This window comes from Dreissena polymorpha, chromosome 16, assembly GCF_020536995.1.
Source record: "Dreissena polymorpha isolate Duluth1 chromosome 16, UMN_Dpol_1.0, whole genome shotgun sequence".
Taxonomy (NCBI): domain Eukaryota; kingdom Metazoa; phylum Mollusca; class Bivalvia; order Myida; family Dreissenidae; genus Dreissena; species Dreissena polymorpha.
The window spans coordinates 45,876,523-45,948,611 of NC_068370.1; the positions used below are offsets into that span (position 1 = coordinate 45,876,523).

Sequence of the window (72,089 nt, forward strand, 5' to 3'; positions counted from 1 at the left end):
TTTGCTAGGTTTGTAAGTAAATACGACTATACCACACAACTAATAATACGTGTTTCTCGGTTTTATGGTACTGTATAAAGAAGTAAAAAGTATAAACTAAGCACACAATCAAAAAGTAATCCCATACCAACTTAGTAGTTAATGTAAAATTATGACGAATGTGGGAGGATTATCACGTCAACTCGATTAGTTGCCTTTTGGTTTCTAAAATGAGTTATCTGATTAAATTGTTAGAGAGGTTTATGTCTATGAGTTATCCGTTTGTGTGAAAATATGATGAGAAGAGATATCGACGACGCATGGGACCGATTCCCAGTGGAAAGCCGCACCTTGCAGTGACAATAATTTGGTTTTGTAATAGATTATTTAGGTTCAATAAGTTCATCATCGCCAGTTTAATTGCTAAATCATATATCGGACGAGTTTGACTCGATTATAGAATCGAAACCATATGTTCAACTGAAATTGGTTTCAGAAGACCGCACCAATGTTCATCGTCTACAACATTTCATGACGAAAGTAACCTCAAAGTATAAACAGCATAGCTATTTGTGTACATAACATTTTAAATGAACCACGTCATCATTTTGTTTATTGTATTTACAAATAATATTGGCGAACCATTTGAGGTCCATAAACACATGTGCTTAGGATCTTGATATCTTATGAATGTTTATGTTAATATTTGCCGATGACAATACTTTTTTACAACTGATATCCGTTGTCAACAACACAATTTAAATTGTTAAAAAGTAATGGAGTCACCGGACGAATATCGGAAAAACTATGGTGTGTATTTATGCAAAAGTGCTCATATTAAAAAATGTGTTTATCCTGACTCTGCTGCAAACATTGACTTAATAAAGCAGGGTCGAATAAACTAATTAAGCTCCAGCAACCGAAAGCATATTCTTACGCTCCGATTAACATGTTCTAATATTTGACCTTTTACAAAACGTATTGATACATGGGAAAATCCTGAGATATGTTTTGTCACAACAAAAAGATAGTTCAAGTAATAAATGTGTATAAAATTCAAGCAAACATATGGCAATGAAGTTATCAATTCAAGCAAACATATGGCAATGAAGTTATCAATTTTGCCTTTAAATTTATTTACTCATAACCTTTAATATACGGCGTTTCTTTTAATAAATAGAAAGGTTACACTCCACTAAATCATACTTATTTTCGATGGTCTGCAATTGATTTAATAGTCTAATGAAATATCATTCAATCGAAAAAACTAAAGCTATATTTTAATGGAATTCCTTATCCTTTTTTGCAGGCGCAACTGTTTATATTCACAGTTTCTCAGTTTATATGAAATAATTCATCGTTAAGTGTGACATTTAACTGTTCATCCGTTTTCACAGACACTCGTTTCAGTCAACGACCTTGAACTTGAACACAAATTTAGTTTTTATTTTGATGCGGCATTTATTTTGCATTTAAAAAACAAACAAATCATATGCTCGATTCATTTTTTATTTCTTCCAATATTTTCAATAGGAAAGTACTAAAAGGAACCGTTAAAAACTATTGTTTACGTGACACAATCGGTAGTCAGCAATGTTGTGTACATATTGGAAGATCGACTTGAATAATAATTGTGTTATGTTAATAAATAATTTGACTTTAAAACAATGTGTTAAAGACATAATTTAAAATGAAGCAGGATAAATCGAATTCATGGTTGGTGCCGAGATAGAAAAAGTTTATCCGGTTCGGCCCGAAAAAAAGAAAAATAGGGCTCGCTAAAGCTCACCCAATATTCTTTTTCTAAGCCTTACCCGATAAACTTTCTCCATCTCGGCACCAGCCATGTATTCTCTCTCTATATATATGAACTCAATGGTGGGTATCTTGCTTTTTCAGGTACTCAGCTACGCATTCCATTTTTATTGAATGACTCACTTAAACATGATCTGAATGAGCCAGTCTCTAAAGCATATAATTACATTATTTCATTATTCAGAAGTATCAAATTAGATACTTAATTGATACTTTTCGATTCATTTGTAACACCGATAATCACGTACTGATTATGTCTTTGAAGTCTGAAGAATTTACGATACATGCATGTGCTTGATATATTTCACTAAAAACTATATGAGACTTGTTCTGAGAAAACTGGGCAAAATGCATGTGCGTAAAGTGGCGTCCCAGATTAGCCCGTGAAGTCCGCACAGGCTTATCAGGGACGACACTTTCCGCTTTTATGGTATTTTTCGTTTAAAGGCATCCCATCTTTACCGAAAATCTAGTTTAAGCGGAAAGTGTCGTCCCTGATAAGCCTGTGCAGACTGCACATGCTAATCTGGGACGACACTTTACGCACATGCATTATGCCCAATTTTCTCAGAACGCGACAAATATTAGAACATTCTGTGGATTTGTCAACAAACATCAAATGCTGATGAACTAGTCGAACTAAGTCGCTGCCTATTTAAGTCATTTGCAAAGAACAAGGCCTAAACTAGTGGTGTAAAATCATGAGATCAAAGAAGACTTTTATTATTTGAGTATTTAATTTCTTAACGACTTCTGATGTCCACATTAATATTTATAGAAAATGGTGTTAATTTAATGCTGTTAAAACTGCACTTGAATCACTTTGTTTTTGTCATCGGTGCTTGTATTTTACGATTAACATTGAAATCGTGAATTTTCGCCCATCACGAGGACATTAATAAAACATTACCTTCAGTCAAGGCTGCGCATATATAAACAGATCAGCCTACTGTTGAGGTGCATTAGATTATCATGGGGATCGCAAACTGAATGCGATGTGATCGAGCATAGTTTTAGTTCACAATAGAACTCTTGATCACTAGTTTCTTTTAATTATTCCATGAATTATAAATAATAAATAAATAACAAAATGACCAACTAAAATTTACTATAAATCTAAACATGTGTAAAATTATATAAACGGTAAACTTAAAAACGGAATGATGAAAATTGTATATGCATATTTGTATACAATACATAATTTAATGATACACAAGTTTTGCGGATTAGAGTATTTAAATAATACAACATTCTTAAAAATATGTTGAAACATAGTATTTAACCAGTTACTTAACCCATTTATGCCTTGCGTCTAGAAAAAAAAGGCCTTGGCAAACAGCGTAGACCCAGATGATGCGGCCTCTCATCAGGGTCTGCGCTGTTTGCTTAAAGTAATTTCTGTAAGAAATATTCTAAATATAGAAATAAATATACTAGACATCTCTAATTTTGGAATTAAATTGATCCAATTTAGAAGGATGGGAAAGTCAACTAGGCATAAATGGGTTTATAAAGGCTATTTGTGTTCCAGTCCGTCTGCAAGATCGTCAGTGAGAGTGTCGTGGACCAGATAGACCACGAACTCACGCGGAACAACCAAGACTTCCGGCCGCCGGCTCTCAAAAGAACCAACACCGTGGAAACGTACGAACAGAGGGACAAAGTGGCGGAAATCGCCGACAAGATTTTCCTCGAGTTGGACCAAAACAAAGACGGGTTTATAACCTTAGAGGAATTTAGGGACGGCGCGATGAAAATCCCCCAAGTCGTCCATCTTCTTGAATGTGTATGTGTAGCGGATGGTTAGCGATGGGTTGTGCAGGGGTGAGAAAATATTTGGTAGAAGTTTCGGTGGAGTGTAATGCTTGTTATGTAAATAAGGTTCAAGGTAAAAGTAAGTGCACGGATAAGTAAATGTAATACACGAAGACCGTTCAATAAGTAAGACTTTTTAATAAAAGCCAAAGCTTATACAAAAATTCGCACAAACGAACGTATAACAGCGATCATTGTGGTGATCAGTTTTTACGATGAAATCACGTGTGTTATCGCCATGTTGATTTCGATAACGGAGATGGAAAGAAGACGATGCGTATTTATCCAAGTGGTCAACCATTTCATCCTGATATATTAGTTGTTAGCCAACGCATGTGAATGAAAGGATTAATAATTGAGTCGTGTTCTGAGAAAACTGGGCATAATGCTTGTGCGTAAAGTATCGTCCCACATTAGCCTGTGCAGTCCGCACAGGCTAATCAGGGACGACACTTTCCGCCTTAACAAGATTTTTGGTAAGAAGGGACTTTCTGTAAACGAAAAATACCTTAAAAGCGGAAAGTGTCGTCCCTGATAAGCCTGTGTGGACTGCACAGGCTAATCTGTGACGACATTTTACGCACATGCATTATGTCCAGTTTTCTCAGAACGCGACTATTATGTACTTGAATGCAATCGACGTCATCTGTGTAGTATGGGCATGATTATTGGTATCGGTTAATTGTGTTTATTGTACACTTAATTGCTTTTCAGCTAAATTCACGTGATTCTAAATGTTTAGTCTATAGTGGATGTTTTATTAACTGACAGAGTGTGCATGATTCCACGGTGATCAAATGTGTTATTTTTAGAAAGTTTAAACGTCGAAGTGTTTTCCGTTATTGATCTCCATATATTGACATGCACATAATCTTCGGTTTCAACATTAACCCAAATCGGCTTTCAATCAAAATGTTTTTGGGTCGAATACCAAAACAATTCTGTTTGTATGTCACCTGAGCTAGAAGTGCTGAAGCTGAGCTATTGTTAACACCACATGTCCAGCGTCCATCTTCGAGCGGTGTGCTTCGTCAACTTTTAGCTCGTTACCACTCTAGAGGCCACGATTCTTTTCAAATCTGGGTGAAAATGTATAAGAATCTTTTTCTTGACCATATGTTATCGGAGTTTGAATCTGGGTAACATGCTTTTAAAACTAACAGACCAAGTCAAATCTTATTAAAAAAACAACAACATTGTAACCACTCTAGAGTCCACATTAATTGCTCATTCTTTGTGAAACTTTGTAAGAATGTTTATCTTCGTCATAATAATTCAACGTTTGAATCTGGTGCAAATGAAGTAAAAACCAGATCATCTTGTAAAGTCATCAACAAGTGTTGTCCGTAGGCGTATGCGAGCGATTAAGGACAATTATGGTCCTCTTGTTTACTTTTATGATTAACGATCCCTTCTTGATTTATGGATTATTTTGCACAAATGTTTTTATTGCAATGCTGTATCATTTTATGTACTACATGAAACGTAGCAAAAATTATTTGAACATAACTTATGCATATTAAGAGATACATTGTTTGTTGGGTATGTTTTGAAAATTGTTAAGAGCGAACTAGGAGAAAATCAAACAATACTACAACAAAGAATTAGAGATACACATATAAATATCGCGGAAAATTAAACATTATTATGTATCATATCGATTAAGGACAATTATGAAAGTTCGCCTTCCAATAGAATCCATGTAAAAATTCTGCTATATACAAAACAATTTTTATATGATATCCCAAAACGAATAAAGTCATCGTTAAAATACTAAATCGTTTCAAGGATATAACCACTGTGAAAGTAGTGATGCTTTGACAGTTGATTAAACTTGTCTGGTGTTTGTTTCGTAAGATAAAAGCAAACACACGTAAATTTTCATTACATTAAAAATGTTTATGGGTAAAAGAAATATACCCATACCGCACGCTTTCATAAAGATGTTTTCCAGTTATTGTATTACAATGTTTGCAACAAGATTACTACATACTGATTTTGTATGTGTAGAATAATGATGCACTCTTGGACAGGTTTTAAAATTGATACCGTTTCTTCTCTTGAAAAATGTATCGCATGCATTAATTTCTTAACCCATTTATGCCCAGTGGACTCTCCCATCCTTCTAAATTGGATCATTTTATTTCCGAAATTAGGGGTGTCAAGTATATTTATTTCTACATTTAGAATATTTCATAAAGAAATTCAATTAAGCAAACAGCGTAGACCCAGATGCGACGCCGCATTATGCGGCGTCTCATCTGGGTCTAAGCTGTTTGCAATTTCCTTTTTTCAGGACGCTAGGAATAAATGAGTTAAAATTATAATTAACAACGTATTTCGAATTGTGTTTTACATGTCTTGATTGTTACATTGCTCATATAGAATGCTTTAGCCGGAAAGTACTTACTGATATTGATTACTATTAAGTTAATTGTTAGTCGTGCAGTGTGCAAATCCTGGGTATGGTATTCAAATGAACAAACTATGTTTGTTTTAACATTTAAAAATCAATACACGTAATGATTAAGTAATTGGACAACAATTATACTCTCTTCCGTGAAGGTAATTCTCGGGTACAAGCAAACATGAACGTAACAAACGACTGGCATATCGACACATGACAACGAATATCTAAGGTTGAAATGGTTCATATCAATAAACCACAATTGCCAATTGTTTGATTAAACCAGACAGCATAACTGGCATGAACTTAAATACCAGATGTTTTATCTTCAAGTTCAGCAAACACGTTCTTATTTGTCAAGCTCAACTTCAACCATCCTAAGAGTCGCGGAGTACATTTAAAAAGACGGACCCGCGTCCTACGACAATGGGTCTAATGCTATATGCGTCCAGCGTAGCTCCAGATTAGCGTGTGCAGTCAAACGATGAATGGTCAGGAGCTACACTGTCTGCTTACGTTATATCATATAAACACAGAAAGTTGGACGTTAATCTCAGTTGTTTGTGGTAAATATTAGTCTTCTGTGTGTTCTTAAAAATAGCGCTCACAGATTTTAAATTGTTGACATTTATTTTGATGTACCTTTTAAATGTTGGGACTAATATTTAACTTTAAATTTGCAGATCTGCAAAACTTTCAACTTCATGTTTGCTAAATAGATTATTCAACGTCTATATTTTCGTAAACTGCGGAAAATGTTTGCGCAGGCTCGTCACAAGTACATGCAAATGATTACAGCAGTAATAATACTATAAACATATTTTTGGTGAGTACTTAAGCAATGCGTAAGCGAGGTTGTTGAAATGTATACATACTACTTACATAATTAATATAAATCAATCAAAGTCTGCAGTTAATAAAACCTTTACTCGTCGAACAAAAACATTGTGAGGCTATAAAAAGAACTAACACAAAACTACTGAAAATACTAAGAAGATGAGTAATAAAAATACCATAGTATATTGTATTCATTTAAAAATAACAATTATAAAAAAATGCAAGACATGAGATTTATAAATGAAACGTAATAACAAACCAAATAAATAATTATATACTATATTGATAAAGTCTTAGAGTGTATAATATACTGTTGAAATGAATTAACTGAAAAGCAAAAATTGTGTAGACAGAGAAAAAAACCACTCATTGATGAAAACAAAAAAAATTAAGTCAAATTTTAATCATAAGAACATCTAAAGTTGTATTATAATGTAGAATAATTGTATGCCATTTGTTTAAATTGTATCTGTGTTGATGGACATTTATGTATTTTTGAACACTGTTAAGTACATAAACTGACATATGAGATGTGAAAAAAAAGCTTCAAAATAACTGACCTTTTTATTTTTCCTATTCAAATGTATATGTAATCTATAAAGTAAAAGCGATTGTCTCGGTTCATTGATGTACGATGCCAGCGAATTTCGATTTAATTATTTTAATTACTTACTGATCAAGTAGCATATGACTTTACTTACAAGATATGTATTGATGCAAAGCATCAAAAGGCGTCGGGAATTTCAGTGTAAAAGGCACTCAATGAAGTTACATGGAACGATTTTTTTCTACTGTAAATATTAATATATTGGCCGATTATTTTAAACAAAATAGAAAAAGATACTGGTATAACCATTATCTATAATTTTGTGTTATAACCCCCAAATAACCATTATCTATGATGTTGTGTTATAACCCCCAAATAACCATTATCTATGATTTTGTGTTGTAACCCCCAAATATTTTTTAGTTCATTTTATTTACATTGGTTTCCTTTTTTACTGGCATCCGTGTGCAGTGTTAATTAATGGAACAGAACTGTGTAGGTTTTAAAAAATTTGCTTCATCTTGCAAGCGTAATTTCATAATTTTCTCAACTTCAAGGGGAGATGATTCTGAACTTATTCTTACGTTGCTCATTTACGATAGGGATTGAGTACTCATTGATATGAAAACACTGTAAAAGTTTTAATGTGTTTACGCACCCCCCCCCCCCCACCTCTCACACATATATTTCATGGGCATAATAAAAACAAACAATTGTTACAATAAAACAGCACATTTATTAAACTAAAATGTCTACATCAAAACAAAAAGTTAACATAGAACACAAATACAATGATTTGATTCTACTGGGGCTCGAACCTTGGGCCTCTCACATGTGAAGCGAGCGTGTAACCACTACACTACGGAACCGCTTGAAAAATCACCTTCTAACTAAGATATTAATAAGTGACTGTAGTGTAACGGTTATCAATAAAGCAATAAACCGGGTAATCGCTGTCGTCTTGTAAAATTGAGGAAAATACGCGTTAACCAAAACTCGAACAGCAAAAGTCTGCGCTATTGTTAGAAAAAACACAAAATAAATATATTTTAATTATGTTTTGTTTTTATACAAAACCAGAAAGTTTCACCGGTTCGCGTATTTGCCCAGTCCCTGTGATTTTTTTATTGCCCATTCCCTGTGATCAGTTATTAATTAAAAGAATTAGCTTTGCATTATTGGCAATAAATGTTGTAGTAAATGTAATAGGCACAAATGCATTACTTATTTACACTAATTTACACACAAAAATCACCACTATGCAAGATATTCTGACAACAAAAATATATACATTGATCCGTAAAATAGCTTCTCCTCCCATAAGCGAAAAAACCGTATTAAATACGAGTCGCCGCACTTCAGTGCGACGCCCATAAGTAGGCATTAACAGCACGTAAATAATTAACACATTTGATGCATATACCACTGACCATTACTTGTTTAAGCAATTTCACAACTAATTCTATTAATAGTTTGTTTCGGCTGCATTACCCAACTTTTGTAATATGTTTTCTGGTGGCATTTACTTTTGTTAACACATATCTATGGCATAAATGAATATTTTATTTAAAGTGATATTATGGGCATTTTGCACTGTTGAATTGAGCTGAAAAGAATTAACAGGTCAGAAGAGTAAGTTAAAATGTGGTTACTGATTAATTATCTGCAACTCACCTTGCTACCAGTTGTTTATAAAAATATATTTTATATTCGATATTCTTACGTGACCCACCCAGTCCTGTAAGCCGACATGATCCGTAAAACAAAATTGTGTCGTATGAACGAATCTGCACTAAAACTAAATTTAGGTTCAAATCGTACATGCATGATCAGTTGTCAAACGAAAGTACGGTTGATAATCGAATGCATTATTTTTCTCTTTCCGGGATATTGTTTTAGTATGTTGATGCTGCATTAACAAATATAAATGTATATGAAGTGAAAACACCAAAAATAAACAACGGTTGCGATAGACACCTATAAACTGTTAGATGCCCATATCACTTTAAGCAAAAACTGACCGAAAGAATCTTCCGACACCTTGTAAGTAATTATATAAATACATAGACGTCACACAATAATTGTCATTGTATACTTGACGCATGATCGTTGCGATTTAAATACAACAGTAAATAATTCAGGCGTATATATAAACGTTACTTTCCAAGATGTAAGTAATGTTACAACAAAGGCGTCCATCTTACAAGGCCGATACTGGAAAATCCAATTTAGGTGCCAAATACATTTGTGGGAACGTATGCTGGGTAAATAATTGATATATCCAATTAGTTCATTGACTGATATCGAAAGCGGGTAATTTAATTGTATTACTGACATGTGTCCGTCAACTAGAGGAAAATTACAAATAGTGATGACCCAGCAATCTGGATGCCAGTTCAATCCGTGGAAAAAATCTGAAACGCTACCACAACGGTGTCGGATATTGTATTTTTTACATGATTGAATAAATTAAATACACACCTTTACATAATATTTGTATTTGTATGATTACGTTTTCGTTGTTATCTTGTTGTTAAACGTATGCATTTTTTTCTAGCTATATTCTTGTTTCAAATTGAAGGTGCACATAAATTGTTTCGATGTAAATTATAAAAACAAATATTAAAATTTTATTTTGCCGTTAAAATTGCAGACAATTACAAACTATGCGTTAATTACGTAGATAAAAACTTTCATCAAAATACTTAAATACGAAATAGTAAACCGGGTTTAACAAGTATTTGATACAGAGCCTGCAGCATTTACAAACCTACCATGGTATGATATTCTTAAATTCGATCTGAATAAATCACCATGATAGAGACTTCAGGCTTCTCTGAACTGTTTAAAGGGATCTTTTCACGCTTTGGTAAATTGACAAAATTGAAAAAAGTTGTTTCAGATTCGTAAGTTTTCGTTTTAGTTATGATATTTGTGAGGAAACAGTAATACTGAACATTAACCATGCTCTAATATAGCCATTATATGCATCTTTTGACGATTTTAAAACCTAAAAATTATAAAGCATTGCAACGCGAAACGATTGAATAATTTGGAGAGTTCTGTTTTTGTCGTTAAATTTTGTGAAACTTTGAAGATTGCTTATATAAGGTATAAAATACGTCAAGAATGTGTACTCGGCGGAATAGCTCAGTAGGCTAAAGCGTTTTTACTTCAGGACTCTGGCAGGACTCCAGGGGTCACTGGTTCGAAACCTGCTCCGGGCAATGTTCTTTTCCTTTTTTAAATTTTTTTCTTGATTTTTTACTGGAGCTTTTACGATCCAATGTTTACATTTATTAATATAAAGCATTTAATGAATAAGTTAAAAAAATGCCAAAATCTGTGAAAAGGCCCCTTTAATTATTGTAAATAATAAGTTTATAACTAAGAATAACCGATATGTTGGTCGCGCAATGGATACTCTGTTGCAAATATCTGCATCTGAAAATTACACATTTAACAACCTTGTTAATCATATTCCAATTTCGCGCAAACCCATATTAAAAATTGTAACATTTCAAAGCGCGCTAGCGTTGCTATACATTTTATGTTTATTGCGTTGTCAGAATTGTTCTGCAAATTCAGAATCCAAAATGCCCGACTATTTTAATTGCATTGGAGCTGACAAAAAAGTATAAAATGTCAGGATTGTGTTGAATAATCCATGATCAATTATATCATAATTGCACGTTATTCATAGACAACCTAAAATAAATACGCAGCCATCCGGCTGACACATGGGGTGCCTTCTTTCATTTATCCCTGAACAAACACCGTTTGAGCCGATTAATAAATGTCACCGTTCACTCAGAGTTCCACATTGAAACGTTCTTACTCATAATGCTTTGACATTGTTTAACCTATGTTTGTAATATGCAGGTAACTATTTCATGCTCACAGTACCCAACGCAAATTTAAAGTAATAATCTATCTCACTCGTTAAGGTATAATACCCGTGTTGTTCTGGTGGGTTGACAGATAACTTTTTGTAGTGTAGCTGTATGATGCCTAATTTTCAATTACATATTAACTTTAAATCATTATTCGTGGGAAATACATATATTGTTATTTTAATGGTCCAATTTTTTTCATATATATTAGCATGTATATTATTGGATATGCATACAATGTCTAGCATATTGCAGAAGAGCTTACATAACCTATAACGGTGGCGCACAGTTCATAGGCAATTACCGCGTCCATGTATATATGATTCGGAAAATCAGGGCAGTTGAAATCTTAAGGAGCTCATCAGCACAGCCATCTTACCGTAGTTGACAATGTGAATGGATGCTGAATGTTGGTAAATTTGGCCGCAAGCAGAGAACAATGGGCATACTTAATGTGGGTAAAGTGTCGTCCCAGATAAGCCTGTGCAGTACACACAGGCTAATCAGGGACGACACTTTCCGCCTAAATTAAATTTTTGCTAAGAAGAGACTTCATTTAAACGAAAAATGTCATAAAAGCGGAAAGTGTCGTCCCTGATTAGCCTGTGCGAACAGCATAGGCTAATATGAGATGACAATTTACGCACAAGCATTATGCCCAGTTTTCTCAGAACGCGACTCAATTATTCCAGACCATAATTTGGTCAATCAAAGGTTTAACTGCCAGATTCTCCAGGTAATTGTTACTTGAACATGGCTACTTTGTCTTCCATTTATAATTTACAGGAGACATCATTGTACACGGCTAAAAGTGGGATAAACATACAACTTTTTATCGTATGATTGTATCATTAAGTATTAAGAAATTTGCTCATATTATGTTTTATTCTGGACAACAACTGCACCTCCGCATCGCATGATTATGCCCACTATTGTCCGTCCGTCGGCATACCCTCTGACATGCGTCCCGAAAGTTGTGTTTTAAGTAAATTTACGATCTGTTTATGGTACCATCGTTCAAATATTGTTTACATAAAAAAACTTAACAAGCAATCTACACTAATATCGACACGCTCACTTGTATTTGTTGTACCAAATTGTGTACATGCATCGTATGGACGAATCTACACAGAAAGATACTGAATTTTCAAACTTGTCTTGTATACACGAAAATGTTTGTACTGTACAGCAGAAAATATTTTGCAATTTAATAACAAAACAATTGTTTACATGATGGAACAACTTTTTCGATTTCTTTTCATTCACCAACTTTGTATTTCTTATTATTTTTTTTTATCTTGTATATACTCGCTTTAGGTCAACCGTAAGATGGTGAAGTTCTATAGCTTGACTTGTCAGCTTTGCTTTTTGATCCGTGTTATTCCGAATTTTCTACAAGGCGACTACATACCATAATTTTAGCCAGTCCACTCCAACGCAAAAACCCATCTGTCTTATAAATATATGCACGTTGTCCCTGACTGACTTAATGCTGTGGTATTAAAAAAACTATCTGCGCACATATCGGTCCTTACTGCGTAGGAAGCGTTATTAACTTTCAGCAACCAAATTATTAATTTACTTTCGCTATCTTATTTAAAAAGTTTGTAACCTCTTGTCTATCACGTGTTATCTTTTTCCTAATTTGCAAAACAGTGTAATGAATATTAATGTAATTATGGCAGAACAAAGCGTTCTTAGTGTGTGTTTTTATTTTATTTTCTAAGCCCTATTTTTCTTTGACATCTGGTTATATATTTTCGATAAGTTTGGTTTCCGATCTGCCAAAGTTAGAGTTTAGTTAATTATCATACATGTACCAGTATGTCGGTCAACATTCTCTTCTACAATCTAATTACATGATCCTTTCATGATTCGTTTCTCTTTCTTGATGTAGTCACATATGTTTTATTTTTTACATAAAACACAAATACAAACCAAACCAGATTTTTACACTACTTATTGTCATATTATAGTGTTGTACGCAGACTTTTTGTGCTGCGCTGCGCCACGCTGCCGTGATGAAGCGCCACATGGCTCTTTTAAAAAGTAAAATCCTCCACGCGCCAATAATGCATCTTTTCGAAGTTTTACTTCATTAACGTTTTTAAGTTATTGAGTATTTCAATCGATAATATTTAATGCACAAGATTGCTTGATCTATAGCTGGCTTTTGTTCATTGGCTACAATTCGAAAAGACGGTCCGGTCGAATGAGTGTAAAAATGCGGTAAAAATTACCAAATGTAGTAGGATGTTGGCAGACGAAATAGATAAGATAATGAACATTGAATTTTCTAATTCTAACCATTTTTCACTTAAAAACTTTTTATCGAAGATTTACTTCTGAGAATTGTTCTAGCACCATTTTCAGTGAATTTTTTAAAGACATTTTTTTGTGAAAATAAACGTTCTTAGAAAATAAAACAAATATCGTTCGTACAATAATTGTATTACTTGCAAAAGTTTTTAACGTTTATTATACAGAGAGGGTAATCACGTGATAGTAACGCGCGATCATAACAGTATAATGATAACAAGAAAAACAAAGATATAACTTTGACCTTAGCTTCCGAATGAAAAGGTCGTTAAGTGTCGTAAATAGCAACGATGTAATGATAACGTTAGTTAAAACAAGAGCAGAAATAAACGCAAAGCCAATCAGAAATGACATTTACATCCGGACATTTACTTGCTCGCAAAATATCAAGCTCCCTTTCTACATATTTCTGATTTTCCGATTGATCTAGGATGGTTTGCAATATTTCACCACTTCTTGCTTCTAATGAAACACTGTGTACTTATTCTGCACAAACTTTACTTTTTGATAGCAATTTAGATGTTCATTTAGTCAATTGTTCCTTTAAAATTAACTTCAGCAGAAACTTCCCGCTATCTTGTCAATGGACTTTCAACGCCGTTGGCGCTCTCGCTCCTTCTTTGAGACCCGTCGGAAAGACTTTGCTATGGTTGAGAATCAAGACTAGGCAAACAACTTGTTAAATCTTCACTGAAACCAGAATGGTCTTGATTTGTTATTTGGTGAGTAACATCGTATGGTGGTCCTCTATCAAGTGTTTTCAAACCACTTATCGTGGGGTCAAAAGGCCCCGCCGTAGAGTTTTCTTTTTTACGTAAAGTAACATAAATTCTCAAAATCAACGAATAGTTCGCAAAATATTTTGTAAAATGGAATAAACCCATACGAAATTCAGTGTTCCTTATAGCAATAGCAGACATTTCAACACTATATTTGGTATGATAACATAGATTTAAAGAGATACAAAATGTATTGTTTTGTGACACAATATGTTGAAGATTAGCTGACCAAAAAGTTGAGAAAAAAGTGCTACCAGGAAAAAATTGTGTGTTGGATCGAGAACTCATTCATGTTCACAAGACATTGGCATATTTTTGAAGTCTCACTATTGGTCATATTTGTTATTACGACAAATAGACAAATATTTGGTTCTGCAACCGATTCGAGAAAGCTTTACGGTTTCGGCGTAGCCTTTGTTTTTATGTGATACGTGAATGAACGTAAAATTCTTGTTTAATTATGTTACTGTTACGTTTCTAAATTTAATATATATATAAATATTATTATATTGTAACTAAACTAGTTGCTGTCCTACTTGTCCGGTTAAACATGCACGGTAACTTATAAACAACACCTTGTTATGGTTTCCGATCCAATATTTTTGTAAAATTATTATGCTTGTTATTATATATTGCCATAACTATAATTACATTTTCCTACACAACAACGCCAATGACGTTTGTAATTATTTTCACCGAACAAAGCTAACGGTATAACAATGAACCAATGAAATGATTAATGATGCGTTGAAATTTTGTAATTATATTAATGAAGGTTAAATCAGAATTCGCTCCTTATAATACCGGTAATAATGACTCAACCTCGCTTTGGGAAAATCGAGATTTATATGAGTCGCGTTCTGAGAAAACTGGGCTTAATGCATGTGCGTAAAGTGTCATCCCAGATTAGCCTGTGCGGTCCGCACAGGCTAATCAGGGACGACACTTTCCTCTTTAATGACATTTTTTGTTTAAATAAAGTCTCTTCTTAACAAAAATCCAATTTAGGCGGAAATTGTCGTTCCTGATTAGCCTGTGCGGACTGCACAGTCTAATCTGGGACGACACTTTACGCACATGAATTATGCCCAGTTTTCTCAGAACACGACTCATATGTGTGCGTGAAGTTCATGTGTATTTACTAGATTAGCCCGTGAAGTCCGCACATGCATTAAGTCCCGTTTTCCCTGAACGAGGTTCAAAAATAATATCTGCCTTAGCAGAAAATGGTAAATACTGGTTTCAATCCCTTTCGACATATGATTATCATATTGTATACGTTTATGCATATTTCTATGAATCATTCGACTAATGTTATGAAGGGCTTGAAGCTATGCGTCTAGCTCTTGCGAACGACTTTCCTTCCCCTTACAGATGTCGCTTCAGCCGAGTTGTTTATAAAATCCGTCTAGGTTGAACTATGTTATGGTCCGGACAAGATTTTGTATCTGCACTTCCGCTCGTACGCAAAACCGCTCATTTGGCTTTCCTAAAATAAAACCGCTTCACAAGCTGGTGTACAAACGAATAGTATACCACGTACTGTCTTGACCCTAACAAAACAAACATATCTATAACTTACTATATAACACATGTGATCTGATTGTCACCCGTTTCCGAATCCTCTAGACGTTAGACAGTTCGTTAAAGTCACGTAAAAAAACGTAACATGTCAATTTCAATATGAATAATGCGTCTCATATATATATATAATTAAATTATTACCACAAAAGGTGCGATTGATAGCGGCTCACTTAAGACGAGCTCAGTGCACTAAGATCATTACACTCCTATTTCGATTTCTTCACTGACGTACGAAATGTTTTATGCCAGACGACCGTTTGTTTATCTCCTCGAGCACTCAAAACTTGCATATTTGCAGAAGGCTTTCGATTGGAAAGAAAAAGGCATCAGCCGATGATAATTTTATGAAAATTGATGTATGCTTCATTGTTTATTATTAACTTTAAAGTCTTGGTTTTATATACTTTATGTATCATAATAGAATTGAAATTAATCGTTCGTGTTTCTAAGACTCTGTGTTTAAGGAAAAAGACAGCCACCTACATTTATTACGTTTGATAAAAAAGGTTGCACACTTAAAACATTTGCATTGCGACAAAAATGACACATACATTTACGCAATACTTTTGTTTGTGTCTGTTATAATTATGATTGATCATCGTATTTGTTATTGTATCGTGTAAATGATTACCAAAACCCACACGCGAATGTCCGTGTAATGAACAACCTACTTACCGGTACTCTTTGCATGGGTAAGTGGGTTTAAAAATGTATTACACGCATATAAGTTAAAAAGTATATCGCCTACGTGAACACGAAAAAGAGGTGGAAATAAACGTTACAAGAATTCCATTTCAATACCCTACACGTGAGAGGCCGAACTCGAATTGCAAAAAGAACTATTTAGACACGTAAATGTTGCAATTTAAATTTCAAAAGCATAATATATGCCGAAGAGCGTTGTGCCAACTATATTTTTCTTTATTTTTTTCTGCATTAGACCAATCGTAAAAATAAGTGTGTTTCCACTTGACAAAAAGGTATTGTTGTAGTTTTTTTGCTTAACATAAACATTTTATAATTTTAACGATCAACGGAAATTGAACATCATTTGTGTAAGATTAAATGCTTCAACACTGAGTACATTTACTACAGACTAGATTTAAAATTGATACGTTTGCAAACCATATCACTTGACTTATATAGCATTTCAGAATGAATATGCAAGTATACTTTGCACGAATGAACTTAAAATCTAACTATAATACTTCTTGAGTTATTGACACCAAGGAACTGTTTGCTATATTGAATTTGAACTTGTTTTAGAATATCTGAACATTATATTCCCGATCCATAATCAGAATAGGTTTGAAAATCTAATCAAACAATAAAAATACCCTGTAAATGGAAAAAAAATAAAAAATTAACTGATAGGATTTAATATCATAGATAGATTTTCTGAGACGGGCGTTTTTTACATTTTCTCCATGATGACGTTTGTGTGAATAAAATATGGTACACTTTTTATATTCACAAGTGAACTATATCGGATTAGTATCATGAAGCCAATATCTGATATATTCGCATATATAAAAAACCTGTGACGTTTAGATCTAAGGAAGGAAGACAACTCGCTTCGGTACAGGTTAAATGTAAATGTGATGCTAACGCTCTTTGCTTGTTACCGATGTTGCAGTAAAGTTTTGTGTACTTATTATCATTGAGTTTCAAAACTACAAATAAGGATATTTTAAACCCATTTTGCACATAAATTGTCTAATACTGAGTGATTTCTGAGTTTTCATATTGTCAAAATTAGTTGGGGCAACACTTAACTTAAACATTGCGAACGCAACATTATTCTATAATGTCTACGATCACCATGGCTACGAATGCATGTGGTACTATAGACAATGATTTATTTAGTTAGGAATTGATAAGGCCAATAAAGTTCAAACTTCTTCATCTAGAGCTTGAGTGTTCAGAAAAGAGCTCGTGATTAGTATAACAATCAAGTTGCAACTGGGAAAGAGCCCACAAGCTGTTTTGTTGGAGTGTCGAAAAGACTCAAAACAAATGACGAAATTGGCAATGATATTTTGTCCATCTTTTATTGTCCAATGTTTATTAAAGTGATTTGCAAAGGAATGGCAAGTAAAGGTTTGCATTAACTGAGGTTTTGAAGAAGACATTTTCTAAAATGTATGCTCCCTGTGGCAAATGCCTTATATGGACATTTTCACATAATTGTTAAATAACAGGGTTTTGCATTATTGTTTAAACATAGATGCATGTAGTTTACATTGAGGAAAACCTGTTTTTTTTCTCACAGTTACCTTTTCTTTTAGCTTTCATTTCAGTCTCCCCAGGCGCTGCATTTGCAAAGTAGAAATGGACAAGGCGACATAAGTGTTTCTTTAGTTTTTACCATGATGAAGAACGTTCTTGTTACGTCGAATCATGACCTTCAACATCCAATGTCACATAAAGAACACTTTTTGCATGCAAAGTGTCTTGAATGATTACAGAATGCGTTGATTGCCGGAACATGCTACTAACATCTTCATGGCGTAGCAGAACAAAGCCCGAATGTCACGTGTATACATCGACATGGATACAATACTGTTTTAGACAACACATCTAGATACATTTTATGTATATGCAGTCATGGAGTTTTAAAATTGCAGATTGAACTGTGAATATAAAATATGATCGTTAATACTGCAAGAGCAGGTTATCATCACTTAGTATCATGCTGGGAATATTCACGACTAGGACGCTTCCCACTGTTGTGGGATTTATGTAAGAATTGCTTAGACGCTTTTACCTGTTAAACAACTTTTCTTTTACATTAAGGATTTGACTCTAAAGGTAACTATGCTCATGGTACTTAACACTGCAGGTTGACAGCAAATAAAACATCTGTTAAATTTAAATAAGTTGCACACTTTCAGTTCTTAGTTTGTTTTACAGTTCGAAGTATTAATTAAAGAAAACCGACCAGGTATTACATGTTAACTTTATCACAGGAAAGAATTTCCTCCTGACATGATAGTTTGTATTTATATTGTTTAAAATATTATTTAAAGAATCCAAGTAGTGAAGATGAAGATGCATGAATGTAGGCCATGTAAAATCATATCGTGCGGTTAGTACTAGTGCCATATCCAGATGGGTGAAAACGGTCATTATTCGTGCAGGTGTAATTGAAGTGTTTGGTGCTCATAGTACAAAAACAGCTGTTGATTTAAAAGCAAGTTCAGCTGTAAACACTGTTAAATACATTCTAAGCGGAGATAGAAGGTCGCACAAAAGTACTGTTTTAAAGTTTTACAACAAGTCGTTTAAAGCAGATTGCAAGTTCAACTGAAAAATATCCAAAGAAAAAATATAGTTTTCTTTTGACAATATGGGGGGCTTTAAAATCTTATTTACCATATTTATTTTAAAGAGCGTAATAGATTAAAAAAAACGAGATTAACCTCTGTACTCTTGATTTTGAATCTGTGAGTGACTTAAGAATTACGTATGAGTTAAATGCCTCTCGCTTTCCATGCAATATGTGCGCTAATAATGCAAAAACCGAAATGCTATGGAAACTGATGGGGTAAACGAAAACATACCCCGTTTAATCCCTGTGCAATTCTATATTCACTCAAAGAACTCTACTATCTAAAATCGATTTAACCAAGTTTAGTCTCGTTTACGTGTTAAAATATCGCAAAAAGTTGCTTTACTGAATCTTACCGACTTTACAAAAAGGGATTTTAAACGCACGGTATACCAAAAACAGTTAATGAACGGCGAAAACAATCAGTGATGGTCGAGTTTGTGGAAGTGCACATGGTTTTGCGCCGAAAAGTTATCACGGTGCCTATACCACATGACCTTTTATGATCTGTGTTGGGATAATAAAGTGCGACCTAGTTGACATTTTTAATGATATCTTTTTATATATTTCATCATTTTTAATGGGATAAAGTGGAAAGACCGCTCATTCGTGAGAGTTTTCTATAGGTATCATGATCTTTCAAAACAAATAAGTTTGTTTTTTTCAGTAAAGTGAAACGGCGCGTTTGTCATATGAAGTCCCCACACTGATCCGACATTTGTCTAACCGTTCAAACGCGCGGTTGCACTTTACTGACACAATACTTATTTGTTTAAAAAGATCATGATACATATTGAAAACTCTTACGAATGAGCGGGCTTTCCACTTTTTTATTCCATTAAAAATGGTTAAATATTGCAAAAGAGATCCTTAAATATGTTAACTGGGTCGCGCTTTATTCTTCCAACACAGATCCGAAAAAGTCACGTGGTATAGGCACCGTGGTAATGTATATACAGAAGTATCTTAACTAGGTTGATTTAATCACATAGCAGTTTAATAGCAACAAGAAATATTTTTTTAAAAGATATACGGCGTTGATTGTGGTTTGAGTTTGTGAAAGGTAAAGAGTTCAATAAAATTTAATGAGATCAAGGATGGCGTATGTCTTTTTCTGTGCAGTTCTTAGCTGCATCACACGCAGTACGGGATGTTACGCGGAGTTTTCGCGGCTTGTTTTACATTATTACATATAAATGGTCATAAACCTATAGATACAAAACATAGAACCAAAAGAAAAATGGAAGTGAAATTAAAACATATGAGTCAACCGGCCACACGCGAAGTATCCGTACATATTTTATATATTTATACGCGCGTTCTTCGAACAAACCTGTTTTAGTGGTCTGGCGGGCATTGCTTTGATTCGATTATTAATAGTTTCGAGAATCATCGCGCTCAAGCTTAATACATTAGTCAATATGGTGGAATAATTCTTGTTAAATTAATCAAAAATAATATTTATCATGGTATTGTTGAGGTAGTCGTGAAGACGCAGCGATGACCTGGCCGCGAACTGACCCTGATACCTCGCGGGTTGAAATGCAATACATTAAAGTAAGGCCACGCTTCCACTGCTCTTTATACTTTTACATGTTAACATGTTGACAGGAATATGGAAGTCTGTACTAAATATGAGAACATAGCCTTTAAGTACAAACGCTCTTGCGCTGGCAATCCTCTGAAAATAAAAGGTGCACGCACAAACTGTATTAATGTCGAGAGTTGAGTGTAAAACTGTTCTATCTATTATGCAGTTAAACATTGTTACAAAGACGCGGACATGTTCCCAATATTCTGGTGGTATACTCAAATCAGCCAATGGAATAAATGGAGTGTATTCATTCGTGTCTAGCTGCGGGAAATTGTATTTGAATTTTATTGGACACAGGTAAGGTCAGAAGTGAGGTTAAACAGCTTTACCGAACAAATAAAACTAGAGTTTAATATTGATGTTAAAACAAATATAATAAAAACTCAAGTTATTCAACATAAGTGTGCAAGCATTTTAGCTTCAAATGATTATTTTGTCCTGTGATGTAATATAAAAAGAAATTGCATTCGATGTATTATTGTCTGTGCGTCGTATGTCGTTTAAATTGGTTACGAACGATTTAGCTCTTAATTCTACGAGTGTCGTCTAGCATCTTATAATGGTGTGAAATCAACACTTTCAATGACTAGTCGATATAATAAAAAATAACAAATATGATAAAACAGGGCAATTTATTTAATTAAAATTATTTATAAAAACACTTTCAGTTGGTTATCTTCTACAGATACCCTCAAACGCCTTATGCAGTGAGTGATAAGACATGCTCAGTCGTCTCGACGATTTCATCAATTATAAAACCCTTGTTTGAACTGTCGTCATTTGTTGACATAATCCGCTTATCTTGATGGGGTACTCACGCATGCGCACTGGCATTCAAGCGGTTACACTCAAACAAATAGAGGAAGAAAACGAACTGTGGACTTCATATTGAGGCGTTTTACTTACTTATCATTCAGTTTAACAATATGTAAGAATGGGGAAACGGGTTGGTGGATGCTGTGGGAATATATTCCTTCTTTTGAACTTTCTTTTGTGGGTAGGTACATTTACTTACACAATCTTAAACATGAGTTATTGATACGATTACGATTCTATAAGCATTCAATAAATAAATGAAAGTAATAACGATTTGATTTGCTTATTTGTATTAAATAAGAGCTGCTTATTTTACAAACATTGATTTTTTTCCATATGTTCATGTTATACAAAAAGATATAAATATAATTAACTCTTACGAATTGCAAACTTATGTTAACCCATAATATTTGTAACAATTGGGTAGTTACTTTCCTTATGTATTTCTTTTCAACAGCTCGTGATATGTATTTAATATAAGAATACAAGCTTTAGAGTTTTTACATTTAATGCATACTTAGATCTGTCCTATATTAAATGTTCGGTATTGTCAAAATACCCATTCATATTGAATATTCTTCAAGCATGTGATTTACGAAAATATCTGCTTTTATCCATGTCAAGGAATATTTCATTTTTTAGCTTGGTCTGGCGCAACACGGTATTGCTATGTATATCGTTAAAATTAGAAGACTTTGTTATGACGTTTTAGCTGAACTTTAAGCACGCATTAGTAATGAAACATGCTTTAAAATCAAGTGTATTCGCTTCAAAACTTAAAATGCAATGTCCAGTTAAAAGAAATATAGGTAAAAATATAAGGAAGTGAAAAGTACATTTTTAACTCAGTCAACTTTTCTTTATGAAAAGATTATTTTTTTTAACTTAACCGCGAGTATCAAAAGCGAATTACAGTGGTGGTAGTGTGCACAACTTTCCGCTTAGTTTTAATTCAGACACAATCAAGTAAACAAACACACGCTCCAATGCTGCTGTTGTCATTACGTAAACACTGTTATCTTGTGCATACAGAGCTGATCCTTTGAAACTATTTGTTTTAAGTTAAAATACTGAATACTTACACAAATAAACAATGATATGGATGTTATAAATGTATCTGGATATAACATAAATATTATGAAACCATTTTTGCTTTACATTTTTGACGTAACGTATAAAATGATACCAATCTGACACTCTTGGTTTGTTCGTTCAAAATAAATTAACTTTATAATTATGCTCAAAATGTTACGTCCTTATTTATGAATGACGCTTTGAAATATTTTGAAATTCGTGACCGTCATTGATCAGATATATTCATTCTATTTCGTTTAAATGCCTAACCCAAATCACCACGTAACAACGCTTGCACACGGGATCACAAATTTAATATCGTATTCGATGCCTTGCTGAAGCAGGGATGGTTAAATCGTCTGTATTGAATATATTGATATTTGCATTTTGTGCCTAATGCGCTAAGATTGTCGAGCGTAAATTGATTTGAAACAAGATGACGAAACAGGAATACAACTGCACACCAGCGTTAGGCACTTAAATAGTTTCGACGAATAGTTTCATAGCAACAGAGGTGTGAATTTAAAGTGCGACATACTTATGTTGTTGCTGTTGATGCTGATGTTTAATGTTTCAATGAAAATTACCGAATCTCATTTTAATTGTATTTGCAAAGCGTCATATACAAATGCATTTACTTGTCTTGTTCATAGAAACGTTTTAACATGGATGTTGTATAAAATAATCATAATATATATAATGTCAATAATACGGTAATACCCGTGTGGACGTATTGACTGTTCAGATCGCAATATTTTCCAACCGCGGGTATTTTGTTGGTTTGCGCATTGTACGCCTGAACGTTGCTCATCATCGTAATGATTTTATTACTTTTGGGTCGGATCTATTGCATCAATAATGAGTATAAACGCTTAAAACTGCCGAGCTTACATACCTTTTTTACTTTAAGAAATCAATATGCTTACAGAAAATTGTTAATGTATTTACTTAATTAAAAACAGATTAATAAATAAATAAATAACAAAACTATCATATATAAATTAATCTAAAATAATAACAGTAGAAACTAAATAAACACGCTTGAATATTTTATCGATTTCGATTGATGATAAACCAAAAACTTTACGATATAGTTTTACTCTTTTTGTAAGTTTAGTCCTGTGTAGAATTTCCTGGTTAAAGAAATTTCATCATTCTTTTTTAATTTGATCAATTACCAGTATGCCAGTGTGATAGAAATTCATTTAATATTCAACTCCTAATCGACAACAATTTACCATTACGGGCAGTGTTAGATTGGAACTAATCGCTTTTTTGACGATTGGTGTCGCTAATGTCCAGCTTAATCGTGCATGCTAAGGTGGTTGTTATCATCGTATGTATGTTGTAAGTCATGTTGTTGAAGTATTAGTTTCTTTACCAGCAAGAAAAGAAGATCATTGCCTCGTGTTTGGCGTGTAAACTGTTTAGAAACAACATTGTATAACAAAATCAATATTGCTTTCTATCAATAAGTAAGGCTATTTATTGTAGAAGTATAAAATGTAGGTAGCAATATAATAATTATTATACATTTAATTTAATATGTAATCAACCCTTTGTCAAAAATGCTTGCAAATTATGTCAAAACAACTTTCAATTTCTATTACCTGACTTTTGAGATTTATGAAACAAGTATTTACTAAACACATTTAATTTACTGCGCTTTGATGAACGTTTTACACTGAAGTCCGAATGTGGACACAATAAGATATATAGCTAGTAACTTGAATAATCTGCAAATTGGCAAACAAACTAATCTTATCTTCAATGAATTGCGCAGTTTGCGCAAATATTAGGAACAAATATACCACTTATCATCTATCAAACAGAACAAATAACCATCTTTACCTATGGATCGTGGTCGATGACCTAATACAGGTCGGGAATTACGTTTAAATTTTAACACTTTAGTTATGTATTTGTTATCTATTTAACATTTTTATTTGTGTGACAATAAACGTAAAAATCAGAATCTTTCAGCGCTTTGAAATGTTATACTTGCTAATTGTTATATATTAAAAGCAAATAAGTATGTACATTTATTGCCTTTGCTTTGAATAGAAATATATGAACGTTAGCAATATTTCTGTAGACAATAGTTGTGGGGTTGTTTGTTTGAGGTTCTGTTTGTCTGATATAATTAATATCACGAGAAAAGTTCCTGTTTATGCCCCCGGTAGGGTGGCATATAGCAGTTGAACTGTCCGTCAGTCAGTGTGTCAGTATGTCTGTCCGTCCGTCCGTCCGAACACTTTAATGGTCATAACTTTTTTAATATTTAACAAAGCAACTTGATATTTGGCAGGCATGTGCATCTCATAGAGCTGCACATTTTGAGTGGTGAAAAGTGAAGGTCAAGGTCATCCTTCAAGGTCAAATATCTAATATATGGCGTCTATCCGTCCGTCCGAAAACTTTAACATTTGCCATAACTAATTCACTTTTCATGAAAGCAACTTTATATTTGGCATGCATGTGTATCTCCTGGAGCTGAATATTTTGAGTGGTGAAAGGTGAAGGTCAAGGTCATCCTTCAAGGTCAAATGTCTAATATATTGCGTCTGTCCGTCCGTCCGAATACTTTAACATTGGCCATAACTTTTTCACTGTTAATGATAGCAACTTGATATTTGGCATGCATGTGCATCTGATAGAGTTGCACATTTTGAGTGGTAAAAGGTGAAGGTCAAGGTCATCCTTCAAGGTCAAATGTCTAATATATGGCGTCTGTCCGTCCGGCCGAAAACTTTAACATTGGCCATAACATTTTCACTATTGATGATAGCAACTTTATATTTGGCATGCATGTGTATCTCCTTGAGCTGAACATTTTGAGTGGTGAAAGGTTAAAGTCAAAGTAATCCTTCAAGGTCAAATGTCAAGTATTCCGTCCGTCTGAAAACTTTAACATTGGCCATAACTTTTTAAATATTGAAGATTGCAACTTGATATTTGTCATGCATGTGTATCTCCTGGACCTGAACATTTTGAGTGGTAAAAGGTGAAAATCAAGGTCATTCTTCAAGGTCAAATGTCAAATATTCCGCCCGTCCGAAAATTTTAACATTGGCCATAACTTTTTAAATATTTCAGATAGCAACTTGATATTTGGCATTCATGTGTATCTCCTGGAGCTGAACATGTTGAGTGGGGAAAGGTCAAGGTTGTCCATCAAGTTCAAGGTCAAAGGTCAAATTTTGCAATATATACAAGATAGCAACTAGATATTTAAAATCCATGCGTATCTCATGGAGCTGCACATTTTTGAGTGGTGAAATGTCAAGGTCATCCTTCAAGGTCAAAGGTTGAATAGATGGCTTCAAAGCGGCGCAATAGGGGGCATTGTGTTTCCGACTAACAAATCTCTTGTTTGTTCATATATGACGTTTTAATAAGTAAGGTTTCAACAGTGCAAGTTACAAACTATAATATACGTATGAGCTCTTGGAAACCTTGGCTTAATGCATGTGTGTAGGTGTCGTTACTTTATGGAATTCTTCGTTGTTATTAATTATGTTCTTTACAAAAATGCCGTGAAGGCAAAAAGTGTCTTCATCGGTACGCTCGTGCATACTACACAGGCTGATCTAGGATGACACATTATGTACATGCATTAAGCCCAGTTATCCCAGAACGAGTATTATATGAATTGTCATCCTAAATTTAACAATCGTTAACTTAATTGACGACGCATAATTCATCACAAAATAATAAAACTTGTGCGCGGAAAGACAATTTGAATGTCTGCTTTGAAGTACTAATGAATAAGACTTTGTTTGTCCGGATTTACTGAATTTATATTTATGTTCGAATAATATGGCATAAACCTTTTAATGTTCGAACATGTATTGATTTGAATCAAGAAGTTGAAATTTTACTCAAAAAAGCTCATCAGTGTATTCAAGCTACAAAGTGTATTGTGGATATTAAGGACATACGTGAACAATATTTAGCAGTAGAGGTCTAAAATAGACGTACGTAAAAGTTGTTTATAAAATGTGTATACCAACATTGTAATTTTTACTCGTGAATATGGCTAGTAGATTAAAATCAGGCATATAATAACAATCATTCATAAGACATAAATATCGCGTTAATTAAGGAGATTACTGACTCGGATGTAGATTGCAAGCTGTTCCTACTGGTTTCCTTCGTCTATTGTCTGATGATTATACTCGGTAAGCGAGAGCGTTAAACATCCTAGTGTCGACCTTTTTCTGGCGGCTATCAATTGACTATATTGAGGTTTAACAGGTAGAAATGCTGAGGCAATATTTCTGTGTAAAGGTTTAAACCGGTAGAAATGCTGAGACAACATTACTGTGTAAAGGTTTAAACAGGTAGAAATGCTGAGGCACATAACTTTATAAAGGTTTTAACAGGTAGAAATGCTCAGGCAACATTACTCTATAAAGGTTTAAACAGGTCGAAATGCTGAGGCAACATACCTACATAAAGCTTTAAACAGGTAGATATGCTGAGTCAACCTAACTTTATAAAGGTTTTAACAGGTAGAAATGCAGAAGCAACACAACTTCATGAAGGTTTTAGCAGGTAGAAATTCTGAGGCAACATAACTGTATAAAGGTTTAAACAGGTAGAGATGCTGGGGCAACATAACTGCATTAAGGTTTAAGCAAATAGAAATGCTGAGGCAACATAACTCTATAAAGGTTTAAACAGGTAGAAATGCTGAGGCAACATAACTCTATAAGGGTTAAAACAGGTAGAAATGCTGAGGCAACCTAACTGTATAAAGGTTTAAAGAGGAAGAAATGCTGAGGCAACATAACTCTTTAAAGGTTTAAGCAGGTAGAAATGCTGGGCAAAATTACTCTATAGAGGTTTTAACCGGTAGAAATTCTGAGGCAACATAACTCTTTAAAGGTTTAAACAGGAAGAAACGCTGAGGCAACATAACTCTTTAAAGGTTTAAAAAGGTAGAAATGCTTAGGTAACATAACCGTAGAAAGGTTTAAACAAGTACAAATGGTGAGGAAATATAACTGTATAAAGGTTTAAACAGGAAAAAATGCTGAGGCAAAATAACTGTTTGAACAAGAAAACATTCTGTTTCATACAAAAGATACAATCAACACCAGCATAAAGATGTATAAGATCTGCAGCAACACAAGCTTGTTTCGCCATCTAGCGTATTATTTTTGACGATTTGTGATGTCATGTCGAGGTGATTGGGCATGTGCATGTTGTTTTTGTTGTCGTCGTTATTTTTAATAGTTGAAGTTGTTATTGTCTGCAAGGGCAACATCAATAGAAGCTATTAGTAGGCTTAAAAGTCGCGTGGGATGTAAAATTGTTAAACAACTTTGCAATCAACGAGTAAGCAGAATTAAAAAAAAAAGGTGTTTTGTTTTTTTGAAGATGTGTCAGTTCTTAAGAATATCCGTAGAAATATTCAATGTAGGTATGAAAGTATTACGTAGTTCTAAATGGATCCTTAATTTAGAATGTTTTCGAACAAAATGTGTTCTTGTTTATGATCACTCGACTTTTGACATTTAATTACGAGTTATTTACGACCTTGCTCATTTTGTTGATTTCTTACGGCGCTTTGATATTGTTTATACACCAAAGTTCGAGTGTGGACAAAACGTGGTATGTAGCGTATTACTTGTATAATCTGCAAGTATACAAACAACGCAATCGTATCTTCAATGAAGTAAGCAGTTTGTACAAATATTAAGAACAAGTTTACCAAATATACCGCTTATAAAACGGACCGTTTGCGGCGAATTTTGCAATTAATTACTTTCGAGACCGTTTGATCGGTGTCATCGACCTTACACAGAACAACTAGTTTGCATAAAAATGAAAATTATAGTGAAGTGTTACTTAATTGTTATGTCCGTTTGCTTGCTTGGGGGTAGCCATGTTTGTACTTTTTTCATTTACTTACTCCATTGAAGAAGTGAAACATATATTTATGTATCTTTTAACAAGTACGTATAAACTGAGCCTTTGTTTTACCGATCTAATACGGAAAAATGTTTAACCCATTTATGCCTAGCGTCTAGAAAAAAGGCCTTGGCAAACAGCGTAGACCCAGATGAGACGCCACAAGATGCGGCGTCTCATCTGGGTATGTGCTGTTTGCTTAAAGGAATGTCTGTAAGAAATATTCTAAATATAGAAATTAATATACTAGACATACCTAATTTTGGAAATAAATTGATCCAATTTAGATGAATGGAAGAGTCCACTAGGCATAAATGGGTTAAGAACTAATAGCACATGTTTACATAAAAGGACAGCAAAGACAGCTACGGGTAGCAAAAACAGCGTTACAGGTCAAAGGTTATAGCGCGCTGTTTAAAGTTGGTTTGAATTCTATATAAAATTATTTGTAAATATACTTACAGATGATCGTTTTTTTCAATCATCACAATAATGTAATGTACCATCATTTATTAATAGCAATGAAATGAGGTGCAAACTGTTTGTTACATCTATCCACTTGGTTTGCTTTCTTAAGAACCAGTCTGTTGTATCCATTTTTAACGTACTTCTTTTAACCACGCTCCGTTTTTGCAATTGCTCATATCTGTCACATCTGAAAGTATCTAGAAGTTTTAATATATAAATTGTTTTCAGTACGAAGTGTATTTTCAACATTTATCAGGGTTCTCTTTGGTACGCAACATGGGTTCGGGCAATTTCGACATCTTACAAAATTAATTGGTGGAAATTTTCTGGTATTTATATAAACACATATATAAAAGAAAGCAGCACTTAAAATGACATCTATGACTTAGATACGCCGTTGTGCAGCTTGAACATGTGTTTGTGAATATATTAATTTTTTATAACTATTATTGATTCTGGAGACATACAGTTATTGATCAGTGTCTTTTGGCTGAAAAAAATGAAGAAAACAGTTTAAGAAAAACGTTGTATTGTTATTTGCATTTCTATTTGTATTAATCTCATATCTTTCGAACACCGGTAGCATTCTTAGGTAATACGCATTTATTTTAAAATCTGTCTGATGATTGAAAGAAAACTGTTTTTTTCGTATTGTGTATTTCGAACTTAAGAAGTTATTTACATTTGCTGTGCCTGGAATTCGTTTCACTTTATGCTGTGAGTATATATTTTGTAAACCTGATTTTAGTTATTTTAGTTATACTTGATGGACTATGACTTTTTACGTGGCTTCATAGCGCACGTAAAATATTACTATCGATATGTTTACAGTTTTCGAGAAAGGTACTCTGAATACCTAATTTGACCTGACACATTGCGCATTTTGACTTCCTGACATGTTTTACTGTATCACGTTTATAGACCACGAAAACTTGATTCTAGAATCGACCCTAATCAGTTGGTGAAGTTTTCTTACGAATCTTAAGACATTATCTGAGTCGTGTTCTGAGAAAAATGAGCATAATGCATGGGCGTAAAGTGTCGTCCCAGATTAGCCTGTTCAATCCGCACAAGCTAATCGGGGACGACACTTTCCGCTTTTATGACATTTTTCGTTTAAATGAAGTCCCTTCTTAATAAATTCCAGTTTAGGCGGAAAGAGTCGTCCCCGATTAGCCTGTGCGGACTGCACAGGCTAATCTGGGACGACACTTTACGCACATGCATTGTGCCCAGTTTTCTCAGAACATGACTCATCTAAAGACATTTTTTGATTTACGATCTCTTACAGTTGGTGGGTTTGGCCACCCTCGGGTATGGCATTTGGATCCTCGTCACCACGGGAAACGTCAGCAACTTCCTATCCGGAAGTCTGGTCAGTAGAAACTATGGCTGAAAATAAATTTGAGTGTGCTCTACATCATTAAAAACCAAATAAAGAAAATTATTCAAAACAATGCACTGATATATTATGTAAATAATAATGATGATGATGATGATGATAATAATAATAATAATAATAATAATAATAATAATAATTATTATTATTATTATTATTATTATCATTATTATTATTATTATCATTATTATCATCATAATTTCAAAAATAATTTTACTTATTATTATTGTTATTTATTATTATTTTAGTATAATTATGTCTTTAATCATAAAAATATTACTAATATGGATATTCTTTTGTTTTATTAATTTAAGTAACTTCTTTATTAATTTTACTTACTATTTTTAGGTGTTCACGTATTCATTCCTTGGGGTCGGTCTTCTTCTGACAATAATAGGTAACACGACTTTCTTACATAGCGTACCCTTTGCTTTACTGTTCCGTTTACCGGTCAGTATAATCGCTATTTAGTGCGACTATCTTGTTTCTGTAGGCGTAACACCACCACATTAAATAGTATCAGCACAATCATCACAAAATGAGCTGCAGAAACCCCATCATCATCATCATCGTCCTCCTCTTCCTTCTCATCATCATCATCACCACCATCATCAACAAGATAATCATCATCAACAACAACATCATTATCATTGTCATCATCCCTGTGGATGCCGCTCTTGTTGTCGTCGTATAGTCCTCGTCTATAACCGACGAATTTTAACGTAAACATAACAGGTTTTGTGATCTAGCGTCCGCAGAGATTGAGAAACATTTTCTACTTGTGTGTGATTTATATAACAATATCAAGACTGACGTGTCAGATGATATCTTCTTAGAACATGACTTCATCACGCCGGGTATGCGAATACTTCGTTTACGGATGGCACTTCACTAACAGAGAACAACAAACGCCACGCGCTAGGGGTAAGTTCCTCTGTTTTATTTAAAGTTATATCCTAAAGATTAGTTTTTAAGACAAGACACATGGTCGAGTTGATAAATGGTGTATCCTTTTGTATTGGGAATACACAATTTCACGGAAGAATGGAACAGTTTTGCCCAAAAAATAGAAAATTTGATCGGAAAACAGCATAAACTGGATGAACAGTAAACATTTTAACAAAATATAACTACTTAGAATAATTGCAAGAAATTTTTTGCTATTCCAGCATGTAGAGTAATCACTGTGCTTCAAATACTGAAATTTTGATAGCATTCAATGAAATATAAACAAAGATAGTACATTTTGTAATAGGTGGCATACATAAAGTTGCAGCCACTTTGTTTACCGATAAAGGGCACTTCAGATTACGGAGACTTTCAACAAAGCGGGCACTCTAATAACTGAGTTTTATCTTCTACCTCAAATGCATTTATTTATATTATGGCTATTCATACGAAACATTTTTAAAATATATTTTTCAAAAATCACATGACTATTAATTTATACTATGTTTATTATAATTGCAATTTTCAAATAAGATAATATTTATTATTAAATAAATGTGTACGGATAATGCGAATCAACACAATCGTGTTTAATTTTACTTATAGCAGGGCTCTAGATAACGGTAGTGAATGGGTCTTTATGACGCAAATACACATTTGTTCTTCATAAAATCCTATGTCGGTTGTGCTTATTTGAATCGCATCATCAAGACGATACTTATGCGTAGCAACAAAATTAAAAAGAGAATGGTAAAACTCCCTGTATTTTGAGCCCTGCTTATAGGGAGCACTTCCCTTTACGCAACGCTAACGTTTGCTCGAAGTGCGATTCACCTGACCCTAAATCACTGTATTGGTTGAGTTTTAAGAATCACGGTTAAAATTAAATCGTAAAATCAACTGATTCTGGAAAAAAAGGAATGCGTACATAAAATGTTTAAATGTCATATTATGGAGTCAGTACTTAGTATACCCACACAAACGAAGTTTAGGGTGCTATATTGGATAGAACTTCATAGGCAGCATGTGTTGTGTTTATATTAAAAAAAGACGGATATGCATAATTTTTACACCACTATCGTGTGATTAAATCAACCCCGCCCGTTCTTTTATTGCTATTTTCGTTTATTGGCATTGAGCCAAAAAGTTCCAATAGAATTTCGAACCTGCATCGCTGCTGATATTAATCTCTGAGAGGCAGTTTAAGCAGAGTGATTATTCATGACATGCTATCTAATATAAAAGAAAATAGCCTTAGTACCTTCATTTGGACATAAAGATAAATGCTTTAGATCAACCGCTTAGAACGTAATTTAAAATATATGGTCATATAGATTTTACTCATTAGACATATCCAATTTGTTTAACATTTATCTTTCACATTTATACCAAATCATAATCATATTTCAAAGGGATAAGAACATGCTTCGGTTATTCGTTTTTTATTTGTGTACTAAGTACATACATTTTTATTTATTGCCTGCTTACTTTAACAGTATTCCACAGCGAATTCTGCATTTTTGATTAAAAAAATACGAGTGTGTTATATCTGGAAAAAAGTGTCTAGATGTCAGGAAACGAAGTGCCATTGTTTTTTAGATGATCGGTAAACGAAGTGCAGATGAAAAATGTGCATGCGACTCTTAAAACATTTGAATTTTCTCAAATACATTAGTAAACTAAAATGTAACATGTTGTAACATTACTGGATATATTGATCTTTTATTTCGAATAGAAAGCACGTTCTTGATTTATTTCCAAGTATGTTTATTTTGTTTAAATATGTACTGATCATTCAATTCATGCTGATTATCGATGAAATTTTATCGTTTTTTTTAAATAATTCACCGTTTTTCCGCGAATTTCTTTCTTCGCAATACGAAGTGCTATACCATTAATCACCCAAACAATGTTCTGTGTCTAAAAACCAAATAAACAGAACATAAATACAAAAAAGCTGAAGAACTCACCTCTCGCGCGTGGCGTTTGTTGTTCTCTGTAAGTGAAGTGCCATCCGTAAACGAAGTATTCGCATACCCGGCGTGTTCATTTATCTTTACCCAGAACAAAGGTTTTGTCATATATTGAATTTATACCGCAGGAAGACTGCAAAGTTTATTGTTAAAGCATATTCTCTTTCTTTAGTTGTCATTAATGAGTATATAATTAATTTAATTTATGTTTCACCTTGCAACTCTGCCTACTCATCATCTCTTTCATCGTCTCCACCATCTCCATCATCATTATTATAATCTATTAATGTCCCATGTCAAACCCGTTACCATGCTCCGACCGTTGACATAAACCTTGTAAACGAATATAAAATATGTAAGTCTCGCTCTGTGAAAACGTGGTTAAAAGTCTGTGTGTAAAGTGTCGTCCAAGATTTGCATGTGCAGGCTAATAAACGGCGACACTCTTCGCTTTAAATGGATATTTGCTACAAAGAGACTGACTTCCTTTGACCGAGAAGTTCCATACAAAGCGGATTTTTTCGTCCCTGATAAGCATTTTCATACTGTACAGGCTATTCTGGGACGACACTTTACGCGCATGCATTAAACCCCGTTTTCCAAGAGCGAGGCGCATTTATTACATTACGTATACGACAGGGTTGCTGGGGTGCATTGGAGGATGTGCCGAGAGCACGTGCTGCCTTAAAGCGGTAAGAATAAGAATGATATAGCTGACTCATACATTGTTAATTAACATTTTACATGCCCTAACTCAGTGCCGAAATATATGACTACCTTCTCGCCAGATAAACTTTCCCGAACCACGGCAATGGACTTTTTCTGATGTTAATACTATTTATTCATGAATATATGTCAAGACATTTCATGTTTTAAATAAGTCAAACTGCCCATGTTAGTGGTAATATTCAGATTAAATATACGAACTGCCTATGTCAGTATCCAAGTGTTTGTTAAAAGGAATGAAAGATAACAAAAAAATATTAAAGTTTAATGCAAATTGGATATGAACAAAAAACTCGTTTTTACTAATTTAAGGGAAAGATAAATTATCGATGTACATTTGAATGCATACATAAACATTTAGCGACTACATAGTACGCTTGTAGTAAGATTGATCCATGGATTTTGCTTTACCAAGTTCTCAAGAATGATATGACATTTTGTTTTGTTTGTTTCTGTTGGTGAATTTTTCACCATGAAGTCCGCAGGCTAATCATGGAATACACTTTCCGCTTGTTTGATATTTTTCGTTTGAAGAAAGTCTCTCCTTAGCAAAAATCCAGTTTAGACGGAAAGTGTTGTCCCTGATTAGCCTGTGCGGACTGCACAGGCTAATATGGGACGACAGTTTACGCACATGCATTAGACCCCATTTTCACAGCGCACGGCTAAATTTTGTTCCTTCCAATTCTCTGTTCTACATTGGCTAAACATCTGAATTTTGAATTTCCTTATGGTTTCTGTGATCGATTAATATTTTTTGAGGAGATGAATACCTTACATGTATTAGCCAAACGTGCCAAGAATGGTTACCGTTTCAAATAACATTCTTAAAGTCGCAAATCGAATACTAAAATACTTAATCCTAATAGATCTAATAAAATGAACGAACTGTAATGATGTCTAAGAATCAACGCAGCTACTACATATATCGTCGTTTTGGGAGACGATCTTACACTTATTATTTACACAATTATACCGAACCTATGTTACTCATGTATCTGTTGATAATAGTATTTGATAGATCGTTCTGATGTAAGAGCTAAAGAAGTAATATATCACTGGGTTTGTGAAACACCCATGTTTAATACTTATCTCTAGCAATAAATTTTCAATATGCGAATAAAAACGACAACGTTCAGTGAAAGAATCTGTCATGGCTTAATCAATTCAAATACTTCTGATAAGACAAACACTTCAAATAGTATTTAAACATTTGAAACAAGGAACATTTTACAAAAAAAAGACCAGGTTCTGTGGTTTAAGGGGAATTCATTGTCATCGATTTGATCTTATGCCAAGGTGCCAATCATCTTACATTCCGTTCGTTACTATTTTTCTTTAAACACAATACCGCGTGAAGTACCCGTAATACCGAATACATCCTAGATAATACTTGAATAGACGACCGAATGTATCTCTGAGTTACTGTGATTATAAATTCAAGTGCTCTAAATAATCCTGCTAGGACAGTTAAGAGTATCGCGATAACGTTGAGTATTCTTATTTCATCGCGATATACAGTGTTACGGCAACACCACCATGTGGGGTACACCTTACGTCCAAAGAACAGGCTGCGTTTGGGAAGTTGTGTGTTTGGTTGTTTTCAATATACTTGATAACATTATTGTTGAATACGATTCTCAAATCGGGTCAATGTTACTTGTACGTGTGTATACAGTAACATCAAATATACATACTTATGGGAGGATATACGATTACGCCATTTGACATATATTTTTTTTAACAAATTAGATTTACGTCCACACAGTGAATATTAACCCATTTATGTCTAGTGGACACTCCCATCCATCTAAATTTAACCAATTTATTTCCAAAATAAGGGATGTATAGTATATTTATTTCTATATTTAGAATATTTCTTACAATTTTTTTAAGCAAACAGCCAGACCCAGATGAGACGCCGCATCATGCGGCGTTACATCTGGGTCTACGCTGTTTGCCAATGCCTTTTTCCTAGAGGCTAGGCATAAATGGGTTAAGTGGCATCCCAGATTAGCATTCCGAACAGGTTTGTCCGGCCTACACCGGAATTCCATTAAGTAAAGACTTCACTTTAACTAAAACTTCCATAAACGCGAAAAGCGTCGGCCCTGGTGCGCTTGTGCTGATGACACTGTCTTTAAGGGATGACACTTTACGCACATGCATTAAACCAAGTTTTCCCAGACCGAGGCTCACTTGATCGATATAAAAATAGACGATATACGTAAACATGATGTTTGTTGAGAAAACAAACTAGCACAGTATCTTACTTATTTTGCAAATTTACTTGTCAAATCATGTTAGAACAATATTTTTGGATTTGGTGTATATCGGCCAATAAAAATTACTAAGAATTCTGATGCGAGTAATTGCACAACAAGAGTATTGATTATTTGTTACCGCAAAATAAGAAAAATTCAATAGTATTACAGGAATTTTAACGGATATTAAAACTTGATGATTCAATCATTGGACATATTTATGATTCGTCATGTGCAATCTTTATGAAGAATACTACTTTTTAATTTGTATCGAACAGTTATACAATCAATTGTTTAACAGCATATATATTATTAAGTGTATTTATTTAATTCTCACAGCAAATTAATTTACCCGCATCCCTTCGTGGTGTAAATAAAATACCAGGCACTCACAGTGGTTGCATTTATTTTGCTTGAATAAAATCAATACTTCGATGAGTAACATACTTCATGTATATTTTGCATTTAACATAATAAACATTTCAGCTTTAAACATATTCGATACAACACATGAGAAAATAAATTCGATTATATCAATTTTAACGTTGATGCTGTTTGTTTCATTTTAGGAAAGTAATTTTCATTAAATAAATTCTTTCATTTAATAAAATGTATCAACATAATTTTATATTTGGCATACACTATGTGTTCTTGATTTATGCTCAATTTATTAGTCATAATCAAAGAATGTGCTCATTAAATGTATAAACTAACATAACAAATATATGTTGCAAGAAAACAATCAACTGTCGCCCTTCAAGGTGACTAGAACTTTGACATTTGGAATGAAATATTTCGTGCTATTATAAGGTCATTCATGGTTTAGAACTTAAAGGCGTCTATTAATACAGATGTTATTAAAACACTTCTTTTCAAATCATCGAAGAAAAGCGTTTCCACTTCTTTGTTATAGATAAACGAAGTGATATTATTTTCAAAAACCTTGTCTTGAGTGTTAATTCAATTGTTTGAATACAAAGCGCACATTCTTAAAAAAAAATTCTTAAAAAAATACATATAACGGCATTCTTGAAAAGTGTAATCATTCATTGAATTAACATTTGATTGTTTCAGTACATCGGCCTTCTAACATTTCTTTTGATTGTGGACATTGGTATTGGTATTGCTGCCGGAGTGATGAAGGACCAGGTAAGTTTGTTGTAATACTGACCACACGATGCCAATCACAAACGTGCTTAAAACGTATTCTTCCCAATATGACATGCAACGAAAAGGATTTTTTTTGTGCGAACAGTATAGAACCAGTAATAATGATATTTTGCGAACTTTGGCGACCATGTCGGTGGTGCCATGGGCGTTATGTCACGTGTAAGCCCATGAGGTAGTATCATGTTTTAAACGATTTTGTTGTTTTCATAAAAAATGTATTATAATTGGAGACATACGTTTTATTCACATCGACTGAAATAAAATGTTTGCTCGCTCGCACATATACGAAAAAATGAAAGGTAAGGAACACTTTTTTTATAATAATTTGTGTAACCTTCCGCTTGTCTAGTATCTAATTTACTTACTGCCTACACAATGCACGGTAACGCATCGATCACAGCACTTAACAAAATGATTTAAATTGTAGTCAACGCCTTAAAACTGTTTATGCAAACCATCGAGGGCTTTGACCATTTTAAAGGCGTGTCAAACCTCTCATTTTGAAAAAACAATAGTCACTTAAACCAGCAACACTATAACTATCACTCAAATCACCTCAAATTGTTTTCATAGCTAATTCATGAACGGTTCTTCGGTTTTGTACCCATATAAAATGTTCTGTTTTCTTCTTATTCTATGGTGAATTGATCGGTATAATTGATCGTGATAATTTAAAATGATACTATGGGCATTTTTCACTGTTGAAATGAGCTGAAAAGAATTAACAGGTCAAAAGAGTTAGTTAAATGTGGTTTCTGACCAATTATCTGCAACTCATCTTGCTACCAGTTGTTTATAAAAATATATTTTATATTCGATATTCTTACGTGACCCACCGTGTCCTGTAAGCCGAAATGATCCGTACAACAAAATTGTGTCTTTGTGTCGTATGAACGAATCTGCACTAAAACTAAATATAGTATCACATCGTACATGCATGATCAGTTGTAAAACGAAAGTACGGTTGATATTCAAATGCATTATTTTTCTCTTTCCGGGATAATGTTTTAGTATGTTGATGCTGCCTTAACAAATACAAGTGTATATGAAGTGAAAACACCAACAATAAACAACGGTTGCGATAGACACCTATAAACTGTTAGATGCCCATAATATCACTTTAACAAGATTGGAAATCAAGAACAAACAAATTATTAAGATTTTGAAAGTGTATGACGTGTGGTAACAACATGTTAAGAAATTATTTCTTAATGTTTTATTTTCGTTTGGCCTCCAGACTTTTCAAATGTTTGACCTTTTGATCAAAATAATAGCCTAAGCATATCATGTATCCATGAGCAATAGGCGTCGTGTGTATTCTGTGTGTTTACAGTACATGACGTATGTGTAAACACGTGACTTCCCGCGCAATTATGTAAATGAACTCCGACGATATATCGCGAACTTTAAAGAATAATGCGAAAATATGTTACATGTTCACGTCTTAGAAACAAACTTGTGAAACGTTTCCTCTGGTCTTTTAATGATTATTCCAGATATATACTATTTGAAGAAGTCTATTATATTTTATATATTAAATGACACCTTATTAACATTCTGATGTTCAACCGCTTGTTTGTATGTACATCTTCGTTTTTTAACTTAACGTGTTTCAGGTGTTTACAGTGACTGAACACCTTTGGGATGAAGTAAACAGCGATACAAAGGCGCAGATACAGAAAGAGGTACGTATTGAATGTGTCATTTGAATGGGTGTCCTTGCTTTTTTAGAACATATTGTTTTTGTCTATACAGATATTTAATAAAATTGCCATTGACACTAAGTAACTGGTGCAGCCACCGTCACATGTATACATGGGGCGAATCAGTGTTGACATGCAGGATAACACACGAACCCCGTGAACGCCTTACTATTGCTTAATTTTACACTGTTGTTACAATGTTGAACAGTTGATTCAAATAAATAAAGCAATTTTTCATAGCTTTATTAAAACAATAATTTGTTTTTGAAAACAAAATGCAACACGACAAATAACACGGTTTACTGTGTTTTGTTAGCCTCTATTTTTTACAGCTTAAAGTAAGTTACCCATGTATTCGGTAATCTCGTGCATTACATTTTATGGCAAACTCACGCAAGCCAGATTTGTGCCTCTTGAGTCAATTTTGTTATATTCCCATACTTGTTTAATGTATCAGTTAAAATGCTGCGGGTACAGCAGTCCTCTAGACTACGGAGTTGGATCGGTCCCGAGTAGTTGCTTTGGGGAAGAAAATGTTGCCACTTCCATATTTCAGGTATGAGATAGCTATGCAATTCAAGTGTTGAAAGTTCGTACTATATTATACGTCTTAATAAAAATAATCTACCTAGGAATGCACCTAGAAATGAAGTAACGTTGTTCATTGCAAAATATATTCATCCGCTGTCAGTTTGCAAGTAAATTTAACACACGGCGTTCTTAATGTGTACAGCTTTATTGTGGTGCATCGAAAACGTTTGCCAAACACATCGCTATGAATGTCCGTGAGAATTAAGATTTATTTTCATCCGATTAAGGTAGTGCTCGAATATATCAAAAGCTACATGCCTATTCCGACATATTGTTCTTGTATTTTGCCTTCGGTCAGTCTCTTCTAAATGCCTTTGGAATACCCCCCTCCCCCTCCGCAGCTCCGTGCTCACATATCAGTTCTTTGCATACTAAGCAGAACAAAGAAACCACTTTCTTGAAACCATTAATTCCACATTGAAAGTAACTTTGATTGCATCGTGATATTTAACCACTATAGTACAACAGTGTATATTATTTATTTTGTACAAGGACATAATCTTACATAAAGCAGTAATTACTATATTTTCAAAACGTTTATTGTTTGATAATCGTAGAAGTACACATCACAATTGTTTATGAACGCTCATATATTCATTCTGCTACTTTGTATTTAGTTATTCAGTTTAAGAACGAAATGATGAATAACCAGCCTATACATATACATGTACAAAATGCCCATGTTATCGTTTGCCAGACCGGGTGTCAGGCTGCCATGGAGACCTGGGTACACGACAACACCCCCATCTGGGCCTCGGTCCTGGCCTCCGTCCTGTTTGTTCAGGTTGGTTTGTAGCTTGAAATACGGCAGTCTATACTTGAATGCTCGCTCGAAAAACTTTTAATTTATAAGCGCACAATGTCGTCCAAGATTAGCCAGTGCAATTTACATCCGCTGTAATTGAATTGTTGTTTAAATGACGACTCTTCGGAGAAAAAATCCAGTTAATGCGGAATCTTTCGTCCCTGATTTGCCTGTGCGGACAGCACATGCTTATACGGGTTGTCTCTTTACTCACACATGTATTAAGACCAGTTTTTTCAAGAACATAGTTCATTTTATTCGTATGTTTTGAAGGTAATATAATTACTACTAGTCTACGTGTTACAAAGATTAATCTTTACTGACACATTTTATCTGTAAGTACAACATGTGAATTATACAATTGTGCTTGATATTATAAGTGACTTTAGAGCGGCATTTAAATTTCGATTTTCTTGGCCAATATTCGTATGCCTTGCCTTTGTTTATTATAGACATATGAATAAATGCTGGATGAGATTTAACTGTGCATGATATTTCATGCACAGTTACGTACTTACCATCCTTTCCTTAGTGTACTTTTATGCACAATGCGGAGTTGTTTCTCTCTTGTTGTTTTCTGTAGAGACTGCAAGAGTTAATTGTTTTGAACATGCTTCAATATTCTCTACAAACAAACAATATTGGACTTTGAGTACTTTATCTAATAGTCACAATATTGTTTAAAACTCTATGTTATACAACGCCACCAAACAAAAACAACATTTTATTTCTTTTTTTGTGAAATTTGAAAATTACCATTTAAGTATATTTATAGATTGCCAGTACGATTGCCTCTTGCATGACCTTGAAGAAGGTGGAGGACGCCATGAGGGTGGGCATTGCGTAATCGGACTCTCACTTTGCGAGGAGGCTAACGGTCATGTGTTCTTGCCGTTATAACAAAAGATTGTATAGACAATTGGTCAACAAACCCATACGCGGTGTTTAAATTATGTGAGACGATATGTATCATACGTTTTTCTTTTTCTATTTTACATGTATCATTTATGTGGTGACTGTGATATGTTTACTTGTTGAACTTTCACTTTGTATTGAAAGCTCGTTATTTTTTCGGCCAAATAAACAATTTAGATAATTTGGAGTAACAAGAATTGTTACGAACTCAAACAAAGCTCTCTGTGAAATAACGCTATTAAAAGTATAAACAGGTTGTCTGTTTATATAATCTAACTTTATTATTTCATGAAAATTACCAATTATTAATAAGATGAGAGAGCAAAGAGCGGGTGTTGTTTTTTTTACATTAAAGCATTTCACGCAAAATCCATAATAAGTTTTTACTCTTTCTGATATTTATCCAAAATACTGTGATATTTTTATGCCAACAAATATATGAAAATCTCTGAAAATATAAGTAACTGTTTCAGGAAAAAAAAATATGTGTGCTGCAAAGGAGAATTGTTTTATCTAATGTAAAATAAAAATAAAACTACGTAGCTATTTATATTTGTTTGATAAACCTCAATATATGATATAAACACAAGTAAACATCATTTTAATTAAAAAATATACAAATTTCATAATACTTACAGAGCAGCCACACGACCCACTAGACAGGTCATACTGTCGAACTTTTTTTGCGCTTTCAAATGACTATCGCTTTGTGAACATTTTTTGGCATAAATGCTTAGATTAAAAAAATCTACATATTTTCTGCCTGTGTCGTTGGTCTACGATTTTTTCATCAACACGTTGCTTTTTAGTTTTGTTTCATGTATTAATTTATAGTTTTTAATTGTTTTTGTATATCGATAAAATTAGCTCTAAAACATTAAAGAATGATATGTTGCTATACTTCATATACTTTTTTGTACAAATGTGTTATAATCAAGTACATGGTATCCACACTTTGATAAATATAATCGTATACAACTCTGCGGCATAGTAAAAACAAACAGAACGCAAACATTTAATTTAGAATTTAGAAAGTGTGTGAGCTATGTAATTTTAAAAGATAAATGTGTTTGTGTATAAAGTTAAACTCCAGTTGCCAAAAAGGCAAGACATCATATAAGACTCGTTCTGGGAAAACTGAGCTTAATTAAGTAGGGGCATAAAGTGTCATCCCGAAATAGCCCGTGCAGTGCGCACAGGCTAATCAGGAACGACATTTTCCGCTTTATGAAGTTGTTTCGTTTTAATGAAGTGATTTCTAAACGCAAACCCACTTACGGCGGAAAGCGACATCCCCGATAAACAGGTACGGGCAGAACAAGATAAACTGGGACGACGACACACGTATATGCATTTAGCCGGTACGGACAGAACAAGATAAACTGGGACGACGACACACGTATATGCATTTAGCCGGTACGGACAGAACAAGATAAACTGGGACGACGACACACGTATATGCATTAGGCCTACTTTACTCGGAACGATGCTCATAGTATCAGCTCGAGCTCCTTATTATTACAATATATTTGAGTCATATTCGCGTGGATAAATGTTCGCTTAATTGCCAGTATTAAACAGTATTTCTTTTCTCGTTTGTGTTGGTTTAATATATGTATTGCAGTTTTGTGTTTCAATAAATATTATACGATAACAAGTTTCGTTAACATGAGTTTATTCATTTTAAGCAGTCGAAATGCATGGTATACAATAAGATATAGACATAGTGTATAACGTATGCAGTCAACAACGAATTGCATGTACAATTATAGGCAGGAATAAATTACAAATTTACAGCACGACTATAATTTTTTGATGCACAGCCCAACACGAATTCACACATTATTAATAATATGCATATAACAAAATGTATTATACGATATATGTTTAACCTGGCTCTAACGGAATTTCGACCTTTATTCGACATTCTTCGTGAGGAAAGCGAGGAAATCAATCTAAGCACTTGCCACCGTCAAGGCGATATACATAAGCAGCGGTATAACATATTTCCCCTAACAACGTTTGTGTTAGATACTCTCAATGGAATGGAAATAGTACGAGCACAGATTTATAATTCTTCTTTTAGCAATATATTATATTAACTGTTTACTATTAATACTGTATGAATAAGTTCAAATAATTTAGCTGTTAAAAAGTGTATATGTTTTTGTACTGTTCCCTTTAGGTGTTATTGTGTTTACATCAGCATAATAGAAGTAAAAGTAACACAATAACGCATTATCATTAACTTTCAATCTCAGCGTTTCAGCTGTATCCGCATATTACCGTTTTTTATACCATGTCGATGCGGATTTGTATACATAATTCTACACGCGCAAAACGCACTCATAATAAACTTATTTATTATTAATTTGTATTAATAATTTATAAATAGGGCAACATGTTCACGTCGATTTATTTGGCTGAGGGGTCGGCAATCAGCAAACCTTCAACCTCCAGCTCCGAAGGCGAACTAAGCAACGGAGACGGTCTATATGTATACTTGTAAAAACGTTCGATGTTTTTTTTTCAAATAAATATTTGTTTATAGTAATAGATAAAACATGACTTAGGTTGTACACTTGAACTGTTCAATAATAAACAATCAATAATTGCACAGTAAACGGAAGTGTTTAAATTTTAAAGCATCGAACAATCTCAATGGGTCGTCTTTTCCATTTTAAGGACACGTATAATACATTTGGATTGAACATGTATACAAATATTGTTTGTCATTAACATATCTTATAGTTCAATGCATGTTCTTTGATACCGGTTCAGAAAACTCTCACACTCAAACCTAAAACCAACGTTCATATGATATGAAAGCATACCCAATAGCTTTGATAAAACAATTTCCAACAGAACCACCTTCAGCTGTGATTGCTTTGTACAACTTTAAAACCATAATGCTATTATGGTGTTTTTGACACTTGAAATGCATACCATAACATCCCAATTATAATAAGGGGAACAACAAGAGTATGATTGCTAACAAAATAAAGCAATGTAGTGTACAAATACTAGATATGGTATTTTAACCTCGCTTTCATAAGACCGGACGTAATGCAAATGCGTAAATTATGATGAAGAATCGCCTGCGCAGGCTACTAAGGTCGAAACTTTCCGCTTTCATTTAATGTTTTGTTTAAAAAAATCTAGTCAATGTGGAGAGTATCGTCCATGATAAGCCTGTGCGGACTTCACATGCTAATCTGGGCCGACACTTAACCCTTTCAGTGCGGGAACCGAATTGTAAAGGCCTTTGCAAACAGTTAAGATCCAGATGAGACGCCACAAAACGTGGCGTCTCATCAGGATCCAAACTGTTTGCTATTCTGATAGTATTCTTTGAAAAAAATCGAAGAAAATGCTAATTTTAAAAATTCAGCAGAAGACATTTTAGCAGACGACAAATTTCCCAGCATGCAAAGGGTTAAAGCACTTGCAAAACGCCCGGTTTTCTGAGAGCGTGGCTCATTTATAATCATAAAGATAACGTTAAACAATCTACGTATGTCATCGATCACTTGGGACATGAAGCGCGTGCAATAAATTACGATACAAAAACACCTTAGATACACATGTTTGTATTGTAGCGCAATGAACAGATGACTGCATATGCGAGATTTGCATGATAAGGAATTCGCGTATGAATTTTATGTTTCACTATTTATCTATCTGTTTGGAAAGTAAGATTACACGACACGTCTTTTAATGCTGAGCTAATGACATGTTGGAAAATACGATGCAGCGTTATGATTTGGTTGAAAGTTCGTTGCACTTCAGACTATATGTACATCAGACTAGAAATTGATGAGAAGTTGACATAACGCAAAAGTAGAAAAATTACAAAAACGGAGCTTAAACAATCATGTTGTTTTTTTCATTATTTGTACTTGTAATATAAACAAAGTGTTTAGTCTTTTAAGAGAAGTCCGTGTTAATGGAATATTTCGGTCATGTGTAACAACTATAACCACTTATGAACAAATATTTATCATACTACATAGGCTTGGTATCAAAGAAAGAAAACTCTTACACGCACATTGCTTCTAGAGAATGCTAAACACGTTAAATATACACGACATCTCAAATAGTTCATAATGAATAAATAACAAATTAAACAAGAGGGCCTGAAAGGCCCAAGGTATCCCCCGCAACATATGCTTTGTTTGAGGATGGGTGCAAATTGGACGGATGAACATAATGATAGATAGACGGACGGAGGACAATAACACAAAACTAAGACAAAAAAAGGTTATTTAGGTGAATTAATAAGTCGTGCGTTTTCCACAAAAACATTCAATGTTTATAAACACTCAATTTTCAGAGTGTTGCAGAGTGAACACAACATCTGTTATGTTAAAAAAGATATGGCTCCGGACACAAAAGTGCCTGTAGTAAAAAGCATTTTTTCAAGATACAAAGGGCCATAACTCTGGTTTTAACAGATGGTGTACATTGCCATTTAGCGTGAATCATCCTCTTATGCTTATATATACTCATACGAAGTTTCAATGAAATATGCCAAAGCACTTCCAAGATATGGCTCCGGACACAAAAGTGACGGACGGAAGGACAGCCGGCCGGACAACGCCAAAACAATATCCCTCCGCCTCTGGCAAGGCTAATATACTCATACCAAGTTTCAAAGAAATCCGTCAAAGCACTTCCAAGATATGGCTCCGGACACAAAAGTGCCTATAGTAAAAACATTTTTTCAAGATGCAAAGGGCCATAACTCTGTTTTTAACAGATGGTATACAATGCCATTTGGCCTGCATCATCCTCTTATGCATATATATATACTCATACCAAGTTTCAATGAAATCCGCCAAAGCACTTCCAAGATATGGCTCCGGACACAAAAGTGCCTATAGTAAAAAGCATTTTTTCAAGATACAAAGGGCCATAACTCTGTTTTTAACAAATGGTGTACAATGCCATTTGGCGTGCATCATCCTCTTATGCATATATATACTCATACCAAGTTTCAATTAAATCCGCCAAAGCACTTCCAAGATATGGCTCCGGATACAAAAGAACCTATAGTAAAAAGCATTTTTTCAAGATACAAAGGGCCATAACTCTGTTTTTAACAGATGGTGTACAATGCCATTTGGTGTGCATCATCCTCTTATGCATATATATACTCATACGAAGTTTCAATGAAATCCGCCAAAGCACTTCCAAGATATGGCTCCGGACACAAAAGTGCCGGACGGACGGACGGACGGACAACGCCAAAACAATATCCCTCCGCCTCTGGCGGGGGATAAAAAGCTTTATAAATGCGTAACGACGGTAATTCGGCATTTAGATTTGTAAAAGAAGGTTCAATCACAGAAAAATAAAGTCAATATCAATTAAATGAGATGGTAAAGTAATAATTAAAAGTTGCCACCATTTTAATTATATATTTTATTTATTCGAAATACCGTCGATATGCACCTTCGATAACTATCACAATAATGCTATCTCGTTGTATGTGAAATATATGGAAGCGGCGACTTATTGTCTCTCGTCTGTATCTTGTAATATATAATCAAAGCGATGACGCCAGTCACCGCGGCAAGGAACAAAGCGTACAGGAAAACGAGCAAGATAAATGCTGTCATGAACACAAGCATGTCACAGTATCTGGAGACCTCGAGGTTGGAGATGTCCACGAGGTTGAGAATTCCGAATGTCCACACGGAACCTGAAATGCGTAATGGTACAATTGAGCTGCGTTTTGCAAAAACTGGGCTTAATGCATGTACGTAAAGTATGGTCCTAGATTAACTTGTGAAATCCAGACAGGCTGATCGGGAACGAGACTGTCCGTTGGTATGCTATGTTTCGTTGTAAGAAAGTCTCTCCTGAACACAAATCCAGTTAAGGCCGAAAGTGTCTTCCGCACAGACTAATCTTGAACGACCCTTGTCGCATATGCATATGAATTAAACCCAGTTATCCCAGAACGAGGCTGACACAATAGTTTATTGATAATAAAAATCGTGTTTGCTACAAGTATTGAAAAGTTCAATGTCTAATATAAGGGTCATTATATTTATTGTTATACACTCGTGTTTGCGTTCGCTACAAGGGAGCGAAATGTTTCTTTGCGTTACCATGATCATTACATTAAATGAGTCGTGTCTGAGAAAACTGGGCATAATGCATGTGTATAAAGTGTCGTCCCAAATTAGCCTGTGCCTGTGCAGTCCCCACAGGCTTATCAGGGACGACACTTCCCGCTTAAATTGGATTTTTGCTAAGAAGAGACTTCATTTAAACGAAAAATGTCATAAAAGCGGAAAGTGTCGTCTCTGATTAGCCTGTGAGGACTGCACAGGCTAATCTGGGACGACACTTTACGCAAATACATTATGCCAAGTTTTCTCAGAACGCGACTCAAATATTAACAATTCATATATATTAAATTACATATGTCCTAAAGATACATCATGACTATTACATAAAACCTTTTTGTACAAAACTGTGTATTCATGGTCCATAATCAAATTGCAAATTTGTGAAGTACTGATTCCAGTAAAAATAATCACTGTCGGCGCGGATTGTTAATTGCAAGTTGATGCTTATCTATCATGAATTGTGTTGGCCAATCAGGTATATATGTTTCAGTGGGTAAACCAATGCACATATTCTGATAACTCAACCTATTGTCAGCTAGCACATAGACGATCAAACGATTGTGGCTTCATTAGCAAATAGTCGAAATCCGCGAAAACCACCAAATCCGTAGGTACAAACAACGCCGCCCCTTTTTATGGATCAATCGTTGTTCCATATAAATAATTTTTGTTAATATGATTATAAACTATGTTCTTTTCAATGTTTTAAATGGGCTTTGCTTTTTCACCAAAATTAGTTGTTTTTTTTTTGGAAATCTAGTAACGTCCATAAAATGTCTCATAGCCAAGTCTTCCATATACAATGAGGTCAATATTTCAGCCCCGTAGTGCGAAAAAAGGCTTTATGACATATCCGAACAATGTACCTCCAAATATACCTCTGCAACCGTGCATTCTAATAAGGGGTCATAATGTCCGCGAATGAGACCACGAAACCTTGCGTACTTTTATAAAGGAAAGTGTAGCTCCTGACCAGACTGTGCGAATGTGCAGGCTTGTATGGAGCTACACTGACCGGGTATGGTAGAATACCCAATTTTGCACGACGTGGCTCCGCATTTACGAATACAGTTTTTTTGTGTTGGATAAGCTTAAGTGATGTGAGACTATCGGGGCAGTTCTATATCTCTTAAGATAAAAATATTCGCCAACTTGCACTGTAAAACTTGACACCATGATTTTAACCATGTATGCCTAGTGGACTCTCCCATCTTTTTAAATTGGATCAATTTATTTCCAAAATTAGGGATGTCTAGTATATTTATTTCTATATTTAGAATATTTTTTTACATAAATTCCTTTTAGCAAACAGCGCAGACCCTGATGAGACGCCGCATCATTCGGCGTCTCATCTGTGTCTACGCTCTTTGCCAAGGCCTTATTTTCTAGACGCTAGGCGTAAGCAACGAATGTATTTATATAATAAGCAGACATTCATAGGAATACAAATTACCCGTTAAAGTCCATAGCACCACGAACACGGATATGACGTCATTAATTGTGTCCAGCGTGTTGCGCTCATTATCTTCAGCATGTCGGCGATGAAAGGAGCTGGCCACTCGGAGACAGGTTTTGACCAGAACGGCTGTCCCGTGCAGCACGAGGAACAGCGGGAGCTCCGGCTCGTATGGGCACTGTCCGTACTGCAGCACCCCTGAGCGGACACAAGTAGGAAAATGTACAATAGTAATGAATGTGATAACTTAACTGTGTACGTTATGAGTTTCATTAAACGTTTAAACTGTGTACCACCAGGTGATATGTTCATTCATCAGATTCTTCTGTGTATTTTGGCAACAATTATTTAAAAATTAATTTTATACACCATCTTCTCTGTCTTCTTCAAGAAAACGGTTGATTGCCCCAAATGCTAATAAAGTGCCAGAATAGCGGCTTGCTTAACTCTCTTGATAAATTGTTTAAACATGTTCAGAAGGAAAAGGGCGGAAAAAATAATAGAAATAAATTTAAGTCGCTCATACCACTTGATCGTTTTTAAACACGAATTCAATCATCACTACGCCAAAGTTGTTTTAATCTATACCATAGTAAGCTTAGAAATATGTTAATCACGCATGAGGACGATACAACACTTCAATTTTTAGACCAAATACATGTAAATATATGTAATTCCTGTATACTTTGTTTTCCTGTTGAACGGAGTTCAATAATAATTTTGCGTTCGGTAATTAGCCCATGACAATTAGATTTTCGTGCAATTTTGGTTACACGAAACAAATAAGGGAGATAACAAAATATGGTTTGCATTGTTAAACTTATAGCACAGTTATCGTTCGCATTTTTCATGGGAAATGTATTTAACGCTAATTGAGATAGATTTTAAGAACACATACAGTTAGTAAAGATGAGTGATGTTAAATTATAATACATTGGTGGAAATGTATTGACGTTTAATACATATACAATATTTTAAGCAAGACCAATTAAAATGACGTTGTTTTATGAGTTGATGGCCAAATGAAAACTCGTTTTAAAGCGAACTATTTGAAACAATTGCTGCGAAAACATGTTTACGAAAAAAATCATCGTTTGTTTCAAATCTTGAAAATCCAAGAAAAAATACTGCAAAACGAATAATAATTGCGGTGTGCTACAAAACTGTTATGTGATTCAGCTAAACGGCATTTAGTGTATGTTACTTACCTATTGTAAAAGTACATATTGCGAGAATGGCTAATACTGTATGACACACTATGGCAGTAGCTGAAAAACACAAGAAAGAATGTTTTTATTTCATGAGAACTAACCATTCTGTTGTATCGTGTATTTTCAAAGGATGCAACTAAGTAAGAAAGTTTTCTACTACTTAAAGTACACACATCAAACACTTTGATCGTTATTTGTATTATTTCAATGAATTCAAGTCTCGTATTTCAGCACGCTTTTAGCATGAGAGTCATGCTTTCGACCTTCACAGCAGGCGCTTACACCAATATTGAGTGCACCTTTTTTATATGAACCGTGCTCTGTTAAAAAGGGGTTTAATGCATGTGCGTTAAGTGTCGTCCCCAATTAGACTGTGCAATCCGCACAGGCTAATCAGGGACGACACTTTCCGCCGTTGATATTTTATGTTTCAAGAAAGTCTCTTCTTCGCGAAAATCAAGTTTAGGTTGAAAGTGTCGTCCCTGATGAGCATGTGCGGATAAAAGAGGCTAATCCGGGACGACTCTTTACGCACATGCATTAAACCCATTTTTCACAGAGCACGGCCCATATTTTTAGCAACAGTGGTATTGTCCGAACGGTGTTGTTGCATGCACGCTTACCTGAATTTCCCAGGAACATAAAGTACAATAAGGGGCATAACTCGACTAAACTGCAGCCAAGAGTTTTGAGCTTTCATCAGTTACCTCACACCATAATCCCGAAGTCATTTGTGAATTTTTAAGTAAATATATGTAGAAGTTACACAGATTTTTACTCGTTGCATGGACACTTTAAAATTAAATTCAACTTGCACGCACACATTTAAGTGATATTATGCGCATTTTTCAATGTTGAATTGAGCTGAAACGAATTAACAGTTCAAAAGAGTTAGTTAAAATGTGATTACTGACCAATTATCTGCAACTCATCTTGCCTCCAGTTGTTTATAAAAATATATTTTATATTCGATTTCTTACGTGACTCACCCAGTCCTGTAAGCTGAAATGATCCGTAAAACAAAATTGTGTCTTTGTGTCGTATGAACGATTCTGCACTAAAATTAAATTTAGGTTCACATCGTACATGCATGATCAGTTGTCAAAACGAAAGTACGGTTGATTAACAAATATAAGTGTATATGATGTGAAAACACCAAAAATAAACAACGGTTGCGATATAGACACCTATAAACTGTTAGATGCCCATAATATCACTTTAAATTGATATTATGCGCATCTAACAGTATATGCTATGTTTATAGGTGTCTATCGCAACCGTTGTTTATTTTTGGTGTTTTCACTTCATATACACTTATATTTGTTAATGCAGCATCAACATACTAAAACAATATCCAGGAAAAAGAAAAATAATGCATTTGAATATCAACCGTACTTTCGTTTTGACAACTGACGACAGAAATTATTCGATGTACTGTACTATGTGAATCTAAATTTAGTTTTAATGCAGATTCGTTCATAAGACACAAAGACACAATTTTGTTTAACGGATCATTTCGGCTTAGAGGACTTGGACAGTCATGTAAAATATCGAATATAATATATATATTTTTTATAAACAACTGGTACAAGATGAGTTGTAGATAATTGGTCAGTTACCAAATTTCAACTAACTCTTTTGACCTGTTAATTCTTTCCAGCTAAATTCAACAGTGAAAAATGCGCATAATATCACTTTAACCTGACTGCTAAGAAGGCATATTGCAAAAGGCTGGTCAATGTCATAGGTCTTGGTCAGTGAATGTTTATAAGGACATTGAACACATGCTTTTTTCAATATCTGTAATAAAAGTATAGTTATGAAGATTTTGCACTCAAAAGTTCAACTAAATATTCGAAAGTAAGAAAGTTGCATAATTTTCATAAACGCAGACCAGAGGGTTTTGTCTTGTGTGAGTGATCAAACCTGATGATCTCAAAGACATGTGTTAAGTTTCATTTGAATAGCTTTCGTTGTTGCAGTGATTATGTACTTTTCGAATGCAATGCAAACTCCCACCTGCATTTAAACGTGCACGCTAACTTTAACCTGTCTCCAATAAGTACAATTGGCAGCTTAATATTGCTAACAAGCTGGTAACAGTTATAGGTCTTGGTCTGTGAATGCGAATAAAGACCATGAAACGTTTTATTATTACAACCGTAGAAAATAAAGGTATATGGAGTGTTTGAGTTCAAACGAACCAGACATGCAGTTAAGAGTTATGGAACCTGGTCTATGACCTCACACAATGACCTTGAATACATGAGTGAAGTTTCAATTGAATACCTGTGGAAGAAAAGATTATGGAGATGTTGCAAGTTTACCTTAACCAAAATTCTAAGTACAAACAAGCGGGTTAATCTTATAATAGTTCAGGTCAGCGTATTAAAAAGTGGTCACTAAATGACCCGAGCATATGATTGAAGTTCCAATGCCTTAAAGGCGAAAAATGTGATGGATTTGATGAACTGATGAACGTTTACCTTGACCTCATTTCAAAGAACAAAAGGGGACACATTCTGGTAAATTGAAGGTCAACGTTATGCAACATGATCAGTGACCTTTCAAAGTGACGTTTAACACACGTGTGCAGGTTGAAATAAATAAATGTTGTAGAAACAGTGGTATGGCGATGTTGCAAGTTACCTTTAAGCACATGTTTAATTACAAAAAAGGGTCAGGAACCTAAAACAATGACCTTGATTACGTGGAATTTCAAATGAATAGGTAGTGTAGAAACAGTGACATGGATACACGTTAATAATAGCATTACGCAGACGCCAACATTTGAGTTCGTTAAATAGCTCGGACTATACGATATTATTTAAAATATTGAGCATTTATTATTAAATGATCACTTGTGTAATAACATGAATTTAACTTACATGAACGTCTAAAGATAATCAACACATGTTTGACGTAATCTACGACGTCATCTTCTTGGGCGACGGCTGCGCGGACAGCAAGACAGAGTGACGTTCGTCCACGACGTGGAAAATCTGCAAAAAGAAAAGTGAAGAAGTCATTGATTGATCTATGCATTGACGATTTAACCAACTGATCAACATAAATCATTAAATGGTGGATTTGTGTTTCTGACTGACTGGTAAACTGACTGACTGATGAACGGACGGACTCTAACGAACGAACTGACTGATTGGTATAAAGACTGACTAACAGAATAACGAAATAGTCGCCGGATTTTCTAAAAAGAACAATTATCATGCCTGGCTTATAAGATGCATGGCTGGATGCTTGCTTTTCCCAACCATCCGATAGAAAATCAACCACTGCTCCATACAGAAGTCAACACCGGTATGCTCAATACATGCGAAAGTGACGATATTTTTATAACGGATATACGCGGACGGTGGTTGACAACGAAGGAATTCGGTAAGGATATTACACAATTTGTTATCAGTCTCTACTCGAACCCAACGCGAAAACCTATACCAATAAGGAGAGGCAAAGTTTATGATTATGAGCAACGTTTTAATGTGATTAAAGGCCACGTCGATAATTGTGGAGATATGTAGAGTGGAAGATTTTTGTCATATCGTTCTGGTAATTTTGCACTACATATTTACCCGACAACCAGGTTACCAATAAGACATGCATGACATTTGTCGCCAATTTTGTCGTTTCGCTGTGTTAACTTTGAAACCCTCTATCAACACGCCAGAACGATATGGCTAAATTCAGCTTCTATAGTTACGAAATGAGTGTGCACATTGTGTCTGTTTATCTGATCTCCTGCTGACCCTCTGGACTGGCGACTTTTAATTAAAATATAACTAACACTTTGCTGATGGTAATAAGCGAATTTAATAAAGAAGCTTCTAGCTAGTATACATCATAAATTATACGCGCTTTTGAAGCGAACTGAATAGCCTATATGCTTACTACAGCTCAGAACGTATAGTTAAAATGAAATGTGATGCACGTGAATACATTGATTACAGTATACGATATAATGAAAACAAAAGTGTAACAGACTGACAATGTCTGTTACACTTCGAAACGTTAAGTTCAATAAAGGAATCAGTCCGTGTATGATTAATTGACAACAGTATATACACTAATTTGGTTTTATTAATGCAATTGAAACGTTTAATGTATTACCATAGTTGTCCTACTTTTGTTGAAGCAGAACAGCATTCGGTATATATCCTTTAAGTGCGCAATGCCGATTAAGGGATTTCTAACATTTAAATACATTTATAAACATATTGATTGCGTTTTTGTTGTGTACTTAACACTTGTCAAATGAAGACGAAAACGTTGTTATGCGCAATAACAGGCTTACAATAACTCAAATCTCGATGTAATAGCATAGTTGTGCACCGAGTCTGAGTATGCTAGTTTGGTTGAGGTGAAATTAGGGTCAATATGAATAGTATGAACTCTGCTGAGGGTCGGGATTTTGTACAAAGATTTTTGTGTTATTAATTTGGTCACGGTAGTAATGACAGTCAATGGAATGTTTGTGTCCAAGATGATAATAAAAAGGGACATATTATGATGGTGATGATGTTGTTGATAATGACGATGATAATTATGACGATGGAGAAGAAGAAGAAGAAGAAGAAGATGATGATGATGATGATGATGATGATGATGATGATGTTAATGATGATGATGATGATGATGATGATGATGATGATGATGATGATGATGATGATGATGATGATGATGATGATGATGATGATGATGATGATGGCGAAACGTAAACTAATCCTACCCGGTGTTTCAAGACAAACGTCAGATTCGTCTGTCCAATCTTCTTCGTCCGCCTGTTTATTTCCTTTTTCCTTCATTACTTTATTTGCATTTGTGATATATTCTTCACTTCCCCTTGTTCGAAAAACGTCTGACACAAATTTCTAGAGTTAAGTTAAGCTTTATTTGTATTGCTGTTGTCCGTGTTTATACTTGGTAAAAGGTCTGTTTTCTTGCAGTTATTTTCGAGCTTTCTTTCAATAAACGTAGACGAAATTCTGTTTTGATAACTCACACGGAATTTCAAATAGCTCAAGTTGAAAGCCCGATTTACAAAGGTGTCCGTCTTTCATAATGTTAAAAACGCGTCAGGTAAAAGACAATGCGTATTCTTATATATCCATTTGATACAGTTGTTTCACTACTCAAAACACCCACTAAAGTGACTCACTGAATTACCAGCTTAACTAACTGCACGCACTCAGGTAAAACTGTCATTGACTATATCATAATAAGCATGCTAAAACCCAGTTTTCACCAAGGTCATTTATAGTAATAGCCCAATTATCCCACAAAGGTAAAATAATGCGTTCTTTTATATATCCATTTAATACAGTTGTTTCACTATTCGCAACAGCCACAAAATATGACACAGTTAATTACCAGATTCACAAATTTTGTTTATTCAGGTAAAACTATCGTTAACTATATTATAACGTCTTACGAGCATGCAAACATCCAGTGGGCGGAAAAGTCAACGTATATGACCATCCAAGAGAAATACACAAAACACTGACATGTTACGAAAACTTCTAACCCCGAGCGAGTGTATTACCTCTGCTCAAGCAAATATTCAACTAAATGCACTTCTAAGCGTGTGCAATAAGTTAACCACAACATGATATAGCGTTTATCAAGCGCGCTTTGGTTATCAATTTATCCCGATTCTGTGTAAAACAGGGACTACACTCGGAGTATTTTAAAGTTATAAATGGGTCTTGAGCGCGGTTCGAATTTCTGCACAACATGCATCTAAAACTACGTGTGGATATTGATAACACAGACTTTAAATGATTAAACTATTCAGTTGTGATCATAATCTGATTATTCTTGATCCTGGTTTGCAGAACACACGTTCTCGTCTTTTACGAGCATTCATAACAATAACATATGTAAAAGTAATTAAACAATATTGTTTCCGTCCTGTAAGACCCCTTGTCTAAGCAACATATCCGATCACTTCGCACAATCCCAACATTTAATGCAACAATACGGTAAGTAAAACAGTCCCACATTAAAAAATATTTCATACGTCTTCACTCTCTTTATTCATTTTACATGCATATATATAACTAAAATTTCATTTAAAATTCATTAAAATTAATAATAGTATCTCCGCATTAAGCAAAGTCTATTGTACATAGCGTTTATTCAAACACAATGCTTTATTTCGGCCCAACAGTGTCAACACCTAGTTAATCTGATCCGGCTTTACAAGAAACTTTTACAACCGGATTTGTTATCATAAATTTAGTTCCTTGCAAAAAAGATTAAACACGATTCGGTAGTCATGCAAAAACCGTTTAAATGAAAACAAGGTTCTATCAACGTGCCGTCTCAAGTAAATTGCTCAAAAGTAGTTATAAAAATGGCTTTCCAAATAATACAAAGATTTTGCCGAATTATCCCGTGTGGCACGCAAAACCATTTAAAATAATGTATGTTTATGTACTAAATCAACAAGACTTGGTCACCGACTAGTACCAGTCACAATGCATTCTGAATCCCGTAACGTAAATTGATCGTATTTGACAGGATTACGGGTGATACACTTCGAAAAGCAAATGTAACACGATTGCATTTGCGATAAATAAAATTTTAACCGATAACGTCTTAACCATGTATTTCGTTTTAAAATTGACTTATATGCTACCTTTTATTTTGATATTTGAATTTTTACCACAAGGACAAATATCTTTTATCAATTAAAGTAATAAAACTCAAAATACAGCTGGATTTGAATTTAAAAGGGACTTGATCGCAGTTTGGCATATCACTAATTTCGATAGATTGCCATAGATTCAAAAAGAAGGTATACTTAATATTCAAACAAGCGAAATAAAAACTCCTGACTAAGATCGATCGAAAATAATAATTTAAGCCGCGTTCTGCTAAAACTGGGCTTAATGCATGTGCGTAAAGTGTCGTCATATATTAGCCTCTGCCGTCCGCACAGGCTAATCAGGAAAGACACTTTCCGCTTGTATGGTATTTTTAGTTTCAAGGAAGTCCCTGCTTACCGAAACTCAAGGCGCAAAGTGTCGTCCCTGATTAGCCTGAGCGGACGGACGCACATGCATTAAGCCCAGTTTTCTCAGAACAAAGCTCAAATAATGAAGCGTTGGTATCGCTGTTCGTCGGTTAATTAAAAAAAACACAAGTATATTTCAAACATAGAGTTTGAAATACATTGATAATATCTTAGGGTCTAATGGTAGCGTATACTAGTTTGCTTCCAGGGGTCAGGATATCAAATCCGAGGGCAAGAAATACTATAATGAACTTCTGTACTTTCTATTATTTTCACTTTTTATTATTATTAGTAGTAGTAGTAGTATTATTAGTATTATTATCATCATTACTATTATTATTATTATTATCATTATCATTTAAGACTCCTACAAATGTTTATATTTGCATGTAAATACATGAAAGGGATCTTTTCACGCTTTGGTAAATTGACAAAATTGAAAAAAGTTGTTTCAGATGCGTAAGTTTTCGTTTTAGTTATGATATTTGTGAGGAAATAGTAATACTGAACATTAACCATGCTCTAATATAGCCATTATATGCATCTTTTGACGATTTTAAAACCTAAAAATTATAAAGCGTTGCAACGCGAAACGATTGAATAATTTGGAGAGTTCTGTTTTTGTCGTTTAATTTTGTGAAACTACGAAGATTGCTTATATAAGGTATAAAATACGTCAAATTGTGTACTCGGCGGAATAGCTCAGTAGGCTAAAGCGTTTTTACTTCAGGACTCTGGCAGGACTCCAGGGGTCACTGGTTCGAAACCTGCTCCGGGCAATGTTCTTTTCCTTTTTTTAGTTTTTTTCTTGATTTTTTACTGGAGCTTTTATGATCCAATGTTTACATTTATCAATATAAAGCATTTAATGAATAAGTTAAAAAAATGCCAAAATCTGTGAAAAGGCCCCTTTAAATGACACTTTGATATTGAAAATGCCTTTTACAATAAGGACAAGCATCTTCTGATAAATCAAAGTAATACAACTCAAAACATATTGCTAGATTTGAATGGTGTGGGACTTGTTAAACAAAATTCAAAAATCAAGCAAGTCTAATTAAAGATTTCGGGTACACATACTACAACAACACGATCAAACGACTTGCAACAACATCGCATTCACGACAATCCGTCATATACTACTTCCGGTTTACAGCTATGACATTCAAGTATTTCAATTAATAATACCTATAGGAATTGTATAGAAAAATGTGTCCGTTTCAGGGGCGTAGGTAATGGGGAGTCAGGGGAGCCGATCGCCTCCCCGATATTTCGGCTAGTCGTCGTTATATAAATAAAACGTAAACTAAAATCCCCAAAAATCGCCGCCCCAAAAGCAGTATTTTTGTAATCACGCGTCGTCAGTGCAGAAGCCTCCGTCTGCTCCGAGGTTGCCAATAGTGATATGTCAATATCCCTTGTTAGGTGTCATAAACCAGGGGCCCGGGTAAATGTCATTGCGTTAATTGTTTTATTGTTCTTTTCCGTGATTGCACTGTCGGTGTTTTGATTAAGGACAGGCTATTCTTTTAATTTTAATTGATCGTTTTTATTCAAAGGTAACTGCCACTTAAAACAATTTTGAGTAAATATAAGCGTGAAAAACATTAATTTGATTGAAAATGTTTTTGAATTGTATTGGTTGTTGTGTGAACAGAACAATACTTAATTTCTTATTTATTACAGTCTTCCCATTTCAGGTGTTCAACATATCCATCAGTAATAAAATATTAATGTTGTGAATGTAATGTTAATGTTATTATTTCTCATATCATATGTAAAACTCCGTCATTAAAATACATAAACATTTACTTTATTTTATGTATTAATTAGCACGAGTTTATGAAAAGAAAAAATAACTGTTGAGATTTCTGGGTTGTCGTCTGCGGCACTAGACATACTGATTTCATGACACACTGAGAGTGAGAAAAAAATCGAGCATTTATATCAACATGAAAGTTCCCCCTAAACGCACCATATTAATTGTATTTGTAAAAAAATCTGAACCACCCTCTCAAACTAACCCCTTTATGTCCCCAGTACAGAAACTGGACCGCCTCCCCAATGTTTGGAGGTTATCTACGCCCCCGCCGTTTTGTTTACAACTTTGAACATTTTTTCCCGAATCGCTTACATGTTTATTTCAATAACTAACATAACTTAAATCAGTTTAAGAAACAACTAACAACTCGCATGTTTGCGAATAGTGTCCTGTGTGTTAAAACAACACTATTCCGGTTCAATGGCTCGTAATCAATGCACGTTAACGCAGTTTCTATAAATTTCTGAACGCACAGACTGCACTTTCTATTTCCTAATCATTTGTTTGCGTCTCACAACTTGAAAAAAACCTAACAATACATTCAAACCTTACAGTGAATCCATAGCTGTATGCTTCATTAATTACGAACACGCGAATGAATAAACCACACATCAGAAGCACTTCTATTTTTAAATGACTAATCGAATGATAAATATCCACATTCTATAGCACTTGAAACAGTTTGTAAATGGGCCAAAACATACAATCGTCAGTCGATTGTATCGATTGTAAATCACGTCCTTTATTACATAACAAGCGAAGAAACAAATCGACCACAGTTGTGAAACCTCAATAGATTTGTGCTATAAATAAATGAGTTTAACATGGGCGTAGATGGGCTGTTGTAAACTGGCAAAATGGAGCCATATCGTTTTTAAATTGCATGAAAATATTTTATACATGATAAATACGCCTAAAGGAACTCGGTTCGAATATACTGTGCTGAACGTTCGTTTCAAATGTAGTGTACTCACTCAATATATACGACAAAGTCATAACACGTTATCGCGTGTGTTCAATTGATACAATCGACTAATTTCATAACATGGCCGATTTAAATGTGTCGCGTTCTGAGAAAACTGGGCATAATGTATTTGCCTAAAGTTTCGTCCCAGATTAGCCTGTGCAGTCCGCACAGGCTAATCAGGGACGACACTTTCCGCCTAAACAAGATTTGTGGTAAGAAGGGACTTCCTTTAAACGAAAAATACCATAATAGTGGAAAGTGTCATCCCTGATTAGCCTGTGCGGACTAGACAGGCTAATATGGGACGACACTTTACGCACATGCATTATGCCCAGTTTTCTTAGAACGCGACACAAATGCGTTTTTATTTGGTTGGTAAATAGAGGCTTTGTGTCACACCTTCACATTGTTTCTCTGTGCCCATACATCCGCTGATCTGAATGTCCATAAGATACTTTCACGACAATCCTTTCAGATTAGACTTGTTTATGGCACAGTAATTGACCTTGTCGTAATTAGGAAATTGCTTATTATTGCTTCAAATTAAAGGGACCCTTTCACAGATTTAGGCATGTAATAAGTTTGTCTTTAAAGGCTCGATATTGATTGATGTATATTTGGAACAACATAGCTCGAGTAAAAAACAAGAATTAAATTAAAGAAACAGTTTTCCTCCACTGCGCTCGAACTACTGACCATTTGGGGTAAAGGTCTAACATTTAAACCACTCGACTATCCGTGAACACGTAGCGAATATATAATTATATACTTTATATAAGCAATCATTGTAATGTCACAAAATATAACGATGACAACAGAACTCTCCAACTTATTCAATCATTTCGCGTTTGTAACGCTTTATGATTTTTAGTTGTGTTTTTTCATCGCCAAAATATGCGTATAATTGATTTTAGAGCATCGTAAATGTTCAGTATTACTGTTTCCTTGCAAATATCAAATTAAAGGAAACTGTGCATATCTGAACTATATTTTTTCAATTTTGTCAAAAAACAAATACGTGAAAAGGTCCCTTTAAAATTATATACGTAACTAGTTTTTAAAATATATTAAATCAAACGACAACGGAACTTACGCTCGATAGGCTTCTGGGGTAATCCGTTATCCATAGCTTGTTGACCATGTGTTTCCGCGTTAATTTCATACATATAGTCCTCATACAGTTCAAATTGACCATCCACAATATTTATTCAATAATATTATTCACACATAACACGCAATTTTTAATTTGTCTAACACGGAAATGGACAGGTGTAATTCATTCAATTAAATACGCGGTGACTTTGAAGGTGTTCGCCCGAGGGTAAGGTATTGGAGAAAAGTACATGTACGACGGTTTTAAAATGAAATACTTCAATCTTCATCGTAATAACTTGAAAACTTATGTCGAGGTGGGTTTGGTCGGTATGTAAAAAACGCTTAAATGGGCATTTAGGCCGTATTAAGCCGAAACTTATCCACATGTTATAACCATGTACGTGCCCACTTTTTATACCTGTATAAAGAAGAATAAATATATAAAGACTTGTTAAGAAAAAACTCAAAATAGTGACAACAATATACTATTTAACAGCCTATTATTTGGGACACTGCCCAGAAATATTACGCAATCAATTTCACCAACTACAAACAGTTATCTAAAGGTCGCATGGGCATAAAGAGACTCCATTAATTCATAATGATTTTAATACCAATTAGAACTACTACTTATATTTACCGATCCGCGATATTTACATGCAGAGAACTTTTTATAATTTAGAAAATCCACTGTTAACTATTGAGTGTTTCTTAAAAAATTGAGATACATGTGATTATCAATCATTTCCTTTATATTTATCTTATTAACAAATAATACCATACAAGCCGACGATATGCCCAATGAAGAAATCTTGTGTGGCGTTTTATTTTGCAAAGTTGCATTTTCGTTCAAATTGTCAGTGTGAGATGGAGTTATTTGAGATTAAAATATTAGAATACGTAACGTCTTTAAACACTCTTTATTAGTATATAACATATGTATAGATCAGACAGAGAGACGTAGTAATCAAGATGTTTTAAGGAAATATTGCTGAACTCTGAGCATATGAGTATTCAAAAGAAATAAAGCAATGTTCGAATATTCACACTTAAACACATACAGTACTAGTATATAAGCAGAGGCGGAATACGACGGTTGTCAGTTGTTATACATTCCTCTCAGGATCCAAAGCTAGAGGTTTCTTTAAAATACTAGGTATTGCGTTTTTTAACTGCACTACCGTCTTGTTAATTAAATGTCAAAACATTTTCAGTGCAGTTCATACTAAATTGGTGACTGACCATCAAGGTTCACAGGTTAGGCAAAACCACATTAAGTGAGTTATCTTTGAACGTAACTGACATCGAGGAGCCAAATCACCGTCTCGATATGCACTAAATGGTAATCAAATGTAGAATAATAGTCACGAAATGGTTAGTTTTACGAACGCAGCTGTGAGGAAAGGACGACATGAGGACAACACTGGGCTTTATTGTTCTTTGGCTTTGCACAGGGGCATTTGGTATTTCATAACGATATGTGTTTACTCTTTTAAATCATCCTTCTTCGACGACGACGATGATGATGGTGATGATGATGATGATGATGATGATGATAATGATGATGATGATGATGATGATGATGATGATGATGATGATGATGATGATAGATGATCATGCTGATCATGATGATGATGATGATCATGATGATGATCATGAGGATGATAGTGTTGGTGATGGTGATTATGATGATTTTTTTTCTTTTTATTTTTTATTCAATATAATGATGGTGATTATGATGATGATGATGTCATGAGACAAAATACAATAACGAACATAGAAGACCAGGACGTTTCTGTTGACAACGACGACGACGGGTACAACGGCTCCAACACGAACACGTTGAAGATGGTCTTAAAGATACGCTAACGTGAAGGTGAATCTCCACCAAAATATTCTTCATAATTCTGTTTTAATCAATCTATGGTCTTATATCCCAGGCTTCCTCTTGACAAAGGAGGTTTGTTACAACACTGACGGTATAGGCTGCTTCAGCAATGCAAGACCCTATGACAACGCCAATGGCAATGTCCCAGAGTCACCGGACCATATTCAGGTATCCAAACTGCATTGAGTTAATATGTAAGAGCTACGGAATCCGGATAGTGCCATCTATAATTTCGCCCTTTTTTCATATGAAATTTGACCGCGATACACGAGATTTGGATAATATGGGCGTTATTTGAATAATCAAATATCGTGTATCGCTTCGTGTGTCGCGCAAAATATCGTGCGTCGCTTCGTGTTTCGTGCATCGCCCTTTGAACGCGAGACACGACACCCGAAGCGATACATGATATTTTGCGCGACAGTCGCGGCGACGCATGATATTTTGCGCGACAGTCGCGGCGACGCACGATCTTTTGCGCGACAGTCGCGGCGGAGCACGATATCTTGCGCGACAGACGCGGCGACGCACGATATATTTAACACGAATATATCGCCTTTTGGGCTACCTACACAAGAGCGATATTTTGTGGTACATACTCGCGCGTCGCTTTGTTTATCGCGAAAAATATCGTGCGTCACCGCGACTGTCGCGCTAAATATCGTGCGTCGCCGCGACTGTCGCGCAAAATATCGTGTATTGCTTCGTGTGTCGTGTGTCGCCCTTGATGAAAGAAGGGCGCGATTATAGATGACACTATCCAGATTCCGTAAAGAGCTGTTGCATCCTGCATGATGCTCCTTCTTTGCCCGGACCCAGAAAGCACGTTCTAGCGGCAGTAAAATTATTCCTTTCAATCCATAAAAACAACTGAATTTGTAAACAGTAGTTATGGTATATAACATCTTAAGAACGTCATTAACAACACCATACAAATGTTTTATATTTGTATTTAATGTGTCATAATTCCTCATTTCAATTTGGGTATAATATTGCATCATTTAGCCATCAGAACCCAAGTTATTAACAATATTATATTTAAAAATACGTACATATTTTTAAATATAATATATGAGCACTTGAACGGAGTGCGCACAATACGATACGTATATGTCCGGGAATGGTCATAGCATGGCCGGGCAACAGTGTCATGCTACACGCAAGACGAGCATGTCTGATTTCGCATGATGTTAATTACTGCCAATCGGACTGCTGTATGGCATGCTCGAGTCATTTTCAGATCAAGTTCCTGCTGTACACCCGTGCCAACACCAACGCGCCTCAGATCGTTAGTAAAATTCCCCTGTCCATCCAGCAGTCACATTTCTCCGGCGCCAAAAAGACCAAGTTCATCATTCACGGGTACCAGGATGACGGCCACGGTCCATGGCTGATCACTATGGCTCATGCGATACTCACAAGGGTAATGTCTAGACCACAAGAACATCGATTGTGTGCTTTCACTGGCCTCAAGGGCAATATCCAGAGATGAATTCTCTAAAAATTAATACATAGACCACTCGCATTATTGATTTAAATTGCCACTTTATGCTTGTCTTGAAGCTTATTTATTGTATTACGTCAATATTATTCCCACTTAGTCTCATTCAGAATTTAGTGAAGACAATCTTGTAGCGAAATAGAATTTGTTCTTCACCCACATGTGGACATTTGAAGCCATAAACTGTTAATTTGGCAAATGTCAGAGATAGCCCGTGAGTTTGTTTCTAACATTTTCTCATAAACCATGTTACTACCTGTTGTGTTCAATAGCCTTCACTGTTTTATGTGAATGGACAGAAAGGCCAAATAAAAAATACTTCCATGCAACATATGTTTTGAGATCTTATCAATGCAGAGGAAGGGTTTTCCACCAAAGAAAGATACACAAGGCAACTAATGTGTCGCCAGAACTCAATCAACCACCTTTGCATCGTAATGAAGTTTTGTCGTTCTCTTCAGGATGTACGTGTGAATCGAGGAGCAGGCATGGCTTCGTCCCATAATTTCTTTGTCACACGATTGAAACTGAAGCTAAAGAGGAGCTAGACACGCGGTCACAACCAACGTCAACATTTCAACACCGCTGGGTTGAACACACCTGAAAGCAAAAAGAGCTCATGGTTCCAGCTCGTAGGGCTGCTTGAAGAAGAGACGAAAGCGCATAAGCGGCAGAACTTGAAAGTATCAGTTACCTTAATATGTCAAGAAGAAATGGGCTCCAAGTCTTACTCCCACACGAGGTATATATCAGAAGTAACGCTTCAGAAAGTTGAAGAAAAAAGATACTAGAAAGCAAATGTAAACAATAACAGTACACGAGACGCACAGTAGAAGCAGAAGAAGAGTTCAGATAATCAAAAAAGACCGTCAAGCGAAGTATTACAGCAGACACATGCAACAGAAGTGCTCAAGATTAACGCGTCCAATGATTCACCTATCACAGCACAAGGCAAATTGCTGGAACAGGTGGACAGCTTCACCTACCTCGACATCATCATCTACAACCATGAAGGAACGGATGCAGACGTAAGACCCTGCATCGATAAAGCACGAGCAGCGTCCCATCATCTGACGAACATCTGGGGCAGTTTGCGTTCATCAACACCTGCCTCATAAAGATCTTCAAGATCCACTGGTAAGACAGGATTCCCAAAGAAAAAAAAATTAAGAAGAAAAAGCAGCAGTCCGTTGAAGAAGACATTCTTCAGAGACGTCGTCAATTGATAGGCCACAGCCTTCGCAAGCCTGCATGCTAGACGGCAAGGCAATATCTCAAATAGAACCTCCGCCGTTAAAAAAGAGAGGGCGGCCTAGAAGCACCTGAAGCCGTGACTTGGATGCAGATGATAAGCCGATAGTTCAACTGGAAAGACTTGCACATGAGCCGAAAAGCTGGTTGGCATTACCTGACGGAGATGAGATGATATCAATGCAACTTGTATGAGAAAATATCAAGTTAACGAGATAAATGTTATGTAACGGTTTTAATACCAGGGCATATATAATACTGATTGACGTCGACATTACTCAAAGATTGCTTTGCAGCGAAGGAAAATGACGTTTATTCCATTATTCTGTTCACGACTTACCCCCTTCCTATTTAATTATATTATAATCAATAGTGAATGTTTATTCTACAGTCGATTCGAGGACATAAAAGAAAGTTTTCGTATTTAATACACAGGAAGACGCAAATGTATTTGTCGTGGATTGGTCGAAAGGAGCTGACAACATCAATTACCTGCAGGCGGCGTCGAATACCAGGGTCGTCGGTGCTCTTATTGCGCAATTCATCACCCAACTTCACGCCACCGCCCATGCGCAATATGGAGACTTTCATTTGATTGGTCACAGTCTTGGTTCACACATTTCCGGTTACGCCGGTGAAAGGATTCCCGGACTCGGTCGCATTACAGGTATAAATGGGCCGTGCTATATCAATAGGGGGGTTTAATGGATATGCAAAGAGTGTCGTCCCAGATAAGCCTGGGCAGTCCACACAGGGTAATCAAGGACGACACTTTCCGCCGAAACTGGATGTTTGCTAAGAAGAGCTTTTCTTTAAACAGAAATATTTATCTACTTATAAAGTCAACATATTTAATTCGCCGTGTTGCCCTTTCAAGCGAGTCTATGTGTTGCTCTAGTTTTAAAAAGAGACAATTTTCCATGCAGGCCTTGACCCGGCCGGCCCTTCGTTCGAGAACAAGGACCCCAAGGTTCGTCTTGACCCTACAGATGCCGTCTTTGTCGACGCCATTCACACGGACGGGGACTCACTGATTCAGCTTGGTAAGTCAAGGAACACATTATGTTTTCACTTTGTCAAATATACTAAAATTTCCAGAGCGTTGACATCTTTTTTGTAGTCCTCAAGACTCGAAAACAATATTCATTAATCTTTAATATTTAAACTACATAAATTATCTTTCGGTTGAGTTGTATACGTCCCTTAAAGGCTCATAAAAGGTGGTGATCCGTAATTATTACCGATTTTTAAATATTGTTTGCATCATTAATTTATAAAGGTAATAAAAAAACAATAAATATATCTGAAATAAAATCTAAATCTAAATCTAATCTAAAATAAAACACAGGTATGTCTAATATGATGACGGATAAATCGGTGTTTAGGTTTCGGGCTCGAGCAGCCAGTCGGTCACGTCGACTACTTTCCTAATGGCGGGGAGAAACAGCCTGGATGCCCCAATGAATTCGGCCAACATTTGTTTAACCTTATAACACTGAAAATTGAAGGTAAGATCCGGACTATAAACAGGGTTTTCTTATCGGTCCTGTCCTTGGATGCTTCCTTTTATCTTTTGCCGCAGATTGTAGGGGTTTGTAGGTGAAACGTGTGTTCTATTTTAGTATGGTAAATAGAACGCAGAAATTGTTTATAATGAAGACAGTCAAACGACACATAATTGACGTAGTTAATATATGTTTGTTAATTTATGGAGCTAAATGATTTAAATATTTTTAGAAAATGCTTTTACGCTATATTGAGTATGAAGAATTTAAGCAGTTAATTATGTTAAGAATATTGCCTTAGCCGTCTCTTCCTATTTACAGGCGAGTCTTTAATTTGCTTGATGAATTATTTTATCTGTGTCTAATTTTGCTTTAGCGTTGACGGACGGTGTGGCTTGCAGTCACATGCGCGTCCTTGACTTCTTCATCGAGTCCATCAACTCCAACTGCCACTTCGCGTCGTATCCGTGCCGCAGCCTTGCCGACTTCAAGGCCGGCAAGTGCAACACGTGCGGTACCGGATGTGCAAACATGGGTTACGACTCAAACAACGGGCATCCCCACCACGGCACTTACTACCTCTCCACCAATGGCAATCGTCCATTCTGCAAACCCTGAGTGACGCAATGACTAAATTCCTTGCTACCAAAGGATAATGACGCTTTCTAACGATTTGCTTGTTTTCTGTACGGTATTGTTGTGATATCCTTGTAATATAACTATAACTAAGAATACACTGAGAATGGTTTTGTTATTTTTAACTGTTTCTAAACTATGTTCTTATGAATAGAAAGATGAGGAAGAAGAAGAACAAGATGCTGATGATTATGATGATGATTATTGTTATGATAATGACTATGATGATAATGAAGAAGAAAGTGAAGGAGGTAAATTTTAAGATGGTGTATACGGTCGCCAGCATAAATTGAAATAAAAAAAACTAAAGAAAACTTTGGGTTTATTAATTATAATGTAGGACTACAAACTCGTATTTAATCAACTAGAAAATGAATTTATATTTGGGGCTATTATTGTTTTATTGTATTAATATTATTGTAGAACATCCGATAGATTCCAATATCAGAGAGTGGTTGTTTTTTTCATGGCTCTTTGTGAATTTTTATGTCATTAAACATGATTTTATATATTTATTTGAATATATATGGCTCAATGCCCATATACTATCAAGGTTACGTTGCTTCCACATGTGCATTGCTATCGGGAATAACTTAAAAAGCTGTTTTGCAAAAATAACTTAAAATAATATTAAATAAACGTATTTAACCATAGACATAAACAAGTGACATTCTAACGGATGCACAATTTGTCTTAAAAAAACTGCAGCACGGTCGATGGAGTATGTATTCGTAATTGCCTTATAGAAAAACAGTTGCAGAATTTAGATAAATTATATTTTTGCTATCTGACTAAGGCATATTGCGCCATAGTAGAATTTTGGAGTAATTTGATTAATGTGGGCACCGACAGTACACTCTAAACACTTATTCCATCCTTGGGCGATGATGTAAAATTATAGGTTAAAAACATTTGAGTTATCAGACATACTCAGCAGTAACGTCAGCTTATTACAAAAGGGGATGAACTAACAAATATTGTTTACGCTCTTTATAAACGACATAGAATTTGATTTGCAGAATTGAAAAAATGCCTGATTCGCTTTCGACGCGTCTTTTTTTTACCAAAACACATGTAGGAGGATGTTCAAGAATCATTATACAATCAATAAAATTACTGCGATAAGTGGAACTTAACGGTTAAGATTTAAACAAGGTCATGTATGTTTTTGTGAAAAAGGTGGCACAATTATTAAAACATTAAAAGGGACATGAACATGTCAAGAACAAGAAATTGTTTACAAGTTGATAACCTTCGAATTGTCATGTCAAGCGGCGGCGGACCATTTTTGTCCCTAACAAGTCCACTGTATGGCAAAACATTAAAAGCCATGCATTCATTGTTCACTCGAACAAAATACTTAAACATATCTATTGATATCATGTTGAATTCATTTAACGCATATGTTCCATCAATTTTAATCTATAGCCGTTTGTTTTGGTTATTTATTAAAGCGGAAATCATTGAGCCTATCTCGGTCATGTTCAAATCTGGGTAAGATGCACAAACAAAGGTCACCATATAAAATCTTAAAGTTAAAATAATATTTGAGTTTGAATATGGAACCCATGGCTTTAAACACTTGGTCAGATCCAAGATTAACCTTGTAACCACTCTTAAGGACACATTTATGTTTAAATTGTGATGAAAAATTGTATCTTGAAAATATAAGGACCGATCACGAATTATTGCTCTGTGTGTCCAAAAAGTAGGTCAACTAGTCAAATCCTAGAAAACCTTGTTGCCGAACAAGGGGACACATTTGTGACTCGATTTTGATGGAACCTTGTCATACTGTTTGACATCCTAGAAATCCTTGTAACCCGACTAGGGATCCTATTTATGACTCAATCTTTATATAACCGAATGTTTATTTTGTGCCTTTATATTCTTACACTTCTACTTATATCTATGTCTGCTCTTAGTCTTTACAATATCTTAACTTCCACGGATACCCCAAATCGCGTGTCGACTTTCAAGTTTTATCGCGTTTTTTTTTCAAGCTATGCATTTATTTTCATACACTATATCCTATTATGCCCTGGATTAAATACAATCAAAGTTTACAGAAATGTATCTTGGCTCGGCCCCTTTTTATGTCGTTTAAAAAAGATGACCTACATATGCGATGGACCGGAATGAATTGAGCAACTGTGAAAGAGGGTCAGCCAAGGATCAAACATGTACAATTTCATTTACATTTTTATAAGGTTTAAGAACCACTAACCCAATAAGTTAATATATAACATTACATTTGATTTAAATGCAGAATATCTTAGGTATAAACATAAGTAAAATGCTATCGTTTTTAATCAAGATGACTTCATGTTCAAGATGTGATTGACAATACAATTAATACTATTTTGTGAATGGTATGTTAAATAAATAAATTCTTTATTATCAAATTTATCCTTTTTGTTTTATCTACATTATGTATATATCGAATGCTGTATATAATTAAATGATAATAAAATACTACATGTTGTACAACATAAGTAAAACATTAAGTAAAGAAAATGGATACCGATCTACCTGTTATCAATAAGCTGAAACAATTTGGGCTTATTTTAGTTCATAATGAATGAATACAGAAAACTAGTTCAAGGCTGTAACGTGCTTAAACTATTTAATGCTTAAACTATTTAATGCTTAAACCGTAGTGTATTGTATGTTGAGAGCGGCAGAATTCTCTCCATTCTCAACTCAATCGTTCAATTATGTTCAAAAGTATTCAACTTAACGCGGTACAAAGCTGTATTAGACGTATACAACTTACATCGTATGCAGTCATGTGATGCACTATATAAAGTATGGCGTGCACAGCTTTGCTTGGCTGCATTTCAGATTTAAAGTTAAAGTTAAATGATAAAAGTACTATTCGGTATAAATAAGGAACAGTTAGCCAAATGAAAGTAACTTTAACTTATCAGCTATGCAAGAATTACATACAACTTTATGGAAACATTATTTTAATTTTTGTACATATATTAATATGTTATTTTCAAACGATTGAAAGTATATCTTATTTTTAGGACATCGAGATATTCTCTAATATTAATGAAACTAAATTTGAAGACAGTTGCATTTCATCAAAGTCTTACAATTGAAGTGGATCTGTTGACACATCGCTGCGGCTTGTTTACAACCGGATGACCCATATAAAACATGGAAGATTATTGCTTAACACCTGCGACATTTGCTTTATTTGGGTGAATAGGCAATTTTACCCGATCTATGGAAGATATTTAAAGCAGTTTCATATTTCGTCCTTAAAGCTTAATGCGCGGCTTGCTTGGTTCTCGCCTAATCCATTAGAGAAAAAGGAAGATGATTGCTACAATCAATCGATTACATTACCTGGTTGATGTATAGCCTGTCACCAAGTTCGCTCTAAGAACGCCTGGCACGAACAAACACAATATGGGGCGTCATTGCTTGCTTTCAGTATCTACGACATTTGAAAAAAATACAAAATAAGTATTGATGCAAAGCACCAAAGGGCGTGGGAATATCAGTGTAAAATGCACTCAATGAAGTTACATGGAACGATTGTTTTTTTCTACTGTAAATATTAATATATTGGCCGATTATTTTAAACAAAAAAGAAAAAGATACTGGTATAATCATTACCAATGATTTTGTGTTATAACCCCCAAATAACCATTATCTATGATGTTGTGTTGTAACCCCCAAATATTTCATAGTTCATTTTATTTACATTGGTTTCCTTTTTTTTTACTTGCATCCGTGTGAAGTTTTCATTAATGGAACAGAACTGTGTAGGTTTTAAAAAATCTTCTTCATCTTGTTAGCGTAATTTCATATCTTTCTCAACTTCAAGGGGAGATGATTCTGAACTTATTCTTACGTTGCTCATTTACGATAGGGGTTGAGTACTCATTGATATGAAAAC

At 34.8% G+C, this 72,089-nt stretch overlaps 4 protein-coding genes across 7 annotated transcripts in view; 3 read left to right on the forward strand and 1 right to left on the reverse strand.

Moving 5' to 3' along the window:
- Positions 1-7,370, forward strand: part of LOC127862947 (hippocalcin-like protein 1) — a 10,242-nt gene extending 2,872 nt beyond the window's left edge. The window contains exon 2 of the mRNA XM_052402214.1: positions 3,326-7,370. Within this exon, the coding sequence (XP_052258174.1) occupies positions 3,326-3,601 (276 nt within the window). The 3' untranslated portion in view covers positions 3,602-7,370. The remainder of the gene's footprint in view (positions 1-3,325) is intronic.
- Positions 7,371-21,728: 14,358 nt separating this feature from the next.
- Positions 21,729-43,328, forward strand: LOC127861964 (CD63 antigen-like). The gene is made up of 9 exons (XM_052400755.1): positions 21,729-21,897; positions 30,469-30,552; positions 30,925-30,973; positions 34,137-34,189; positions 37,562-37,636; positions 39,274-39,342; positions 39,818-39,916; positions 40,649-40,735; positions 41,532-43,328. The coding sequence occupies exons 1-9, from the start codon at positions 21,835-21,837 to the stop codon at positions 41,601-41,603; spliced, it is 651 nt and encodes a 216-aa protein (XP_052256715.1). The 5' UTR covers positions 21,729-21,834; the 3' UTR covers positions 41,604-43,328.
- A 1-nt stretch (position 43,329) lies between these two features.
- Positions 43,330-60,095, reverse strand: LOC127861963 (uncharacterized). 4 transcript variants are annotated; one of them, XR_008040380.1, is made up of 6 exons: positions 55,223-57,586; positions 53,367-53,480; positions 50,476-50,535; positions 49,265-49,465; positions 46,721-47,375; positions 43,330-46,548 (listed from the first exon to the last, which is right to left on the reverse strand). XR_008040380.1 is itself a non-coding variant. In XM_052400753.1 (6 exons), exons 2-6 carry the CDS (start codon positions 55,296-55,298, stop codon positions 47,149-47,151), a joined length of 678 nt encoding a protein of 225 aa, XP_052256713.1. In that variant the 5' UTR covers positions 55,299-55,701; positions 59,886-60,095; the 3' UTR covers positions 43,330-47,148. The 4 variants fall into 4 exon arrangements, 3 of the variants coding, with proteins under 3 accessions (XP_052256713.1, XP_052256711.1, XP_052256714.1); XM_052400753.1 differs by adding an exon at positions 59,886-60,095 and having other exon boundaries at positions 43,330-47,375; positions 55,223-55,701; XM_052400751.1 differs by having other exon boundaries at positions 43,330-47,375.
- Positions 60,096-62,723: 2,628 nt separating this feature from the next.
- The window catches only part of LOC127861811 (uncharacterized), a 15,663-nt gene continuing 6,297 nt past the window's right edge, over positions 62,724-72,089 (forward strand). The window contains exons 1-8 of the mRNA XM_052400491.1: positions 62,724-62,858; positions 63,336-63,451; positions 64,524-64,706; positions 66,471-66,702; positions 66,962-67,078; positions 67,421-67,543; positions 67,917-68,152; positions 68,331-68,427. Of these exons, the coding sequence (XP_052256451.1) occupies positions 62,807-62,858; positions 63,336-63,451; positions 64,524-64,706; positions 66,471-66,702; positions 66,962-67,078; positions 67,421-67,543; positions 67,917-68,152; positions 68,331-68,427 (1,156 nt within the window). The 5' untranslated portion in view covers positions 62,724-62,806. The remainder of the gene's footprint in view (positions 62,859-63,335; positions 63,452-64,523; positions 64,707-66,470; positions 66,703-66,961; positions 67,079-67,420; positions 67,544-67,916; positions 68,153-68,330; positions 68,428-72,089) is intronic.

Bases quoted from the DNA above. Each gene is read 5' to 3' on its own strand.
- LOC127861964 (XM_052400755.1), top strand. From the start codon at position 21,835: ATGGGGAAACGGGTTGGTGGATGCTGTGGGAATATATTCCTTCTTTTG. The intron at 39,917-40,648 runs GTATGAGATAGC...ATCGTTTGCCAG, and splicing joins TTGCCACTTCCATATTTCAG to ACCGGGTGTCAGGCTGCCAT. The intron at 40,736-41,531 runs GTTGGTTTGTAG...GTATATTTATAG, and splicing joins CCTCCGTCCTGTTTGTTCAG to ATTGCCAGTACGATTGCCTC.
- LOC127861963 (XM_052400753.1), bottom strand. From the start codon at position 55,298: ATGAAGGAAAAAGGAAATAAACAGGCGGACGAAGAAGATTGGACAGAC. The intron at 53,481-55,222 runs GTAGGATTAGTT...TTCTTTTTGCAG, and splicing joins CGTTTGTCTTGAAACACCGG to ATTTTCCACGTCGTGGACGA. The intron at 47,376-49,264 runs GTAATTTGTATT...TACGCATTTCAG, and splicing joins GGTGCTATGGACTTTAACGG to GTTCCGTGTGGACATTCGGA.